The sequence below is a fragment of the Pleurodeles waltl genome, chromosome 12, assembly GCF_031143425.1.
Source record: "Pleurodeles waltl isolate 20211129_DDA chromosome 12, aPleWal1.hap1.20221129, whole genome shotgun sequence".
Classification (NCBI taxonomy): Eukaryota; Metazoa; Chordata; class Amphibia; order Caudata; family Salamandridae; genus Pleurodeles; species Pleurodeles waltl.
In genome coordinates, this window is record NC_090451.1 from 325,611,538 (window position 1) to 325,683,626 (window position 72,089).

Here is a 72,089-nt window from a genome sequence, read left to right on the forward strand (position 1 = left end):
CAGCACAGAAAGTGTTGGTCTTTGGAATGGTCAGATTTACTAATACCACCCCAATCCGCGCAACAGTAGGCAAAGTGTTGGTATTTGGAGATGACAGATTTCCTATTCTCACTCCAACCTAAGCAACAGTAGGGAAAATGTTGGGCTTTGAAAGGTTCAAATGTATTATTCTCAATCCAACTGGAGCAACAATGGAGAGAGTGTTGGACACTGAAGGAGTTAGATTCACTTATCCGCTCCAATATAAGTAACAGTAGGATTAGTGTTGGATTTTGGAAAGCCTAGATTTATTATTCACACTACAACGTGAACAACAGTATGGAAAGTCTAGGACTTTGGAATGGTTAAATTTACTATCCCCACTACAACATAAGCAACAGTAGGGGAAATGTTAGACTACAGATAGGCCAGATTTACTATTCCAACTCTGACATACTCAATAATAGGGAATGTGTTGCACTTGCGAGGGGTCAGATTTACTATTCCCACTTCAACAAGAGCAACAGTTGGGACATTTTTAGTCTTTGCATGCATGCATTGTGCCACTTTGTAAATATGGCATGTCATTTTTGGCATTCTAACACCACATTAGTGGCAAACAATGACACTAATGTGGCATTAGAATGGTGCTAGGGACTTCCAGCCTTTTCTGCTGCAAACACAACCAGCCAAAATATTACATACATTTTAATAAAACTAAAAATATATTACCAAATCAACCGAACTCAGAACCATAGTAATATTAAAAATCATTAAACATACTTAACATTACAATAATAATATATCACTTAAAAATAATAAAATGCATAAACATTTTTAAAAATGAAACAATGTGCAACTATATTTTACAAAATGATATGTTAAACACTCAAAACTTATATCCTTATCCTCTATGTTATGCCTCATGATATTTTTGACATCATAATGCTTTTGACACACTATTTGTGTCACAATATTTTTCAATCAGCATTTTGGTGGAATACCCCATAGACAGAGCATGGACCACTCTGTTTGGGCAAAAGTGCAGTAACAGACATATTAGAAAGTGGCCCTCTCTGAAGGGTCACCCCAAATATTTTGCCTTCCTCCTCCTCTTTTTCTGATCTCACTTTTGTTGGCTTTAGGACTCTAGGAACTTTACCACTGCTAACCTAAAGTGCATGTGCTCTCTCCCTAAAACATGGTAACATTGGCTCATAAACCATAGGCATATTTAATTTACTTATAAGTCCCTAGAAAAGTGCACCACATGTGCCCCGGGTCTGTAACTTAAATGCTACTGGTGGGCCTGCAGCACTGATTGTGCCACCCTAATGAATAGGCCCTTAGCCATGTCTCAGACTTGCCATTTCCAGGCCTGTGTGTGCTGTTTCACTGCTACTTCAACTTGGTATTTAAAGCTACTTGCCAAGCCTTAAACTCCCCTTTTATGATATAGAGGCCCCCCCTAAGGTAGGCCCTATGTAGCCCATAGGGCAGGAGCTATGTAAATAAAATACAAGACACATACTTATAAGTTTCACATGTCCTGGTAGTGAAAAGCTTTCAAAGTCATTTTTCACTATAATATAGCCTGCTCCTATCATAAACTAGCATTAGACATTCCCTTATATGCTTTAAGTTGTAATTTCTGATCTAAGAGGAGTAGCCTTGTCATATTTGGTATGGTTGGAATGGTAATGAGAAATCGTACTTAGTGGTGCAGTTAGATGCTACATTACTATTAAAGAAATTACACTTCTAGAAAGTAGGCATTTCTCTGCCCTCACTGCCGTTTGTGCCTTTCAGCCTGTATCCAATCCACGTCTGACCTGTGCTGGTTGACAGCTTCCCTTATGCATTTCACCCATACAGCCATAAACACAGGACACTCTGCAGTGTCTGCATTCATCTGCACACAGATAAGCAGGAAGGGTGGAGACACTCTCTCTGACACTTCCAAGGCCAGTGGCATGCCCTCACACAAAGGACTGACAACCCTTCACAGGGCTCCTTGCAGACAGGGCTGGGTTGAAAGGGGAACTTGTCCACTTCAAAGGCACCTTTGGGTATATATACTGGGTCTATGACCCCACCAAATCAGACACTTCTGGACCTACAACTGGACTCTGTCAGAGGGACTGCCTGGATGCCCAAAGTACTCAACTGGACTGCTTTGCTGGAAGGACTGCTGGCCTGCTTGTTGCCCTGTTGCCTGCTGACCCATGACTCTGCTGGAAGAACTCTGCCTTCCTCCCCAATTGCCCTCCGAGGGCTTAAATTGAGCTTGCCTCATGTTCTGAGGCCTCAGTGCTATCTAAGACTTCATCAGAGTAGAGAAAATCTAGTACATCGGAAAATCGATGCAATGCCTGACAAAAACCAACGCAACGCCTGCAGGATGGATGCAGTGCCTGCTCCATGGCTGAAAAATCACTGCATCGCCTGCGGGCTTGAGGCAGCACCTGTTGTCTCTGCTCAACACAATCTGTTTTTTTCCACGCTTCATCCCTGGGGGTCAAAATATCCGTGCATCACAGTGAGGAACCAAGGCTGTGCTCCGGGAAACCGATGTATCGCCTTGCAGTGTGGAAAGAAACTACGCATCGCCTTTGCCGCAATGGGAAAATCAATGCATCGCTTTACTTTTTAACGCATCTCTTCCTCTGTGGGCCCTCTGCATCGTTAGTTTGGATCTATCACAGGTACTTTGTACTAAAAGGATACAACCACTGATTCTTGAGCTTTGAGACTCATTTAAACCTTTGAAGAGTGATATCTTGATTTGTGCATATTGGATTTTTGCGGTTTTGATCTTATTTGGGTCAGATAAATATTATCTATTTTCCTAAACGTTTGTGGAGTAATATTTGTGTTTTTTCCACTGTGTTACTGTATGAGGTTTTGCACAAATATTTTACACATTGTCTTCTAAGTTAAGCCTGACTGCTTTGTGCCAAGCTACTGGCGGGTAAGCACAGGATAGTTTAGGTTGTGTTGTGACTTACCCTGACTGGGATTGTGGTCCCTACTTGGACAAAGTGCATAACTCTCCCAACTAGAGACCCAATTTCTAGCAAGACACATAGGAAGTACTTAATCGACTGGTGCTACATCAAAGTTGATTCACAACACACAAAAGCAGGTATAGTTGTCAATTAATCTCTATTTATGTTTATGTTTTATAAAGTGCAGAAGTACCACAAGGTGTCCTAGTGCTAACCAAAAGCCAGCAGACATAAGCAAAATAAAAGGCCAAACAGAAAGGTTTGTTTTAAGTGCCTTACACAAAGTTTGGTTTGATGTTGTTTCATTATCTAATTAGTTATCCAGGTTGAAAGTAGGCTTGGGCGGCGTTCGCGTACCAGTGCAATGCAGAGCAATGCAGAGGCCAAAACAAAACTCAGTCGCGCTATGCAGAGTACCGCTAGCAGGCGGAGCTTGTTGCTGCGCCTGTTTGTGTGACGTTTAACGTCACTGGCAATGCAAAGTTGTGTCTCGCGTTAGAATTCACACATGAATGGCAGACTGTCTGTGCTTGTGCTGTATAGCCCATACAGGGCTGCAGTGCACCCTAGGTGTACACCGCTCCGCTGGCAGGGCTAGCAGAAGTTTTTGGACAACTCCAAGCAGAGCGTAGGGTTCCAAAAACTCTGTTAGCTCCACCAAACGAACGGAGCTCCCCGCACACCCCTACTTTTAACAGATTTCCAAACAGCAAAATGCCTATGTGATATTTTGATAGAAGAGAATCCGTACCAGAAATTTAGTAATGTATGTTCAGTTATATTTTGCTGTTAAAAAAAAAACGAAAGGTGGAGGCGTTTATGGCATCTAAATTGTGTATTTTTTATTCCTAGCCGCACCAACCACCAGTGCCGGGGCCAGCACCACCAGTGCTGACGCAGCTGCGGTAGCAGATATGGGGGGAGTCTCTGCGGCACAGTGGTGGGCGGTGGTAAGTCCTATTGCTTCCTTATTGACAATTAGTAATATAGTCACTATAAGGGTGTACTAGTGTTGTTGACTCACTCATCAACACCCTGCTTTTGCAGATGCAACAGGAGTTAAGTAAGTATTAGGCTCTTCTATCCGTAAGTCAGCAGACTTGGCCGCCAGGGCCACCGACCACGGGAGCACCGCCAACAGGCTGGCGGTGCTCCCACGAGCATTCTGACCTCGGCGGTTCAGCCGCGGTCAGAAGCGGAAAGTCATCGGTCTCCCGCCGACTTTCCGCTGCTCGGGGCAATCCTCCATGGCTGCTGAGCGCGCTCCGCAGCCATGGGGATTCTGACACCCCCATACCGCCATCCTGTTCCTGGCGGGTCTCCCGCCAGGAACAGGATGGCGGTAGGGGGTACCGCGGGGCCCCTGGGGGCCCCTGCTGTGCCCATGCCCATGGCATGGGCACTGCAGGGGCCCCCGTAAGAGGGCCCCGCAAAGTATTTCAGTGTCTGCCATGCAGACACTGAAATACGCGACGGGTGCAACTGCACCCGTCGCACCCCTGCAACTACGCCGGCTCAATTCTGAGCCGGCGTCCTCGTTGCAGGGGCATTTCCTCTGGGCCGGCGGGCGCTCTTTTGGAGAGCGCCCGCCAGCCCCGAGGAAATGTTAGAATGGCCGCCGCGGTCTTGTGACCGCGGTGCGGTCATTTGGCGGCGGAACCTTGGCGGACGGGAATCAGGCCCTATGACCCTTCTATCTGCGACTCCACAAACTAAGGTTTATAAAATCAACTTGAACTCTGTGTTTTGGAAAATTGAAAACATTATGGAAGTACAATGGATGGATAAAATATAATATGAGTGAAAGGACATATGAGTGGGTGAAAGGGTGCATAATAATAATCATATAGGTGGGTGATAAGGAGGATGATAGAATGCATGTGTGGGTGAAGGAGGGCATATGGGTGAATGATGCCAGGCCAGGTGGGTGAAAGGATATTGGTGAAAGGATTCCATGCCTGGATGTGTGAACGGACTTCTCGTGTGGGTTAGATCTCTTGGATGGGTGAATGGGTGAAAGGATGAATGGGTGGTTATTGGCTAAATGTATGTTGGTGAAAGGTTAGTAGAGAGCCATTTTTGGAATTTGAAGAATGGCAAAGGACTCGATGAGAGAATGTAAAGCTTACCTGAAATGGTGTGTATCAAAGCCAAGGGTGAAGAAGAATAGGAGTACTGGAAGAAGACATTTTCAATGATGATGAATAGATACATGCTTGGAATGAAGAAACAAGGGAGCTCTTCTAGATAGGGGCATTCTGTTCTCCCACTTTACTTGCTTGGAATAGTTCAGTGTATTCCCTTGACTCACAGTATTTTTCAAGCAAGTCAGGTAATAATATGTATCCCAGCATCCATTTACCACTGCCTGGCTCCCTCGCTATGGTATTTCATCTGTGCCTCCCATGATGACCTAACAGCTGCATGGTTCAGTTCGGCAGAATCGGCAGTGCAATGTTGGCTGTGCAATGTGCGACTGTCAAACACTTTTCAATGCATGCCAAAGCTAAAAAAGCTGTGTTTCCCAGTTTCCTCCCATTGTCCACTGTGTCTGTCACTTCCGAGTACTTTGCTCCATTAATGTTTCTTAAGTACTGTCCCAGACTTCAGAATCATTTGGGAAAATCAATCTTTGGTTGCGCCACATTTTTCAAGGCAAGTGCTAAATATAATTCATTATGGTTTCCATAATGGATTTCCTTCTGTTCTAATTTTTCCCCTTCAACACTTGCCAACCACAGTGAGTCACAGTACGAGCCAAACCTTAGGCACATGATGATGATGATGATGATGAGGAATTGATTGACCTGTAAAGCGTGTACTCTACATACCCATCCTAATCATCTCTACCTTACCATGCAGTTGAGTATGTTGAGTATGTTAAGAAGATTCCTTTTTCTTACTGCAAAATAAGCAAATGTATATATTTTTGCAAAAAAGTAGGTATTACAATGTGTGGTGGAGGAGGGGGTCAGAGGACAGTGAGTAAAGTAATCCATAAGTAAGTGCCTTGGTTTTCCTGAATGGGATAGTATGTGACGATGCGAATCTGCCACATACAATCTAAATCCCATTCCTTAATACTTTCCCTCTACTGCAGTACATCGCTTCTCTCACCGCCTACTTATGGCAGACAGGGTATCTTCATGAGTGATTATATTATGTAGTGTGTTTCATTCTTAGTATTCATCGGCCTTGTATTTCTGATACGAAGAAGAACAGGGCCATTGGAATAAAATAATTTTCTAGTACAGCTGCCCCAGCTGCAGACAGTATCAAGTACGACTGTGGTGCCAGCTGAGCTAGCAATGCCACCATTAATTTAGCACAACAGTAGAGAGAAAAATACTTGTAATCCATAGTGCATATAATGGCTGTGACAGTTATCATCTTAATTGAGTGGCCTGAGGTGACCACCAAATGTACTGCTACTGTGCCACTACATTACATGATTTTGAACAAGTGCTTTGTTCAGAGCATTGTTAATAATTTCTCTTTTTTCTTTCTTGATGTAGCCATTCCTGCTGTTCCACCATCACTGCAGGTAATAGCAGCCAGGCTGCAGCAGATGAAGCTGGAGGCCAAAAGGGCTGAGTACCAGCAGCAGGTGGTCCTCGAGGAAGAGGAGGAGAAGGCAGATGCAGTCGCTGCTGCCGGTACTAAGGGCCCCAGCCAGGCCCCAGTGTCTCCAGCCCAGCAACACCTATGCCACAGTGCCAGTTCAACCACCCACTGTCACATCATCCCCGCGGCTCCCGCAAGACCATCCTTCAACTCAGCATCCTGCAGAGGCTGGCACAGCTAGAGACACGTCAGCCACGTATGGAGGGGCTCCTCAGGAGAAATCGGGCCTGCCGGTAGTGCCCTCCTCTGCCCCTTTTTTAACTTTTTTTTGGTGGTTGGGACTTGTTGTGGGTGGAGAGGGTGGGAATGGGTTTTGTGCTGCACTTTTTGTTTGTATTATTTTGAACAATGCCATGGACATATTATTTCTGTTTTTTTACATTCTTTTAGGAAAGGGACAATTGTTTGGGGATGGGGAGGGCAAGTTGTGGGTGGAAAGGGTGGGTATTTATTTATTATTGTTGTTGTTAAGAACAGGGTTAAATTAATAGTTATATACAGTTATTTATGCCTAAAATCTTTTTTAGAGTGTTTTACTTCACACTGCTGCCTTTATGCAGCGTGTTTTCTAAATCTACTGATAGTGTATTCTTTTTAGCCCTGCATGTTTTACAAATCTGCTGATAGCATATAAGAATTATTTATGCAGTTAGGTAACCTTGTCTCAATACTCTTGTAGTCTCTGCATCACATGCTTCAGAATTTGACCCATAGCAGTGGGATCAAGAGGTTTTTCATTGCCAATTATATTGCCTAAACTAAGGTACAACAATGCTCCATAATTAACCTACCTTAATGGATGAATTGAGGGCTGCATGGTTTCTCAAGGTACCATGGTGGTGTAGTAGTAGCATGCTTGTGCACTAACAGTGAAGGCTTTGGAAGCTAGGTCCCACTCCACCTAGAAGAACTACATAACCCCCCCACACACTGTTTGCAGAAACAAATGTGAAATACCCCCAAACAACATTTTGTTATCCTTAATCCAATGCCATCTATGGTGTTTCAGTTTCACAGACACCACAAACAGTTGCTTTTTCATCAAGCACCCACGACTAGTACCAGGCCTACAGTTGGAAGGTCTATTCCATTAGCACGCTAAGGGCCAGATGTAGGTAGCCGTTTGCATGGTGCAAATTGCAAAAATCGCAGTTTACGCCATGCAAACAGCCTAACGCGATGCTCATTCCCAAATTGCGAGTCGGTACCGACTCGCAATTTGGGAATGCGACTCGCAAATAGGAAGGGGTGTTCCCTTCCTATTTGCGACTCGCATTGCAATCCAGAATTGCTTTGTGACCGCGAATGCGGTCGCAAAGCAACTCGCAGTTATCACCAGTGTCACACTGGTGGTAACTCATTCACAAAAGGGAAGGGGTCCGCTTGGGACCTCTTCCCCTTTGTGAATGTCGACAAAAATATTTTTTCAGAGCAGGCAGTGGTCCTATGGAGCACTGCCTACTCTGAAAAAACGAAACCAAATGGTTTCGGTATTTTTTTCATTTAGCAACTCGTTTTCATTTAAGGAAAACGGGCTGCAAAATGAAAAAAAAAAACTGCTTTATTTAAAAAGCAGTCACAGACATGGAGGTCTGCTGACTTCAGCAGGCCACCATCCCTGTGAGTGCAGGGACTCGCTATGGGGTCGCAAAATGCGACCCACCTCATGAATATTGATGAGGTGGGTCTTTGCGACCCCATAGCGAGTCGCAGACGGTGTCTGAGACACTGTTCCACATCCGAGATTGCTACTCGGAAATTGTGAGTCGGACAGACTCGCAATTTCCGAGTAGCAATCTCGGAGTTTACTACATGTGGCCCTAAGTCACTTTACATTAACATTCATTTTAATGAATAGTGCAAATTTACAAAACAGAACATGGACCAAATGTAGTGCACTGTTAAACATTTTTCCTTTGTAGAACAAAAATTACAAGTAAAATAACTAGGCCACAAATGCAGGCCACCCACCAACATACATTAATTTTTTTTAATAAAAGTACAGATACATCCTGGGGCATGCCGCCTATCAAACAAACAAGTTGTACAACACCCTTATGCAAGTGCTTTTTAACTTACTTGTGAAAACTGTCCTTAAATCCAATGATATATCTACGAGACAAAAAAGATCCTTTCAGCTCAAAATCCAAGTGAAAAGTGAGCAGGAGATGGACAAAGCAGTGGGAGGAGTCTGCTGGACTGGAACAGGAAGTTGGAGTCTCTGGGGCACTTCCTGTTGTTGGGGAAAAAAAATATTTACTCCTCACACAACAATATCAATGTGAACGGTAATTAGAGTAGATTTTTCACTCAAAGTTGTAGATTTTAGCTGCTTCAGCTTCGCCAGGTTGCAGGAGCAGTCGATCATGCTCACTCTTGCATGCCTACATAAAAAAAGACACACTGGAAGTCGTTAGCGTGGTGCTAACTCCCACAAACAGGTAAAAAGTCTTGTTTGTGATCGCGAGAGAGCGGAAGTCTTTAGTCTCACATCACATGCGCACAAAATGACAGAAAGCGTGCTCCAACGGGGGAAAACCAGAAAAAACTCCACTACGTTGCAGAGTGCAGAGTCTATTGGGAACTCAGCTTTCTCCGCGGAAAGCTGAGTTGCCGTATTGTGCAAACTCTGCCAGCAGAGCTGAGTTTTTCACCCAGCCCTAGTAGAAACCCAGTGATTTTGTTTTTATTTCACCAAAACAGGATAGACAACTTCTGTTAATGGGTCAGTGAAACTCACGGTTGGAACTTTCCTACGAATTCAGGGCAGGTCAAATATTTTTGCATTTTTTTCTTTTTTTAAGAATCAATATGCTAAAATTAAAATTAGTTTTGACTCTAATATCTCTAACAATGTATTCCTAAAGGATATGCACAACTCCATTTTAGCCTGGAGGTTAACATTAATACCATGAAAATGGCTGATGCATAATATTTTCTGTACATCTTGAGAAATATACCAGTCATAGAAACTCTGAAAGATTATGGCTATCATTACAACCATGGCGATCAAAGACTGCCAGGGCTGTTTTGGAGTTTGTACCGCCAACAGGCTGGCAGTACAAACTCGGGCATTACGATTGCGGCGGAAGTGCCGCGGTCGCACCGCCGGGACCGGCGGTTTCCTGCCACTTTTGTCCCGGCAGTTGTAATCCCCCAGGCAGCGCTGCCCAGGGGATTACGAGTCCCCCTCCTGCCAGCCTTTTCATGGCGGTATGAACCGCCATGAAAAGGCTGGCGGAAAGGGGAGTCGCGGGGCCACGGCCCCATGGAGCTTTTCACTGTCTGCATAGCAGACAGTGAAAAGCTCAACGGGTGCAACTGCACCCGTTGCACAGCCGCAACACCTGCCGGCTCCATTTGGAGCCAGCTCCCGTGTTGCGGCCGAGATCCCCGCTGGGCTGGCGGGCGGAAACCAGGTTTCCACCCGCCAGCCCAGCGGGGATCTCAAAATAGACACCGCGGGAGTGCGGCCGCATCAACTTGTGAAGACTCCTTTTTGGTCTCTCTGAATTTTATCCTGTACTGTTCAGTGGTTAAGCCATAACCATCCAGGAGTGCATTCTTAAGAACTTGGAAATTATTGGCATCATTTTCTTTCACTGTTAGGAGCCTATCCCTACCTTTTCCACTAAATGATAGCCATAGGATAGCAGCCCACTGCTTTTGAGGGACATCCTGTACAGCACAGGCCCTCTCAAGTGCAGCAAACCACTTGTTAATGTCATCCCCCTCCTTATAAGGGGGAACTATCTTGTGCAGATTCCTGGAATCATGCTCTTTTGCAGGATGACTATGGGGAATACTGCTGCTGCCACCATGGGAATCTAAACCCAACTTCTGTCTTTCCCTCTCTATTTCTAAAGACTGTCTATCCAAATCCAGCTGTTGCTTCTTGAGCTTCAGTCTGGTTTGTTCCACTCTCAATCTATTGAGCTCCCTTTCTAACAATCTGTCATCAGGGTGGGTGGGAGGGACATTTCTAGATACAGAGGTATGATGGGAATGAACAGAAGGAGACCTGTCCCTTACAGAGGGCACCCTAACAGCTTGGCTACCAGCATAATGTGAGAGCACACCATCAGTATGGTGTGATTCAACCTCTGTACCAACTATGCTAGACTGTCTAGTAATGGGCAGGCTGAGAAGTTTCTTTCCTGAACCTTTTCCTGGGGGAGTCCCTGGATCAGATTGAGAACCATTAGCTACTTTTTCTACAGATTGGGCACTTATGGCCTTATCCTGTACTCTAAGCATATTAATTAACAGTTCTAAGGAAGGATTCTTCCCTACACTCAAACCTCTCTCTATGCAGAGACTCCTTGCTCCTTTCCAGCTAAGGTGATCATATGCAAGTTTGGACAGTTCAACATTTTTTCCTGTGCCAGACATTTTTTAGAGAGAGTTAAAGTGATAGAAAAAGAGAAAAAAGTTTTCAGAACTTTTTGGAAAGACAGAAAAAACTTTTTAAACTTTTAAGAACTTTTTGAAAGTTTAGAAGTACTTTTCAGCCCTTAGAAAAGAGTGAAAAGAGGAAATGCAAAACTTTTTGGCTATGTGTATATACACTGACCTTGTTTTGTATATTTTTCTCTTATGAAAAGTACAATGACAAGAGTGGTAAGTAGTCTCAAGCACTTATCCCACCACTGCACAACCAATGTAGGAGGCTGGACTGGCTTGTAGTGAGTACCAAGGGGTACTTGCACCTTGCACCAGGCCCAGTTATCCCTTATTAGTGTATAGGGTGTCTAGCAGCTTAGGCTGATAGATAATGGTAGCTTAGCAGAGCAGCTTAGGCTGAACTAGGAGACGTGTGAAGCTACTACAGTACCACTTAGTGTCATATGCACAATATCATAAGAAAACACAATACACAGTTATACTAAAAATAAAGGTACTTTATTTTTATGACAATATGCCAAAGTATCTTAGAGTGTACCCTCAGTGAGAGGATAGGAAATATACACAAGATATATATACACAATAGCAAAAATATGCAGTATAGTCTTAGAAAACAGTGCAAACAATGTATAGTTACAATAGGATGCAATGGGGAAACATAGGGATAGGGGCAACACAAACCATATACTCCAGAAGTGGAATGCGAACCACGAATGGACCCCAAACCTATGTGACCTTGTAGAGGGTCGCTGGGACTATTAGAAAATAGTGAGAGTTAGAAAAATAACCCTCCCCAAGACCCTGAAAAGTGAGTGCAAAGTGCACTAAAGTTCCCCTAAGGACAAAAGAGTCGTGTTAGAGGAATAATGCAGGAAAGACACAAACCAGCAATGCAACAACTGTGGATTTCCAATCTAGGGTACCTGTGGAACAAGGGGACCAAGTCCAAAAGTCACAAGCAAGTCGGAGATGGGCAGATGCCCAGGAAATGCCAGCTGCGGGTGCAAAGAAGCTTCGACTGGACAGAAGAAGCTGAGGTTTCTGCAGGAACAAAAAGGGCTAGAGACTTCCCCTTTGGTGGACGGATCCCTCTCACCTTGGAGAGTCGTGCAGAAGTGTTTTCCCGCCGGAAGGACGCCAACAGGCCTTGCTACACGCAAATTGTGCGTTTGGCGTTTTTGGATGCTGCTGGGGCCCAGGAGGGACCAGGAGGTCGCAAATTGGACCTGCAGAGAGAAGGGACGTCGAGCAAGACAAAGAACCCCCACTGAAGCAGGTAGCACCCAGAGAAGTGCCAGAAACAGGCACTACAAGGATGCGTGAAACTGTGCTCGCCGAAGTTGCACAAAGGAGTCCCACGTCGCCGGAGACCAACTTAGAAAGTCGTGCAATGCAGGTTAGAGTGCCGTGGACCCAGGCTTGGCTGTGCATGAAGGATTTCCGCCGGAAGTGCACAGGGGCCGGAGTAGCTGCAAAGTCGCGGTTCCCAGCAATGCAGCCCAGCGAGGTGAGGCAAGGACTTACCTCCACCAAACTTGGGCTGAAGAGTCACTGGACTGTGGGGGTCACTTGGACAGAGTCGCTGGATTCGAGGGACCTCGCTCGTCGTGCTGAGAGGAGACCCAAGGGACCGGTGATGCAGCTTTTTGGTGCCTGCGGTTGCAGGGGGAAGATTCCGTCGACCCACGGGAGATTTCTTCGGAGCTTCTGGTGCAGAGAGGAGGCAGGCTACCCCCACAGCATGCACAAGCAGGAAAACAGTCGAGAAGGCGGCAGGATCAGCGTTACAGAGTTGCAGTAGTCGTCTTTGCTACTATGTTGCAGGTTTGCAGGCTTCCAGCGCGGTCAGCAGTCGTTTCCTTATCAGAAGGTGAAGAGAGAGATGCAGAGGAACTCGGCTGAGCTCATGCATTCGTTATCTAAAGTTTCCCCAGAGACAGAGACCCTAAATAGCCAGAAAAGAGGGTTTGGCTACCTAGGAGAGAGGAAAGGCTACTAACACCTGAAGGAGCCTATCAGCAGGAGTCTCTGACGTCACCTGGTGGCACTGGCCACTCAGAGCAGTCCAGTGTGCCAGCAGCACCTCTGTTTCCAAGATGGCAGAGGTCTGGAGCACACTGGAGGAGCTCTGGACACCTCCCAGGGGAGGTGCAGGTCAGGGGAGTGGTCACTCCCCTTTCCTTTGTCCAGTTTCACGCCAGAGCAGGGGCTAAGGGGTCCCTGAACCGGTGTAGACTGGCTTATGCAGAATTGGGCACATCTGTGCCCAACAAAGCATTTCCAGAGGCTGGGGGAGGCTACTCCTCCCCTGCCTTCACACCATTTTCCAAAGGGAGAGGGTGTCACACCCTCTCTCAGAGGAAGTTCTTTGTTCTGCCATCCTGGGCCAGGCCTGGCTGGACCCCAGGAGGGCAGCTGCCTGTCTGAGGGGTTGGCAGCAGCAGCAGCTGCAGTGAAACCCCAGGAAGGGCAGTCTGGCAGTACCAGGGTCTGTGCTACAGACCACTGGGATCATGGAATTGTACCAACAATGCCAGGATGGCATAGAGGGGGCAATTCCATGATCATAGACATGTTACATGGCCATATTCGGAGTTACCATGGTGAAGCTACATATAGGTAGTGACCTATATGTAGTGCACGCGTGTAATGGTGTCCCCGCACTCACAAAGTTCAGTGAATTGGCTCTGAACAATGTGGGGGCACCTTGGCTAGTGCCAGGGTGCCCTCACACTAAGTAACTTTGCACCTAACCTTTACCAGGTAAAGGTTAGACATATAGGTGACTTATAAGTTACTTAAGTGCAGTGTAAAATGGCTGTGAAATAACGTGGACGTTATTTCACTCAGGCTGCAGTGGTAGGCCTGTGTAAGAATTGTCAGAGCTCCCTATGGGTGGCAAAAGAAATGCTGCAGCCCATAGGGATCTCCTGGAACCCCAATACCCTGGGTACCTCAGTACCATATACTAGGGAATTATAAGGGTGTTCCAGTAAGCCAATGTAAATTGGTAAAAATGGTCACTAGCCTGTCAGTGACAATTTGGAAAGAAATGAGAGAGCATAACCACTGAGGTTCTGATTAGCAGAGCCTCAGTGAGACAGTTAGTCACTACACAGGTAACACATTCAGGCACACTTATGAGCCCTGGGGCCCTGGGTTACCAGGGTCCCAGTGACACATACAACTAAAACAACATATATACAGTGAAAAATGGGGGTAACATGCCAGGCAAGATGGTACTTTCCTACAAGCACTCATCACACTTAAAAGCACTACTGCAGTCCCACAGCGCAGATTCCTGATCTAGAAGCAGATTTCCTGTCTGACTTTGTGACACTGTTTTCCTGAGCCCTGGCTGGGGTGGGACTAAGTCCCACAGCCTTCCCTTGAGTAAGGAGGGGTGTGGGAGCACACAGCATGCCTAAAAGTGTTACAATAGTCCCGCAGCATGGGACGTGCATTGGTCACACCAGGGCATGTGCCTAAGCAAAGACAACACCAAGACTAGGCCCCTCTACACCCGTCATCGCCCAGAAGAGGCATCATTAAAAGGTATTTCCTGATGGGCTTTTCAGGGGAATATTATGGGGAAATGGAAGGAGATATCGACTGCCCCAGCAAATGGCACCACTCTTAATAGGTTTCTGCAATGAGCAGAAGGCTTTCTAAACAAAGAAATTGTATTAATGGAATTAATGGAAAGATGCCATTCACTATCCTCCCCAAACCGACTCATATCGCATTGGCACAGGACCGGGTCCTAGGATCTATTGTGGTTCAGTCTCCTGCCCAACAACCTGATTCTATCCTATTGCAATCAGAATCTGTACCCCTCAAAGCCTAAAGAGGCTGTATGGAGTGTAAAAGAAAATGTATGGAGTGTGAGTAAAATCTAAGAGACAATGCTTAGCCACTCAGAATCACGTACATATTCCCACCCAAGTCCCACTTGATACAGATAGTGTAAAAGGAAAAGAAACTGACTCACCTTTACTGGAGGGGCTCTGCACTAGCATTTATATCATGCTATGGGAAGTGATAAAGGAAGCATTAAACCCATTAATATGCCATCTACATTAAAGTGAAGTGCAATTGTCAAGTGCCTATTGTACTATTAAGAAGGGGTGCCTGGCATAGGAACCCCATATTCAAAACAATTGCAAAGGAGTAAAGAAAGTCCCCCAGGTACTCATATATGTCCACCAAATATGGGAGTTAAGAGTAACCCGGGGAGAAAAGATCCTGTAAGAAGGGTTTCAAATTGCAGAGCATCAAATGTTGGGAATGTTATGAATGACTACTATGGCCAACAGCAAACACATGGTGAAAACACAAGGAATATAGAAAATCGGAGGTCTTTCCAGGATCTTTTGGTCCCTAAAGTATTGCACTTTCCTCTGCAAGCAGCCCCTTATGTAGTGGTATTAAAAGGTATTCCCCTGTTAAGGAATTGTTGAAAAGTGGCTTATGGCAAGGACAGGTAGGTACCCACACTTAGCAACAGGCCACAAACCCCCACTAGGTCCAGCCAAGGTCTCAGTAAATTAATCTTTGCTCAACCCTTGGTAGCTTGGCCCACGAGCAGTTAGGTGTAACTTAGAAGACAGCTGTGTAAAGCTTTTAATATAAAAAAACAGTAAACAAGTAAAACGCAACACACAATAAAAATTCAACACCAATTTATAAAAAATAGGAACTATTTGTATATTTAAAATGGCACCAAAATGACAAATATCCAATGTATGGAACCAGAGATATGAATTTTTAAAGATTAAAAGTAAAACTAGCACTTAGAAGCAAATGGCGATCAAAGGGTTAAAAAAAGGTCACACTGGACAGGGACCAAGGTGAGAGTTCAGGCCACCCATGACGTAACACTGTTATATGTACTTTCAGAAGTGTGTCTTGATTCTGGAAAGTAGTCCGCAGGATCATTCAAGAGTTCAGATGCTCTGGTTTGCATCTTGGGGTCTGGGACTACAACTCCCACAATGCACCTCTTCAACTTATGGAGCTTTTTACTACAGTTGCTCCAAACTTCACTAAACTTCCCTATCTTCTTCCAGATTTCCTTTTGGGTCATTGAAGTGTCCACAAACTTGATCCAAAGTTCTAGAAGCTCTGAGTTGCTCCTTAGGAGTTGGGACTACAATTCCAAGAATGCACCTGGTCAGAATCCTCAAATGGCCACTGGACACTGGTCAGCTGGGCTGTTCTTGCAAAACTTGAAGCAGGGGACTCTGGTCAGATCTTTTTTATCTGTAGCTTACACGGGTCCACTCAGGAGATCCAAGAGCTAGCATAGGAAGCACTTCAATTAGCAGTATCAGTTGGAGATAATAGGTTTTTGTGGGGATTCAATTAATCAGCCTTTCTTTTCAGACAGTGCTACACTGAAAATTGAGGTTGTGATCCCTGTGGACTTATGGGAGGCTCAATTTCCAGCTATTTGTCAGTCTGAATCTACTGTCCCCTTTAGTACCCCTCCTAATCAGGATTTAGATCCACATGGCTTAAGTTGCCAGGATTCTCTGGTGAACATTGAAGGTTTAAGAAGTTATTAACATCATTAATAAAAGTGCAATAGGGAAAGTGCCAGGCCCTGATGGGGTGCCCACAGATTTTTTTAAATCTAACATAGAGCTGCGGGAACCTCTTTTAGTTAATATGTATAGGAATGATGTGTAGGAAAAATCCTGAACTCCTGAAAAAAACGCTATATTTATGCAGTTTACAAAAAGAGAGATCGCCACTCTCCTTCCTGCTACAGACCAATATTGTTGATTGATTTCAGCATAAAAATACTTGGTAGGGTCCTCTTGGAACAATCAGTGGGCCACTAAAAATAACAATTTTTTAACTTCCAATTTGGGTTCAGGCCAGGGCTGGGCACAGTAGATCAGTATCTAAACCTTCATCTAATATTTGGGAAATATGTTCAGGCAAAAAAGGGGTCTCTTCAATTGGCTTTCATAGATCTTTCAAGTGCCTTTGACCTGGGAAATTGAGGTACCTTTTGGACATTGACGGAATCTATGGGAGTAGAAGCTGAGCTCTTATTACTAATTAAATGCCTCCACCAGGACCTGACGGTGAAAGTTCGATATGGATAGCACGGTGAAACCAGTCCCATAAAAAATCCATGCGTGAAGTAAGACAGGGATGTATCTTCGCTTTGTTTGTATTTTCATTATATATATATATATATATATATATATATATATATATATGCAATTTCTATATTTTTGGCAGAGGTAGGGAAGGACATCCATTGTATAGAAGGGCAAAAAAAAAATTCACTGCTATTTATCCCTTTTTAGATTTTTTATGACACATTTTATGGTAGCTTTTCCTTTCCAACGTGTTTGGTCCCATGATTTACCACCATATTGATGTGACCAAACAATGAACTTGTCAATTCATTCTCTGTTGCCCTCTATATGATGGCCCCAGACTGGAATTTTTAATACCTCTATTGCGAAAGACCAAACTGAGAACACATTAGAAGGGCTTACCGTACTTACACAGTTTTGCTTTGCTGTTCTGAATTTTACAAGGAAAACAATAATTATTAGAAAAAGCTATGAGATGTTCCCCTTGCGACAAAATGCATGGCCCTGCCTATGTAATGGAACTTCTGAAGTGGGTGGAAATGTATTGTTACATTCTCTTTTAAATATTTAGGCCCTCATTATGTCCCTGGCCGTCTGACGGCCAGAGATAATGTGGCGGTATGACCGCCAACAGGCTGGCGGTACATACCGCAACATTATGAGATTGGCGGGTTGACTTCTCCGCTCATACTGCCATGGCGATATGAGCCACCGGGCAGGAGATGTCTATCTCCTGCCCGGCGGCTGACATAGTACCACCCATGGCATTATGAGCCGGCCTACTACCATGGTTTTCATGGCATTAGCAACGCCACAAAAACCATGGCAGTTGGCCCTACCGGTGACAGGGAATTCCTTCCCTGTCACCGGTAGGTGGCTCCCCCACCCCCACAACACTCACCTGATGCCCCCACCCCTCTCCATCCAAATTCACCCTCCACCTACCTGATACACAAACTAAACCCCCCACCCACCTCTGATCCGGTCACTCACCCCCCACCCCCATATAGGCACACATCACCCCCACCCCACTACAGACCCAGCACCCCTCACCCCACACCCTCCCTCCCCATATACATGCACACAGACACCCACACGCACCACGCATACACCCATTCACTTAAACTGGCATACACGCATTCATTCACCCACTGACATACACACATTCATTCACACAGTGACATACACACATTCATTCACACATACTTACAGACATGCACACAGTCTTACACACAATGACACTGACATGCAGACACGCACTCACTAAACCATTCTGACATGCATTCACTCACACAATTTTAACCACACAAACAACACACACAGATGCATTCGCACACACACTTACACATTCATGCACACACTGAAACACACACCCACAACATCCCCTACCCTCCCACCCGCCTCCTCTGTCAGAAGCCTGACTTACCTTGGGCAAGGAGGTTTTCCGTCAGGGAACGGGAAGGGGCACTGCTATCGCCAGCTGCGACCCGCCAGCAGAACACCACCAGGCCGTATTACTGGTCATAATATGGCTGGCAGCGTTCTACCGGCATGGCGGTGCTGGTGATAGAAGCGCCAGCTTCCCACCGTCCACGATCATGAGCACTGCCAGATTATGGCCCTTATTGTGGGGAGAACACCCGGCAGTAACATAGGTATTCCTTTTTGACAGTTTTACTGAATCCTGTTCCCAGATAGGATTGAGGTGAAGCCTTAATGTAACTATGTAATAGGAACTAGTCATGGGCTCTTTCCACCATTGTTGCCTTGTCCTCTAACAAGGAAACTTGTTTGATGGTTTTATTAACCAGCTGTTTGAAACTTGAGAGAGTTCCGGTGGATTCCCATAGATTCTCTATGCCCCATTGCTTGATGGATTTGTAGAGGCTGTATCTTGCGGGCAGGTATCCCAGACTGACAGTTTGGGCCATAGATGGGTGTTCAGGGTCCCTGGTTGTGTGCCTTTGATCTTGTGCCAGCATTTGGTGTCAGCACCTCTTCACACCAGCTCGTTTCTGTAGGCCAAACTCAAGTGTTATTTGAGCAAGTGAATTGTACCTACGGAGGCTAAAGATCGTTCTGTAAGCACCTACTAGAATGTCATCTAAGGTGGGTGTGTCTCTGCCTCCATTGCTTTACTCCCATAGGTGATTGTGGGCACCAACTTGGCCTGGATAACTTGAAGTACTGGAGTGAAGTTTAAGCTGACTATTTTATTCTTTGGATATTTTAGGACCAATGCTGTGAATCTTCTCCTCAATGTCTCCTTTTGTGGTACAAAGGAGCCTTTATCATCCAGTATCGCCCCCAGGTATTTCTACTAATTTATTCTCTCCAGTGTTATTTTGGCCGAATGCCACCAGAAGGCCCTCTTAGGCTAGTTTGGATCCAGGACCATGATCTTGGATTTGTCTAAGTTGATACTTAGGCCATTTTAATCTGAGTACGATTTGGTGGTGTCTAATAGATATTTAAGCCAAGAAAGGGGGGGGACTTATGATTACCAGAGCATCAGCATATATTAAGTTTGAGAGGACCATGCCACCCATCTAAGGTGCATGGGAATTGGAGCTATTTAGCCTCACTGTTAAGTCCGCCATAAACAAATTGAACATGGTGGGGGCTAAGACACACCCTTGCTTTAGTCCTTCAGTTGTGGCGATGCGTCTCGAGAGGTGGGTACCTGACCCCAATTTGACTTGCATCCAGGCATCTGTATGTAGCAGGATCAGTAATTTCAAGAGAAGCAATGGAATCTTCCATTTGTTCAATTTATGCCACAATTTGACCCTATCTATGTGATTGAAAGCTGCCTTATAGTCTATGAAGCAGAGATACAACAGTGTCTTTGTCCCTTTCGCAGCATCAAATAGTAATGAAAGGGCTAGAATGCAAGTGATTGTGTCTGTATGCTTAAAAATGCCAGTCTGATTTAGAGGGATGATGGTGTTTTATTTGCCCATAGGGTTAACTCCTCCAGTTTCACCCCAGTGTTTTTTTTTGCTTCATTATCAATGAGTGCTACAAGTCTGTAATTTTTAGAATTATTCTTATCACCATGTTTGTAACTAGGTGAAATGATCGAGCACCTCCAGGACGCGGGATTACCTTCTTCTTTCGTAGTTTGCTGAAAGAATGGCACTAGGCTGTCAGCCCAAAAGGAGGGATCCGCTTTGAATAAAACAGGGTATGCCGTTAAGACTAGGTGCCCCCTCCTGCCTACCCTTGGATAGCTGCCTCCTGATTTGTTCCTCCATCACTGACAGCAATGTTGCTAGGCTGATGGAGTGTGGCTCAAGAATTAGTGTTCCTTCCTTTGTTCCTCCACTGGTATTTGCTTCTGATTTACAGCTGGAGTGCTCCCTCAAGTATTTCCACCAAGTCTTCTCTCCTAGGTGTGAGCCTACTCTGTTGTGAGAGGGAATTAAAAAGGTGTTTACCCTTTGCCAGAAGCATGCGCTGTTGTTGTTTGCATCATAGAGTAGCTTAACCCAAAGCAAGTCTTCTTCCCCCTTCATTAAGGAGCGGTTTAGACTCTTCAAAGCCTCTGTCTGTTGTCTCAGTTTCCCTTGTAGGATGATGTTTGGTGTGCTGCAATGCAGCTTTCTTAAAATTTTGTTTATGAATTTTTAAGGATCTTAATCTGTCTCTGCTATGAGGCTTTTCCTCTCCCCTGTCAGGCTCCTTCAATTGTTAGCCGTCCTTGTTTCATTGTATCTGCACGTGCTTCTACTAAAGCTTTTTTTAAACTCTCCCATACAGCTACTGAGTCTGTTTGCTCCTTCTTGTATTTGTTTCTTCACTGATTCCATAATAATTTCAAGCAACTGGGCTACACATTTCATTATTTTATTATTCATGGTATGAATAGAGCAGATGGCGTCTGCTGCTTGGACAGTTGTTGTTGTCCTTACTTTGAGCATGATTTCTTAGGGGAGGTGGTTGCTATTATTTTTTTCTCCTACATGAAAAACAATAATTGTTTAAAATAATGAGATAGTTGTAAAAGTGTAATCTGTTGTTCTGCTGGTTGTAGCAGAGTGAAATGTTGCTGCCTGTGGTCCCTCAATAGCTTCTTTGTGGTTTTGTTTTGCATTCCCTATTGATTATTCCATTGAAGGGATTGATTTGCCAAAAACACATTGTCATTGTTGGAACCTGGTAGAAGCATGTTGAAATCTCCCATGATTATGAAGGCCAGTGTTGGCTCCTCTTCTAGCAATTTGGTTACCTTGTGTAGTAGAAAGTCAAATACCTCTGCCTTGTATCTTGAATTCAGATATACGTTTAATATTACTATTGACATGTCTTTGATTTCATGTTTGACTGTTATTCTGATGGCTTGTAGTGCAATTGCTGTGGTTGACTGAAGAAGCAACTCTGATCTTACTAGTGCTTCCTATTGAAGAATATATTGCAAGATCTCCTTTTAAATGGCCGAATCTTGAGCCTTTATGGGCGGGAAGATGGGAAACCATGAAGCCCTGTACTTGAAGTGGTTGATGCAGCCAGGTCGCCTGTAGTGTGATGAGGTCAAAGAATTGGAAGTATAGTAGCAGCTGAAGTCTGAAGTTTTGTTTCTCAGTCTATTAATGTTCCATTAACATTGACCTAAGACACTTTTCCGGCCTTGAGTATGGTTGCAGCTTTGTCACTGGAACTTTTACGGGCTGTTTATGGTCCTAGTTGGCCAATGCCCAGTTTTATTTTACCATGACTTCTGGCAGGTGTGGTGCGGCCATTTGAGTTGCTCCTGGGATCCTCTTAGAATGGTGAAGGGGTTCTTCTCGATGTCCTCATTGAAGGACTCTGGATTTATTTAACATCTGTCAAGCAGCGGCCCAGGGTAGCCTGGGTTGTAGTGAGGCAAAAGCATAATTCCCCAATGCCCGAGTTGTAGTTCTGCCTTCAAGACTTTCTTCGCAATGTCCAGGTTGTCTTTGGTGCTTTGATGCCCTAATAACTGCTGGCTCCAGTAAATTCTATGGATTGCAGATCAGATAATTTTAGATCCTCCAGACTGTTGACTGTTGTTAGCAATCATAGTATGTCCCTCCTGTTTAAACTGTCCCCTGGGCCTTTGGACTTGTTTTCCAGCAAGAAGAGAGTCATGCTGGTTTCCACCTATTCCTGTGGTGTGTTGATTATACTTGGTTGCGGGGGAGTTTAGTTTGATTTTGATGGGATCACTGTCCCAAGATGATTTACACAGGCATTCAATGTTTTTATCGATTGTGTGACGCCTATCAGTAGTAGTGTCAAGGCAGCCTCACAGTCCATTAGAATAAATAGTTTTACTTGATCTTCTTTCACTCTGTACAACACTGCTGGGAGACAAGCCACATGCCTCCCGAGGACCTTGCATCTCCTCAGACTGGAGTGATTGACTATATCTGTTTTGCTGCCTGATGGAATGGGAGGACGAGTCCCTGTGTATTATCTTGTCAGTATTTTGAGAGCTTGATACCCCTCTGCCAGAAAGGTTGACCTGTTCCACAAAGATTCTCTTTGTTTTCATTTGTCACCATACTTGTGTCCAGAGAGACGCAGCTAGATGTATTATGGCGACTTGCAGTTATTTATTTGGAGGGTCGATGAGGGTAGGTATTGGTTGTTTGGGTTGTAGAGCCCACTTAAAAATGAGTTGTTATCAATCTTCAGTTTCCTGCCCTTCCTCCCTTCCTTTGCTTCTGTTGCAGCTGAAGGCCAGTGCTCGGCGCATGAGTTGTGTTGACTTCATTTAATCAGAGTTGTACTAAGCCCATTTGTGTTTGTCCCCGGGGGGACCTGCTTTGTAAGAGCTGCTGCCTCCTGGATTTGTGTGGTGTTCTGTTAGGTGTTGCCTTCCTTATTGTTGTGATCCATGCATTAACTTGAGACTTGAGCTTCCTGCCTGATTGATTTAGTGTCAGGGGTGAATGGCCTTGAGAATGGCAGTTTAAATAGACATAGTTTGAACTGACTTAGTTGGAGGTTTGGTCTTTTGATTTAAGCCGTCCAGAAGGTCGCCCAGCATTGAAGACAGGGTCGCTAATTTTCCCACAACAGTAGCACAGAAGCAGCTTGGTTGCAGAATCTGGCCCTCATTCTGACCCTGGCGGTCTTTTCGCAAGACCGCCGAGTTACCGCCGCGGTGAAGACCGCCGACCGCGGCGGTATGCCGCTGTGCGCATTCTGACCGCTGGGAGCGTTCCGCCGGAAAACCGCCAGCAGCCACACTGGCGGTCGGCGGGAAAGTGGAGACTGGTCAACCTCCACCGCCACGCCAGCAGAACACCGCCCACAGCATTACGACCCACATTTCTGTGTGGCTGTCTTCTGTTGGCGGTCTTCTGTTGGCGGTCACCTCCCCATGGCTCCCGTCGCCTCCCGGAGGACCAACGCACAAGGTAAGTTGATCGTCCGTGAGGGGAGGGGGTGGGGGGGTGTTGTGTGATGTGGGCGTGCATGGGGGTGTGCGTGTGAGTGTGTAGAGGGGGTGTGTGAGTGCGTGTATGCGGGCGGGGGGTGCTGCTGTGTCTATGGGTAATGTGTGCTGTTCGGCAGGTGCGCATGTCTGCATGTATGTGTGCGGGTATGTGTCCCCGTTGTGTATGTGTGTGTAGGGGCTGTGTATATGTGCATGTTGGGGGTGTGTGCATGTCGGGGTGCATGTATGTGCATGTCGGGCTGGGGGTGGGGAGGGGGTTCGTACCACCTCTGGGGGGTGGCAGGGGGGTGGAGGGTGTGGGGGGAGGACTCGGGTGGGTAGTGGGGGGTGGGGGAGACCCCTATCAGTGCCAGGGAAGGAATTCCCTGGCCCCGATAGTGCTTACCGCCATGGTTCGCACGGCGGTTCCCGCCCGCAAGAAACCGCGGCGGTAGGCAGGGTCATAATACCCTTGGCGGTCTTGGGACGACCGCCGGGCCGGAGTGCGCAAACTCCAGCCCGGCGGTCATGACCGCCGTGGCGGTCGGAGTGGAGAAGTGGCGGTCGGTCGCGGCGGGGACCGCCGCGGTCAGAATGCCATTTTTAATACCGCCGGTCTGTTCGCGGTCCGACCGCCGTCTCTCCGCCGACCGCCAGGGTCAGAATGAGGGCCTCTGTGTGTTATGTTGGACTCTCTTGATAAGGTTATTTAGGTCTCCAAATGTTCTCGTCAATGTTCAAGACATAGACGGCTAGGGAGTTGAGGAGATAGAGTTATATATCTATTGTGATTGGTACTGCAGGGCATTTACTGAAAGCTGCATAGTGTTTAGTAATGATGTCCATCTATTGTCTGTCTGATCTTGCTTCTCCTGTTTTAGTTTGCTTCTAGCTGATTGACTATTTTCCTTCAATGGAGGGTTGGGTGTATAAGAGGATTCTAGCTCCTCCCATTCTTGAGTTGTAGGATAAGATGTATTGCAATCTTGGTCCTGTGGTCCTCAGTCCTGTGAGACAGCAAAACAAGGTGCAGCCAGATAGCAGAGGCCTGGCTGGGGTGCTGGAAGGCAGCCATTCCCTGTGGTGTATCTTTGGTAGTGGCGGAGGGTTCTTCATTTGAACTGCCCAGGTCGACAGACAGGAGAACTGAAGAGATTTGCTTCTGTAATTCGGGATTCCTTTTTTCATTTGATTTCCATTTTTAACTAATTCCCAACGAGTTGCTCTGTGGGTTGCCTCTTCGACAATATTGCAGGAGGAGGCGTTGAGACTGTGGTGTTTTCTGTTAGGACCGTTGTCAGTTCCCAATCTCCCGCTGGTGCATCCCCAGTGGGTAGAATTCCTTTGCCCTCTGCATCCACTTGGCCTCTCTTGAATTTGCTTGTCCCTCCCTGCCGTGGATTCACATTCATCCGAATGTTTTGTGGTTGAGCACGGCCCCCCCTGTCAGTTTTCCCTACTAGTCCTGTCTTTCCTGTGTGCTCAATAATGTCTGTTGGGCCAATGTTGGACCACACTCCTTTTTTATTTGTCACAGGAGGGCATCCTGTCCTCGGTGTAAGTGAGAGTTATCAGTTGTAGCAGTGACAAAAGTCCTTCGAACTTATCATTACATAAACACAGTTTTGTGCTAGTGTCTTTCAGGAAGGTGAACGTGTGGTTGTTGCAGCAGTTTCTAGAACTGTCTCTGGGAAGACTGGGATAATTGTGGCCTCTCCTGTGTCTGCCTTTTTTTTGTTAGTCCCTGCTTCATCCCTGCGGCTCCATTACCTTTTACTAGCCGCTGTAGGACCTTGATGGCTTACTCTGCCAGATCTAATAATGGTATGCCCGTGCTCCATCTGCACAGGGCAAAATGTATTTACAATTTTTGTAAAATGTTGTGATTTTTTTGCTAATATTTTGAACTTTGTGTAAGGACAAAGTTGCTGAAAGGGCGGGTCGCCCAGAATTCTAGAATCCATGTATCCAAAAGTACCAAAAAGACGTTGCTTGAGTCTGGACTTGTTTTTCAAGTTTGAAGAGTCTTAGATGTTGGTATTAGAGTCTTAGCATATAAGAGCAGTTGTGTGACAGAAGCTTCTTAGTGATCCTGCCTTTACAGTAGGCTCATTTGACAGGAGATTATAGATTCTATATTTTGCTATGCTTACAGTAGGCTGTACAGATCTCTATTGCGGAGGGTGTTCCTGGTGTTGTGACTCTGATGTAACTCAGATGTTAGTGTCTCTGATGCAACTTATTCCCCTGCTTCTGTACTACAATGAACCACTCTGTGTACTGACGTGTAAGAAGAGAGCTGCAAAGCTGCACTGTGTTGACCAAGGGCCAGGAAATGAGGTGCAGCAAGCTGCACCGCACCTGGTTTGGCTGCCTCACCACACACTGGTTTCCTCTAGCTGCGGGAACCCTAATGACAAATGCACCGAGCCACTTGCTACCCTCTACACCAACACTATCAGTGGTATGTGGGGGTCCTGACATGCTCCAGCTGACCTCCAGCTAAGTTCCCGGCATTGTTGGTGTTATTAGCGTTGATGGTGCTGAAGTGTCCCATTGTCTCAAGAGTGCCCAATTCTCTGAGCAGCACACTACGCCCAGCCTGCCAGCCCTTTAACCCTGTCTCCCCAGTCTCACCTCATTGTGCCCCTTGCTATGGCCCGCTACCTCGGCGAGGATGGTTGGTGGGGTGGCCAATGCCACTGCACCAGGGCAAATGGCAGGGCGGAAGGCAGGCAGTAAGGCTCACAGCGGTGAGACTCGTGGGCTCGATGGGGGCAAATGAATGGTGACGGCTTCAGTCTTCCATCACTGGGTCTGCTCTGTTGCCATATGACACTAATAGGAGGGTCTGCACTCCCTGAATTTTTTAGTGTTGGTGCAGCTGAGGTGCACTACAAACAACAAGAAGAGTTGCTTACCAACAGTTCTCAACAGTTATTTACAATAATATCACTTACGGGCTTCATCACAATGATGCTTCAGAGCAGGTACAATTTATAAATAAGCTGAAGTTACTGGCACCCCTAAGAATGTCTTAACAAACAATGTTATGTTCAAACTCGAATGTATAGATTGTGCGTTCAAAGTCATTCCATGTTCTTGATAGACCTTCAGTTCTGAGGCAATTAAAGTTCATATTGGCCACGAGTAAAAGTGTCAGGAGCGCTAGGACTTTTAGAAATGGAAAAACAAATAATGTCCGATGTCCAGGAACAAGTTTTCACTTTCAAAGAACTCAGTCTTGGCTTAATCCCAAATTTATCTATGAATTACTGTGCACTAACCTGAGGATCAAGTACTTAGCAAGTACTTAGCCTCGTCTTTAATTCTTCAACTGAAATCTGGAGAAAGGCTGAAGGCTGTGGTGCAAGAAGCCCAAGAGAAGGTGGAGTTGCAGCTCTGGGCGCAAAGACACTGGAAACGTCCGCAGAGTCAGGATCAACAGGAAGGCTTGGAAGACAAGAGGGCTGGAGGGTTTTGGGAGACTCAGAAGGTGAGTGCAGGGAAATGGTTGCACAGGACTGGAACGAGGCCAAGCCCAGACTCAGATTCAGATGGGGTACTTATACCTGAAGGAAGAGACTGTTCCAGAAAGGCACTTGGCTCACATGAAAGGCCAGAAACTTTCAAAAGAAAACTGGGAGAAGCGGGTGTTAATGTAGCAGATGTGATCTTTACTGATGACAGGTGCAAGTAATGGTTGGAATCAATTAACCAAGCATTAGCCATTGGAGTGAATAGGTCACCGCATTTGGGGCCAATAACCAAGACGGGTGGAACAAACAAGCATAAATGGTTATAGTCAATAGGTAATGGCAGATGGAGATAATTAACCAGGAAACATGTGGTTCTTTTACAAGCGTGCAAACAGAGGGAACAACTGTACAGGATGTTCAAGGGGGTGAAGAGCTCCTGGAGGGGGTCCATGGGTTGCAGAAGGCCATGAGGTGCCACAGGGGAAGGACAACACAATCCAGAGGGTATGAGGGGGGTTATGACATAGATCCTGCTACCATTTTCTCCTCACCAGCAAATCTGATTCAGCTGACCCAACCAACATCCGACAACATAGAAAGCTACGGCCTGCCCTGCTGAGGAAATCTGACTTCCAGAAAAGAGTCTAAGTCTGAAGGTAGCCCGACACCAATCAATGTCGACAGCTTCAGGGGTGTGAAATATGGACTTTTCTCACTCAAAGAATTTCCTGCCTCAGTTGGCAGCTTCACTGAAACTTCTTCCTTCGTCAGCTCGACATCGATGAGCCATCTTTAGATCCAGCATGCAGCCTTGCCCAGCTGAGGATTCTACCTTCTCAGAAAATTTCTAAGTCCAAATGTAAACCTTTAACTGGGACCAACTTGGTACTTGTATTCAGCCTATGCTCTATAACAGCCAGCCTTAAAACTTGCCATTGTCCCCGTCAAGTTCGAACAGTTGCCCGTGGTTGGAGCTTCATACTTTTTGGTGCTATTTTTATTCAAAACCTTAAAAAGTGACATCTCCTATTCCCCTATTGGATTTGTATTGTCCTGTTGTCATTTTGTTCATTAAACTATTCTCTATTTTTAGACATTGGATTGTGAGTTTACTTTTGTGGAATTTCTGACTTTCTAATTATTTTGGCACTTTTAAGTATTTTACACATTATCTTCAGTTAAGCCTGTCTGCTCTGTTCCACAGATCAGGTTTCAAAACCTTTCCTGGAAATAAAAAGAATAGTGACATTGTTACTTGTAGTGGACTACCATCCACCTCAACTAATAATCCACTTTCTAACAGCAAGCATGTCTCCTTTTCTATTCTTGATGTAAATTAAATACCCTGTCACTTACAGGATTTATGTTGCCTGGCATGGATCATGTTTGTAGGTCATTCATTACACTTTACAAGCAGCTTCTGACCACCTACATGATATTCTTTACTGCGCCAGTGAGTTTTGATAATATATTTAAGGCAATCCAGGGCTCTACTTTAATAGGGTTTACATATTTAATCAACCCATAATTAGAAAAATGTTACTATTTTGTAACAGAGCATATGTCCTTTAATGCAAAGAATTAGGAAAAAATGCTATTTACCATGATTCCTTATTTACCTCTAGATGAAAACATCCAAAAACCTGAGCCATGGTGTGAGCACTATTCTGAAAAACCCATTGCACATATTTCACTGAACAGTTTCAAGATAACTTGTCAGCATGCAAATTATTTTGTTAGTCATGGTTCTTTCAGCTACATCTCCCATATATCCACAGGTGTTCCAAGCTCATGTTTCAGCCCTCATTTGATTAAAAGCACTTGGGGGTGCAAAGAATTTGGTTAGGCAAACTAGTGAGGGCCATAAAGCACTGAAAGCCCTGAGCTGGCTATGCAGGCATTGGGAGTGCTAAGGCAAAGCCTTGAAAGCCCTTTCCCTTGCTTCTCTTTTATCCCTAATGCCTCTGACGCCTTCTTAGAAGCCTTAATACATGGAAAACTTAGTTATCTTGCTGTGGCCTGTCCATAGGGGCTGAGGGGCCACAACCCATCAACCTTTATCTATCAAGAAGAGTTCCTGTCAGGCTGAACAAAGGTCAGACTAACAGACATTCTTCATTTTCAGGTCAGGCAGCCAGAGGTTGTACACGTGCTAAATGGGAAGGTTCCTGACTGTTTGAGCTAAACTTTACAGGGCTGAGGATTTCACAACTCTGGTGGGCGTGACCTTTTCACCTCAGCAAATGTCCTCAAGGCCCTCCTTCTTGTGACTAGGGGGAGTGTCACTGATTGCCTTGGGCCTGGGTGCTTTAGTTTTAAGTCCAGAAGTGACCAGGGCTGAGTGTCAATCAGTGACACCTCATCACAGAGTGGGATGGGGTCAACAACTCTCAATTATCCCGTCCCACTCTGTGACGAGTGAAGGACTGTTGCCTCCCCTCATTGGCTGACCTAAGGTCAGCCAATGAGAAAACGCAGTAGTCCCAACCCACCTGGGACCTCCAAGGCAGAGCTGTAGGTAAGTGTGATTGTTTTTAACAATGCTTGGTGCGTTCATGTGTGTCTGCACAAATACTTGGTAGTGACTGTAGTGAATGGATGTGTCTGTGTGTGTGCACTTGTGTATGTGAATGCGTAGGTGTGTATGTGTGTGTGAGTCCCGTCCACCCCCCACCCCTGCAAACATTACGGGCTGCCACAGTAGTTATCCCCCATCACTGTTTTCTATTGACTCCCTCCTTCTTCAGCTAAGAATAGGAAAAGCCTTCCTGGGATATCTCACTCTAGACAGTGTGGAGATTGAAAGTTCACTCATAGCTATCTCTAGCCTTCCCTAGTTTATATCAAACAATCACTCAGAAAACTAAGGGTACTCACTATGTGCTATCACTCTGTGAATAGAACTACTAATGTTGATTTGAAGACTGTTCTGTCAACAAGGCTACTGTCTTGTCTTGTCGTCCCCTTTGCCATCTTCCAGAGCTCATGTTCCACTTCTCTGCTTCACTAGAGTGCTTTAAGATGGCTTAAGGGCAGAGTAATGCACTACACAACTAATCAATGCACCACATCACAATATGAAAATATAATGGCTTTACTCCACTACCAGTGCTGCCAGCTTCACACCAATATAGAAAGACTATAATGCTGTGACAAATCAGTGAAACCACCCATTGGTTTTTGATTCCCATCATAAAACGAAGAGCTTTGTGTCATCATTACTGAACACTATATGAAAATGTTCGTGACCTTTCCATGACCTCCAATATTCAGGAACTGGATTTGCAATTAAATGAGAAAAATTCATAAGAGAGCGATCATATTGTTTAAATCCTTTTCGCATTTTAAGTGTATTTATGAGGTCGCTGGAGCTGGCTTTCTACACTGAGAACAGCTCCATATTATTACGGTAGGGAGAGGAAAAATATAATACGATTTTAAACATGAAAACAAGAGCTTTCATTATCAAATCAAAAAGCATTTGAATTCGCCTGTTTTCATATATTACTTATATGAAAAGATCCATAAAAATGTTAACATCAAATAAAAAAAAAAACACAATTGGACAAAACCCATTAACTAACTGCGTTTGAAACACAAAGCCAATTTCCTATGTTTCCTCACAACCTCCCTGTTTTGAATGGCTTCGGATGGCTTTGGAAGAAAGAGAAAACAGCGCATGTAATTGCCCCTTCAGTAATTCTGAATCACAAAGTCAACTCTTTATGGTTCTTACTACTTTTGCATTTAGGCTAGGCTTCAAGACAGCATATTTCAATTGTTTTTATTGAGACATAGGACCATAAATTCAACAACTAACTCTTGAGATGGCTTACAAGATGGGGAAATGGATAGGGGAAATAGATTTGAATGATCTGCGTGCTTGTCGGCTAAAGTGACAAAAGAAAAAGAGTACCCCCCAAGTTTAATATAGTTACTATAGGGTGCCTGCAATCCCTGTGTAACTGTAATGTCCCTATTAGTCTTGTGTTGTGATTCACTAGTCTCCTGCAATAAGCAAAATTACATGACTCTTATCATGGTTGAATTCTGGCATAACAATGCCTACTGCCAGAGCAAACAGCAAAGGTGAAGGGCAGGTCACAGAGCATAATTAGAGCTGCAGTTTAAACAACAAAAAGAAGAACTGGATTTTTGTTCTTCCATCTGTTTTTCTAAAATGAAACTTGATCAGCAGAAAGTAAATATTCCTGGGAATATGTTTAATTTTGCGCTGAATAGGTCACTACTGAAATGACAGAATGTCCCTATATGTTTCAACACATTCTGAGCTACAGCATTTTTTGATTCTTTAAACATTGTATATTTTTTATACATTTAACTGATTCTACAGGCTAAAGTAATGCGTCTACCCCACATAACTGGACGTTCTGCAAAGACATGAGGGCACAAACACTAGGAACACTCTGCTGGAATGAAATATATCCTGCTACTTTGAGATAAATAGCGAAATGCAAAGCCTGATGTACTTGAGGGTAACATTGGTAGGACGATTAGAGCACTAAGGGTCTGATTTATACTTTTTACCACAAAACTGCACAAACGCAGTTTTGCGGCAAAAAGTATAGCGCTGGCTTGCGCCATTCCGCAAGCGCCAGCAGGGCGCCATATTAAAGGAATGGCGCAAGCCGGCGCTGAAGTTGGGCTAGTGTCTTAAAAGAAGACACTAGCCGGGTGGGGGTGGCAGTAGGGAAGGAGAGGGCTGTGCGTCAAAAAATGACGTTAGCCTGGTTAGAGGCAAAAAAATGCCTCTAACCAGATTAGAGCCATTTCCTGGCGCACAACCACCAAAAACATGACTCCTGTCTTAGTAAAGACAGAATTCATGCCCACCACCCTAATGGCCAACACAGGGGACAAGTGTCCTCTGGCCATGGCCATTGCATCCTGTGCCATGCAGGGGGCCCCAAGTTAGGACCCCTGATGGCAAAAAAAATAAAAATAAAAAATACTTGCCCAGACTTAACTGGGATGGGATCCCTCATCCTCCGGTGTCCCTCTGGTGAGGGTGGGGGTGTTCCTGGGGCTTGGAAAGGGCACCTGTGGACCCATTCTACAGTGTTTAACCATGGAAATGGGTCCACCGGTCCCCTAAAGCCTGGTCTGACCCAGGCGTTAAATAATGGTACAAAGCAAGCTTTGCACCATTATTTGTCCCCCCCCCACTCTTACCAATGCGTCACTTTAGCATAGGGGGATAAATATGGCGCTATGGGGATGTCACAATTTTTTAGATGGGAACGCCTACCTTGCAGCTCAATGATGCAAGGTAGGTGCACGCATCCAAGAAATGGTGCACACTTCTATATTTTGACTTTAGATGTGTCTAACATCAAAATATAAATAAGGAATTAGGTTTGTGCTGAATTTGCGTATAAAAAAAATTACACAAATTCGGCGCAAACAGAGTATAAATCTGCCCCTAAATTACTACATAAATTTCTGGAAATTCTTGCAGCTCTTAAGTCAGCATAGGATATCCCTCCTCAAGAGATTAATACTGTCTCAGCTATTATATATTTCACTAATATCCTTCTACTCATGACAAAATCTTTCTTCAAAGACGCAGACTCGATTGTAACTGACCTGATCTGGAATAGGTTCTGATGCAGAGTAAGGCTTCGTACACTTCAGCTTCCAGAGGTGTGGGTGGACTCAGAGTCCTTCAGGTTTTATTATGTGGGGTGGTGCAATTGCAGTAGGTGGCCATATGGATGGCAGAGCCCTCCCCTCCCCATCTGCAGAGGCTGATAATGTAAAGTCACACTCTGAACCCCACAGTATTATTGTGCTGCGGCTGCAGCAGAAATCACCAAAAGAGGGAATTAGAGAGATTAATCCAGGTAGCTAAGTCTAGCTGGGTAGATATCATTGTTTGCAACAGTGATCCAGAAGACCTGGAGGAATGGCCTAAGGAAACCTATTTGTGCTTCAGGTGATGTGTGAACTGTTTGCACTGGGAACAGGGAAGAAAGCAGTGAAGCATCTATGGTAAGAAGGCTCATAAGCAGGTTCATGAAGAATGCAGGTAAGTTTACTCAGAAGTCGGGACACAACAAGGCCCACACCAAACCCAAGTCCTGGTGTGAATCACTTCAACCATTCTTTGAGAAAACAGTCCATGACAAGAACTCGGTAGGAACATGGAACCACATTGGAACAATAACAATAATGAGGCATGAGCAGCCTGACTAGGTAAAGTCTGGCAGCCTGTGCACATTTGAATACAAAAAGTAACAAAACACGTGCAACACTTACATTATGTAGCACAGTACTTCACCTTCTCCCTTTTGAAAAAGAAAACAAAAAAAAAGAAAAAAAAGCATGAGCAAGGGCTGACACTTAATTCAAATAAAAAATCTCATGTCTTGAAGGTATTGAAACATTGTGGGATGATCTGAGAGTTACTAAAGATAAATCTGTTGGGGTCAAATCATTGGTCGCTACATCAGTTACACCTTCAGAAGCAGAATCTGAACTGAAGTGGCCACTTGTATTAACATCATCCTGGCCATCACTCAAAGAAGAAGAAAACAACTTAAATGAACCAGAGTGTGTTGTTGCTAAGAGTAGATGACATTTGATACACAAAGCACTGTCAGATGAAGAATCATGAAACACAGCATTTATGTGTTGATTTTTTCAGCGTGTTCAGGTGAGATTCTAATAAAATACCTTCTATTCAATCAACACTTGCCAGTAATCAATGAAGACCATCCAGATAATTATTCAAATTGATCAGGACAAGTGAATCTAGACTCTCCTGATTCTTGGGGGTATCCTGAATAATAACAATCAAACCCCAACTTTTAAAATGACTTCTTTAAGACTGTGTTTGTTTTCTATTAACATTTTCTTCTATAAGGCATTACTTTTCACTTTAGAGACAATAGGCCTCATTATGAGTTTGGCAGAGGTGATTACTCTGTCCCAAATGTGATGTATATCCCACCCGCCATATTGCAAGTTCCATTACATCCTATGGAATTTGTAAAACGGCAGACGGGATATCCGTCATGTTTGGGACGGAGTAATCCCCTCCGCCAAAGTCGTAATCAGGCCCAATGTCTTGTGGAGAATTTGAATGGAATTTTTCCTTTTACTCATCTCTCTCACCCAGTCTGAACAAACAGAAGATCTTAATAGTTTGAATTTGGAAACACCAGTGGTGCCATGCAGTGTAATACGGTAAGATCATACTTTTTCTCTTTGAAATTTCTCTTCCTCAAAACCCATACTTACAGCCGCCTGAATGCCTTCTTTCAAGAGTCTGTTCATGTTCTCCACCAACCCTTTTGAAGATGGAGAATATTAAAGCACCTCAAAGATGCTTAATGTAAAATTAATCAATAAAAGACTTCATTTGTGTTGAAATGTGTCACACTGTCCACAATAATTTCTATAAGTGCACCCTCAATATCAAACAATCTCAAGGAATCTGTGTTGGGAACTGAAATAAAGCCAAAATAAACCCATTTAGGGAAATAATCCACAAGAACAATTGTGTATCTCTTATTGCTTTGCAAAAGCTCAAATGGACCCGCAAAAGCAAGAGCCACTTTCTGCCAAGCTTCTTCAGGTAATGGAACCATGTGAAGGGGAGTCTCAATGGACTTCCAGTGCTTGTAAGACACTAAGCAGGTGGTGCAACCATCAAAAAAGTTGGAGACCTGAGATTCTATGGAAGGCCACCAGAATTATTGTTTTACATTTTTACAAGTGGCATTGACTCATAAATGACCACTGTGCACCTCCTTCATGAGAAGTTCTCTTAATGTGTCTAGAGGATCACAAACATCATGGTTTATTAAGGTGCCTTCCACTGCAGACAACACACAGGCTATTTGTATGAAAGATCTGAGAGAAGATTCAACATTTCTTTCCTTGGGCCAGCCTTCTTTAATAAACCAAAATACAGTTTGAAGAACAGAGTCCTGTTTGGTCTCCTCAGACCACTGTTTGTAAGAAACTATACCTTTGTTAGCAAGAATGTATTCTGTAAGAGTGGAAACACACTCACTGTCCTCACTATCTTAACTCAAAGTATTCAATCCATCCTCAACAGGTAATCTAGAAAGGCAATTGGCCTTGACATGTTTCCATTTAGGGAAATATTTGACTCTGGAGTTGAACTCTTGTAACCTGGAGAGCAACCTCACTAAACTTGAGGAAGCTCTACCTGACCCATTACCAAAGTACAACAGGGGTTTGTGGTCAGTGAATAGGTCAAAATGGAAACCACAAAGAAAAGTGTTGAATTTCTCCATGGCCCAACAACAGGCTAACACCTCTTGCTCAATGGTACTGTATACAGATTCTGCTTTGCTAAGAGAACGAAAGGCAAGAGGAATAGTATACTCCTTATCAGCTGTGAATTGTGATAAAATTGCACCTAAACCAAACTGACTGGCACCAACTGTGACAGCACATTTCCCATCTTCAACAAATTGTGACAAAGCAGTACATTAGTAACAAGATGTTTAACCTTCTCCTGAACTGAATCAGGCATATATACTTCACTTCCTTTCTCAGTATATTGCACAATGGTTGCACAATGAATGTGTACCCATGCACAAATCGTGGATACTAGTCATACAGACCAAGGAAAGAATGAAGTGTGTATTTGTTTCGTGGTGGTTGAGCATCCTGATTGGGCTGGATGACCTTGACTAGAGCACATTTGGGATATGTGCCTTTGGCACTAATGGAGAGACCTAAATAACTTAACGCCTGAGCTAAAACTTTACATTTTTCAAGGAAAAGAGTGATGCTATACTTCTTGAACTTGTTGAGCACCATTTCAAGTGTAGAATGGTTATCTTGCACATTCTTAGCTAAGACCAGCAATATGTTGGAATACTTGAACCCCATCAATACCTTCCAGGATGGGGTCCATGAGTCTTTAATATATATGCTTGTAGCAGATTCCAAACCAAATGGAAGTCTGCAATATTTGCACCAAATGGTGTTATAAAAGTTGTCAACTCTTATCAGTGCACATTTCAGGGAATCGGATTGTAAGCAGATCTAAGGTCTAGTGAAGAGAAAAATTTAGATTCAGCAGTATTAGCCAATAATTCCTGAATCTTGGGTAGGAGATGGCAGTCAACTATGAAATTCTTGTTCAGACTGCAAAGCTGTACACACAATTGGATCTCTTTAGTTTTTTTATGTACAATAACAATGGGACTGACACATTCAGATGAGTCAGGGGCCAAAATGATGCAACTCTTAATCAAATTATCTAGCAAACGCCTAAGTTCAGATCTAACACTCAGAAAAACGGGTCTAAATTTATAAGTAAAGGGGACAGCATTTTTTTTTAGTTTGATAAGGTACACATATTTATCAATGATGCCACTGACAATATCAGGAAATGTGATTACAGTGTGAGCTATAGAATTGGAATAACTGATCTCCACAAAGGGAATGGGAACATCAGCAATTCTGACGGGTAGATCAGCATCAATGACCAATATCAAGCCCAATTTTGCAAGATCTTGCTAACCAACAATGTTTTTTCCTTCAATAGCCAAACAAATCTTGGTAACATTAGATCTACCAAGAGATTAACTTCCACAGTGAGCACCATATTCAAAAGATCAACAGTACAAGCATCCTTTACCGGTTCCACACATTGCGGATTGACTGGAGTGCTATTAGATTTGCATACACTGTTAAATTGACCCAGTTTTTTACACATGCAACAGTTTTTACCTTGAACAGGGCAATTGGGAGTGTTCCCCAAATTAGCAACAAACAACAAGCATTGTACATACTTTTTATCTTTAACATAAATGGCATCAACATTTTCAGAATAATCAACTACATTGACAAAAGAAGGAGATGAAAAGCTGGAATGGTCTTCAATTGTAAAACGACTTGATACTATCAAACATTCAATAGTCTTGGTGATGTCAGTAACATCAACTAATGAAGGATCTCTACAGCTAAATAAGTGTTCTTGTAGTTTCTTGGAAAAAGAGCTGTAGACAAATTGATCCTGAATGTAAATGTCAAATGATGAGTCAACATTGCACAATATAGCCAATAACCTCAATTCTTACACTCTCATCAGTGCTTTGTTTTCTTTAGTAAAAATTAAGCTCCCCATTTACAATTCTTTAGTGGCACACTGTGTCACTGGAGTGTCATTTTTTTTTTTATGCTCTTGTGGCGCGGGTTGCCCGACCTTTTCAATACCTTGTAACTATGACCCCCTTTCATGCATAACTCCACAGGAAAGGGGCATGCCATGGGTGGTGCTGTGGGTGTTTCTTTGCAACACCCACAGAATCTGACACATTCCCAGATTTACAAGGCTGGGAATGTGTCAGATTCCTATCCCATCTCAAGTGTGGTATAAAAGTGGCGCAAGAGGGAGAACATTATTTTTCCCTGTTTTTTCCTCTTTCTATGTGTGCTGCATTCTGCAAGAAGAAAATGTAATTAATGATTGTTTATGTACAGGAAGATGCACCATGCTGCAAGGGTGCCTGCCTTGGAGCTAGGTGGCAGTGCGTGCCAGCACAGAGGAAAATACAGGAGTGTGTCTCATTTCTGTAAATCCAACGCATCCCTGTACTTTCAAAATGACACTGGGGGCACAGCAAGCTGGTTTCCAGTTCCATTCTGAGTCATTTCTTCGTAAATGAGCCCCCCCCAATCTTTCTTAGAGGACACTATGGCCCGTATTTATACTTTTTTTTGCGCCGCATTTGCTGCGCTTTTTGACGCAAAATGGCGCAAACCTACAAAATACAATGGTATTTTGCAAGTTTGCGCAGTTTTTGCGTCAAAAAACGACGCAAATGAGGCACAAAAAAAGTATAAATACGGGCCTATATTACCCTGGAAACTTGTTCCTTAGTCTAGTTACTGCTTCAACATACTCAACCCAATCACCAGATTGACTGGAGGGAGAAACAACTTGAGGTAAATTATCAAATATTTGTTCGCCCTCCTGTCCTGGATGATTAAAACTGTCTCTGCTTTATGTTTAAGCACACATTTTTCTGCATCAGTGGCAATAAAATATTTCTCAAAGAATTTTATCCAGGTTTTCCATTTATCATTTGGCCTGGCTGGGTATAGGAGGCATGGAGTAATTCGAGCAAAATTATTAGATGCATAATAGACAAAAATATGCAAATAGTAATTTTTTACAGTAACTCCGATTTGAAAAACAAACTGCATGAACATGTACCCAGGCCAGCGGGGGATGCCACACCACAGGCAAAAAACTGCAGAATGAAGAGGATTGCCTCAAAATGCCTTGTCGTGATACGCGTGACAACAGACTGTAACTTGAAAAATGTGACCTATCAAAGATGGCTTCCACATCAGCAGCGTGATGATGTAATTTGATGGCAACCAATAGAGAGCACTCTTAAAAAACAACCACACTACAAAGATGCTTAAAGTTGCAAGACTACACAAGGAGACATACCAAGGGCAAGGCTGCTCAGTGCTTATAAAAGTATTGAAGTAAAACGGCAACCCAATAACCTCTTGAGAGCTTTGGTAAATATAAACCAACTTTGTATGTGACCAGTTTTGAATATCATAACATCCTTAACCCACAAAGTCCATTACAAAAATAATATCAAATAATGGATTCGCTATATACATGATGTTTTCGTGATCTGGCAAGGTGATACTTAATCATTATCACAGTTTTTTAACTGGCTGATTTCCTTGAACAAGAATCTAGTCTTCACTATACAATTAGATAAACATGTATTATCCTTTTTAGATTTAACCACCCTGGAGGATAATGAATCACTCGTTTTCACTTTATTTACAAAACCTAATGCATTCCATATGTTGCTGCGTTTTGATAGCTATCATCCAAAAAACTTGAAGGATAATTTACCATGTGGTCAGTTTTTATGCCTTTGGTGCAATTGCTACAAAAAACGGATTATTTCCTAGAGGCAAACAAACTTACCCATACACTCGTAGCGCAAGGCTTTCCATGTAGATTAAAAAACAAATCAATGAAAAGAACATTGCATATACGTCCTGATGCTCTTTTTATAGAAATAACCCAAACCAAAGAATCAAGACTAGCTTTTTGTGTCCACCTTCGGGTCTGGATCTAACAAAAACAAAAAAATATTCTTAAGCAATGGTACATTTTGAATGATAAGAAACTTCAGAAAAAGAAACTAACGTTTGTTTTCACACGTGGATCGGATTTGAGGAACAAAATAGTTAAAGCACATATCACACCCCAGATTGACTAAATCACACAGAGCTTTGATCTACAACCCACTAAAGGTCACTTTCGGTGTAGTAATTGTATGTCCTGTAATACCACCCATGCCTTAAAATGCATGCTAAAACATCCCATTTAAAGCATTTCTCCATCTGTAGGACTAGAAATGTGGTCTGCTGCATTAAATGCCCATGGGGTTTGTCTGACATAGGAAAAACCACATAAAATATATGACAAAGAATCCTCCAACATCAATCCAGAATGCAACCCCCAAACTTTTACCTAGAGTTTGGAATGTTGGGTGATACAGGTAGTAAAAAAAGTATGAAACCACAACCTAGAAAACCAAATTTGCCTAGGCAAAAATAGATGATTTGGCATATAGGCAGTGTTAACTTTGGCCTAAATGGGGCAATGGAGTGACAGAGTCTCGTTTTGCAGAACTAATATCCAGGGAGCCAATCAGGAACTTTGGAGTGGAGTCTGTTAGAGCTCCATGCCCCTCAAATGCAGTCAGCAGCGCGGTCACGCTCTCGCCTTAGAAACAGTGTATTTTGACTCCTGTGATTTGACTCCTGTGATTTTAGAATACCATTCATCTGTACTGCACTTTATTGCTTTTATTACATACAGCACTCTTTAAGTATTTTTTGTCACTTTGCTGCCGTATTTTGCCCGTGCTTGATGCACTAATTCTTTTTTCATTGACTGACAGGGATTCAATCAGGAACTTGAGGGTGGAGTCTGTTAGAGGTCCGTGCCCCTCAAATGCAGTCAGCAGCGCAGAGGCACGCAGCAGGCATGCTCCTGGCATGCCAAAGGCACACCTAAGGCAAGCCAGTCTTTGCCCGTTTGCGCCTGGCCGGGACCAGGGACTAGAAACTCTGGCCCTCCTCAGGCTAACAGGCTGAAGTATTCTGCCAGCCAACTCCTGGCTTTGCAGCCATCTTGCCCAACTAATTGTTTAACAATTGATTTATGGATGATTTTACCCAATTGTAAGTTATGTGAAGTTTTTTTCCTTACTGGTGGGTTATAGTGGTATCCCCAGGACTACAAACGCAGCTTTGTGTAATGAAGCTCTGAATTCGGGGTGCAAAGATAAGTTGCAATTTCACTTTCTTAATGTCAATTGCTGCTGTCTTCCCCGACACCAGCAGGACATTTTTAACTTACGGTGGTACTATAATCTTGATGCTTTGCTTCTAACAGAGACTAGGCTTCAGGATAGTTCAATGAAGTAATTGCAGCATTACCATCAAACTACTCCATTGCTAGGAAACATAGAGAAAGCACACCTGGGGGGGTGGCCAAAATTGATAACAAGGCTTATAATTGCAAAATTGAAGTTCTTCCTGTACCTGCTTGCGAGGCCATTCTTTTTTCCCTCACACCTACACCTACGTTTATTTTGTCCTGGGCATTGGTTCACATGCCTCCTGGCTATGTGGGGAGTTGGTTTACCTCAATTTCTGACCTGATTGCTTCTTTTACTCTTAAATTTGCAAGCTTCATGCTGTTGGTGGATTTTAATATTCATTTAGAGGACCCAGAATGTAGTCTTGGATGTGGCCTCACTGATGACTTGGGTATTTTAAATCTCACCCTGCATAATGCGCTTCCTACTCATGAAGCAGGTCACCTTTTGGACCGGATTTTTGCTAATATTCATGACTTAGTGACTGCTTCACCTATTACTCTGACTTGGTCAGATCATAGAGCAGCTCCCTTTCCTTTCAAAGCTTCTTCAGCTACTTGTCCTAGGTGGCTTAATACCCCTATTATGACCAGGAAATTGTCTAAACTGGATGTTGCCATCTTGAATCACCATCTTTCTATTACTGAACCGGTGCTTAAAGATTCAGCTTGCTCTGATCAGGGCTTGGTAGACACCTGGATCCAGAATGCACTGGATGAAGTCCTACCTTTCTCTTTTATGTGGTAAAGGTGCTCTCTGGTCCCAGTCAAACATCTCCTGTGCCGTCACTTTCACAATCTCTGCGACAAACTGGCTCTGTGTTTTACAGAAAAGGTAGTTAACATTCAGGCGCAGATGATTAATGACTCTAAAAGTGGCGTAACAGTGTCTAGCCATGGCAGTCTGGGTGAAGATGTCAAATTCGCCCTTAGTTCATACTTTAGTGCAACTCCCTTGGCTAACTCCATACAGAGCAAACTGAGGTCATGGACCTTGTTAGATGCAGAGGTGGCTGCTGCATAACTCAAGGTGAGGTACGGAAGGATTGGGATGGGGACGAGGTAACAATAAAAAATAAAAAAAGCACTTACCTTACCTACGTCCCTGTTGCCTCCTGCCGCCTTGCACTCCTCTTCTTCTGGTGTCCCAGCTTTCACTGCTGGGACACCAGCAGAGGCTCCCCATCAATCCTGGTGCTGCTTTCATGCAAAACCTTGCACAAAAGAAGCACCAGAATTGTTCTGAGCCGCAGTGACTGCTGCTCAGACACAGCCCTGGGGTCTGTGCAGTTTCTTCAGCCCAGCTGTTAAACACAGCTGGGCTGGAGAAACCTAAGTGTGCATGTTTGTTTGGCCAGCCTCAGACGGCCTTCCAAATACACATGCGTACTTAGGTGCACTCTCCGGTCCTCCCACCTACCGTAGTCCAGCCCCACCCCTCCCTGCGCTACTGGCTGTGCCAGAAGCAGAAATATAAAACAATAGTAAACTATTGTTTTATTTTTCTGCTGCTGGCACAGCCAGTGGGGCGTACTCCTTCACCATAGTGAAGGAGCTGGCCCATGGTTAGATGTCACCTCCTTTTTGGGTATCTTAGTCAGTTAAATCTTGCTCCCCATTAGATCCTGTGCCCCCTTTTTAGTTTGATTTGGTAAACATGGAACTACTTCAGTAGTAGTAAACCTCCTTAACTCCACTCTTCATGAGGGTGTTGTTCCGGCATGTTGGAAACACGCTATGGTGCTTCCACTTTAAAAACAAAACAATCTAGACCTCAACATCTGGTCGAATTACCGGCCCATCTCTCTGTTGCTTGAAGAAGGTGGAACTGCTGTGTTCATTTTACTCGATCTGAGTGCTGCATTAGACACAGTGTTCCACTCTATTCTGATTGAGAGTTTATCAACATTGGATATTGAGGGTTCTGCATTGTCCTGGCTAAGCTCAGTTCTTTACAATTGTTCATTTCAGGTTTTCTCGGCCAGTGCTACGTCTGCCAGGCAGTGCTTAACATCAGATGTCCCACAGTGCTCAGTTGCCTGCTTTTTAAAATGTATGTCCTCTCACTGGCAGAAGTGGTGCAGAGCTGTGGTTTGACCCTCTTTTCATATGCAGTCTATACCCAAATTGTTTTCTCATTATCATCTGCTCATGAGCAGGGTCAGTCTGATCTTCACTGTGGCATGAGGTCAATTGCCACCTGGATGAGTAACAACATGCTCAAGATGAACGGCGACATGAGAGAGGTGATAATTTGGTGCAAGAATCTCCAACTCTGGAGTTCCCAACATTGGCCTGCTCTGTTGGTGCCCCCTCCTACCCTGTTTTCCAAAGTTAATGTTGGAAAGTACCATCTTGCCTGGCATGTTACCCTCATTTTTACATGTATGTCAGTTTGTTTTTGCCTGTCTCACTGGGATCCTGCTAGCCAGGACCCCGGTGCTCATAGTTTGTGGCCTGAATGTGTACACCTGTGTAGTGACTAACTGTGTCACTGAGGACCTGCTAACCAGAACCTCAGTGCATATGCCCTCTCTGCCTTTAAATTTGTCACTATAGGCTAGTGACCACTTTTACCAATTTTAATTGGCACACTGGAACACCCTTATAATCCCCTAGTATAGGGTACCTAGGTAACCAGGGCATTGGGGCTCCAGGAGATCCCTATGGGCTGCAGCATTTCTTCTGCCACCCATAGGGAGCTCAGACAAATCTTTACACAGCACTGCCACTGCAGCCTGAGTGAAATAACACACACGTTATTTCACAGCCATTTTCACTGCACTTAAGTAACTTATACGTCACCTATATGTCTTACCTTCACTTGCTGAAGGTTAGGTGCAAAGTTACTAAGTGTGAGGGCACCCTTGTACTAGCAAAGGTGCCCCCACATAGTTCAGGGCCATTTCCCCGGACTTTGTGAGTGCGGGGCACCATTACACACGTGCACTGCATTTAGGTCAATACCTATATGTAGCTTCACAATGGTAACTCTGAATATGACCATGTAACATGTCTAAGATCATGGAATTGTCCCCCCATTCCAAATCTGGTATTGGGGAGCCAATTCCATGCATCCCCAGGGCTCCACTATGGACCCCAGGTACTTGCAAGCCAGCTCTCTCTGGGGTTTTCTCTGCAGCTACCGCTGCTGCCACCCCACAGACAGGGTTCTGCCCTCCTGGGGTCTGGGCAGCCCAGTCCCAGGAAGGCATAAAAAAGAATTTCCTCTGAGAGAGGGTATTACACCCTCTCCCTTTGGAAGCAGGTGTTAAAGGCTGGGAAGGGGTAGCCTCTCCCAGCCTCTGGAAATGCTTTGAAGGGCACAGACGTGCCCTCCTTGCATAAGCCAGTCTACACCGGTTTAGGGAACCCCCAGTCCCTGCTCTGGCATGAAACTGGACAAAGGAAAGGGGAGTGAGCACTCCCCTGTCCATCACCACCCCAAGGGTGGTGCCCAGAGCTCCTCCAATGTGGCCCAGACCTCTGCCATCTTGTTTCCAGAGGTGTGGGGGCACTCTTGAGGCCTCTGAGTGGCCAGTGCCAGCAGGTGACATCAGAGACCCCTCCTGATAGGTGCTTACCTGACTAGGTGGCCAATCCTCCTCTGAGGGCTATTTATGGTCTCTCCAGTGGGCTTTTCCTCAGCTAACGACTTGCAAGAATTCACCAGAGTTCCTCTGCACCTCTCTCTTTGACTTCTGCCAAGGATCGACCGCTGACTGCTCCAGGACGCCTGCAAAACTGCAACAAAGTAGCACTAAGACTACCAGCGACATTGTAGCGCCCAATCCTGCTGCCATTCTTGACTGTTTCCTGGTGGTGCATGCTTTGGGGGCTGCCTGCCTCCATCCTGCACTGGAAGCCACAAAGAAATCTCCAGTGGGTTGATGGAATCTTCCCCCTGCTTCAGCAGCCACCAAACTTCAGCGTCACCGGTACTCTGGGACCCCTCTCATCCTGACGAGCATGTCTCCTGGAACACAGGTCATGGACCCAAGTGACCCAGACTGTCCAGTAGTCCAACTATCCAAATTTGGAGGAGGTAAGTCCTTGCCGCCCCTCTCCAGGCAGTAATCCTGTGCACTGCGTGAACTGCAGCTACAAGGGCTTCTGTGCAATTTCCATGAAATCCTTCATGCACAGCCAAGCCTAGGTCCCCAGCACTCTGTCCTGTGATGCTCAGCTCCCTGAGTTGATCTCCGGTGTCGTGGGACCTCCTTTTGCAGTGTTGAGATGACCGCTGTATTCAGAGTTCTTGAACCCGTGTTCAAGGACTGATGCAGGTGCTTGCTTCTTGTGCATGGGTTCTCTACATTGCTGGGGTCCCCCTCTGTCTCCTCTCCCAAGTGGCGACATCCTGATCCTTCCTGGGCCTGGGCCGCACCCTTTTTCTTCAACTGTGATTCTTGCAGCCAGCAAGGCTGGTTTGTGGTATTTTGCCAAGGAAACAACTTTGCATCCTCCAGTACTCTGTGGGACATCTTCTGCATGGAGGAGAAGTTCCTAGCACCTTTCGTTGTTGCAGAATCTTCAGCTTCTTCCACCCAGAGGCAGCCATTTTGCACCTTCTTCTGGGGTTTAGTGGGCTCCTGCCCCCGGACACTTTTGTGACTCTTGGACTTGGTCCCCTTCCTTTGCAGGTCCTCAGGTCCAGGAATCCACCTTCAGTGCTTTGCATTCTGTTGTGGTCTTTGCAAAATCCTTTATCACGACTTTAGTGTGATTCTGGGGAAATGGTAGTACTTTACTCCTACTTTCCAGGGTCTTGGGATGGGGAATCTTGGACACCCTTAGTGTTTTCTTAAACTCCCAGCAACCCTCTACACACTACACTAGCTTACAGGTCCATTCGTGGTTCGCATTCCACTTTCTTAGTATATGGTTTGTGTTGCCCCTAGGCCTATTGCATCCTATTGTAATCTACATTGTTTGCACTACTTTCTGACTGTGTTACTTACCTGATTTGGTTTTCTGTGTATATTTTGTGTATTTTACTTACCTCCTAAGAAAGTATATCCTCTGAGATATTTTGGGCACATTGTCACTAAAATAAAGTACCTTTATTTTTAGTAACTCTGAGTATTGCCTTTCTTATGATATAGTACCTATATGATATAAGTAGTATAGTAGGAGCTTTGCATGTCTCCTAGTTCAGCCTAAGCTGCTCTGCTATAGCTACCTCTATCAGCCTAAGCTGCTAGAACACTACTACTGTACTAATAAGGGATAACTGGACCTGGCACAAGGTGTAAGTACCATTGGTTCCCACTATAAGCCAGGCTGGCCTCCTACAGTTAAGAATCTGGGCTTCTTGCTGGATGCAAATCTGTCAATGAAACTTCAGATTGTGAAGGTAACCTCCACTTGTTTTGCCATACTCAAATGGCTTAAGAAAATCATCTGGTTTCTTCCCCTGTCTGCTCAAAAGACTTTAAAGCAAGCTTTAATCCTATCCAGATTGGACTACGGTAATATCCTTTATCTTGGCGTAGACTAAGCTTCCACCCGCCATTTGCAGATGTTTCAGAATGCTGCAGCTCGCCTACTGTTCTGTCTCCTGAAATCTGATTTGGTTTCCCTTCTTCTGCAAGAACTTCACTGGCTGCTGATCCTGAAACTCATCCAATTTAAGGCTCTGTGCTTTATCTTTAATGCCAGAGCGAGAGCTGGTCTTGCTATATTCAGGAACAGATACTGCCCTATCTGCCAACCTGCCCCCTCAGATCTCAGCATCTGGATTTGGGTACAATTCTGAGGTTTCACTTGGCCCGTGTGGGTAGTCGACATTTTTCTTTTCTTATGGCTCATCGCCAGGAAACCCTGTTTGGGTAGCTGTGCACTCCACAAAATAATTACAATTACAGTGCAAGTTCAGGTTAGTTACCTCTTCACTCGGTCAGTAGAAACACTGTATCTGAAATCTGTCTGTTATTGTTTGAGTTGCATTGAACTGTTTCATTAACAACTAAAGCCAATGTTATGGTTGAGACGACAAACACTGAAAATCATATTGTTGAGTTGTACAATTTCTCTGGATTATATTCTTATTGCATTGTAAATTGCTTCAGTTTGTTCTTACTTTTAAATGGCACATTCCTATGTTATTCTACAATAATGAATACTTTGTTGAATATTGTTTCCATGAATATTTGTTAGCATTCACTATTGTTCAGACCTGCAACCTTTTACATATGTACACTGAGAAATTGATCACAACTCATTGCGGTTTTTGATGTATGCCTAGAATAGCCCGGTACTTAAAACTAAATCATGTCTGCATTTTTTCCATTCTTTGAAGCACTCTCTGTTTTAAACTTGAAGCTTAGTCTTGGCGAATGGCCGCCTAAACAACACTATCAAATGGAACAATGGCAGGCATGAGGGTACAATACAAATGCACCATTTTTCGTTGTGCATTCTAGTTGTTGAACTACGGTCTTAAAAATGGCTGCTGATATCCCTTTAGTAACAGTTTACATTGACAGTGTTCTATTCTTCATTAGGCCCATGGTGCATGGCAGTGCAGCAAGTGCCTTTTTTGTGCCACTCGGCGCCACCGGGAAAGGGCAGAAATGCACCGTATTTACAAGATGCTGTATATTTTTGTCCTCTCCCCGTGTGCTGGTGCACAAATTGCTGCCTAGTGCCAAAGCAGGCAACCTTGCACCCTGGTGCAAGGGTGCATACATTGTGGGGATGATTGTTTTTGTACAGGAAGTGACACGCCCTGTACAAAACAATTACAAGAGGTATTTCCTCTTTCTATATGTGCTGCAGAATGCAGCACACATTGAAAGAGGAAAAAACAGGAAGAAAAAAAGATATTTCTCCCTGTTGCATCATTCTTATGCCACCCCTGAGGTGACAATGGAATCTGACTCATTCCCAGACTTGTAAATCTGGGAATGCGTCAGATTCCATCAGATTCCATGGGTATTGCTTGGGAACACCCCAAGCAACACCAATGGAACTCCTCTTTCAAATAGTGCTATGCGTAAAATGGGTCCATATTATATGGCCATGAAAAGCCATGCAAGGTGACTTTGAGTGGCTATGTAAATATGGGCTGGAACACTGCGCCACTGGAGCGTAAAAAAAAATGATGCTCTTGTGGCACAGTGTGCTGCTAGGGCCTCGTAAATGAGGCCCTCACAGTTAGAACATATCTGCTGAAGTCTGTGCTCTGGCCATTATGTTCGTCCTCAGAAACAGAGCCACATAGTTACTTTAGGTCCAGATTTAAGAGGGCCTAGCGCCTCCTTGCGCCACATTAGTGTCATTTTTTTACACAAATGTGGTTCAACTAGGCCAAATTCCCCACGCTAGATTTCGAAAGTAGGTCAGTGCATGCATTGCACAACTTTGTAACCCTTTGACCCATATTATGCCTGCGCCAGGCATAATGTATGGAAGGGTGGCGTTCCCCCGTTAGGGAACCACACAAATGGCGAAGTGGAATTTATGAGATTCCATTGCGCCATTTCTGCTGGCTATTTTTAATATCTGCACTAGCAGGCTTTAAGGGGGCACACCATTGTTTTCAATGGGCCCCTATGTACTTTACAGGATTAGAGCCAAAATGAAAACTTACGTTTTTTTCACTTCATAACATTTCTAAGGACTGTTGCTCTTTCTCAAACTATTACAGTTACTTTCCATGATGCAATACCAAGGATTGCAGTGAACTCAAATTCAAAATGTGACCAATTGTTACTCTATGCATTGTCTGCACATTTGAAAGACAGATGATACAAAATTGGTAAATTCATAGAATTGTAAATTAGACAAATAATTGTTTCTTTTACATGAAAGCACTTATGGCATTTTCACATTGCCAAGCTATCTTGTTTGGAATTAGTCTGGATGGTTTTAAGTGGTCACAAAGTGTCGCACTATTTGGTTTTGTGTTTGTTCTAGTGTACCTCGACACATCCAACACAGATTTAATTTTAACTTCAGTTGTCGGTTTCTCCAGCTGTTGGTCTAAGTTTGTTTTTGTTCTCTGTTTTATATATTTGTGAAATCTACAGGATTTTTTGTTTCTAAGCATTGTCCTGAGAATGGTCTCACATATTAATTATACAAGAGACAGAAACATGGATGTCTGTCCACGACTTGCTTCTTTGAAACTAGATTGGCTTTTGTTAACACAAATAATTTTCAAACTATCTTCTTGTAAGAGTAGACCAACAGTACTTTTCGCCCTATCTATGGACTTGATGGGACAATTTCGGGTCATTAGTCTGTTGGATCCTGGAATTTGTGTAACCCCTCATTTCTGTTTGTTACTTTTCTTGGACCTTTTCAGTAAAAACATTTTTTAATTTCTTTTATGTGTCTGAGTGTTCCATTATTGTCTTTATTAGTTTAATGCAAAGTACTAAGGGACATCTCTATGTATATATTTTTGATCAAATCTATTGATAGCGCGTCCAGTCTTTATAAATTACCTATACTTGGACACGCTGGAGGTCGGTGAACCTTTTAACCGAGTTGGATTCTCCTCATCCAAGAATAGTCGGATCACTCGAATCAATAATCAATAACCATTTATAATCAATAACCAATACTCTTTTAGTAATCAAACAACACATTAGGGATCAATAACAATTTGTACTTTGACACGCCATGACCTTTCAGTCATGAATAACCACACCAGTTTATTAAAAGTTAATGAATTTATTTCCTTGTATTTACAAAGCTAGCACGATATAAGTAAGTCTCAAAATCAAATGATATACAAATACGAACATTACTAGCTGTCCATAGCGACGGAAGAAACGCAATCTACGCAAAATCTGGATTATAATGCATCCGGTTATGGCAATACAAATCACTAGGGTAAGCAATTGAATTTGACTAATTTCATACAACGGTCAGCATAACAAGATTTTAATTTAGCGTGGTGCATCAAATGGATACCTCAACTAACCTCTAATTAATATTGGCATGTGGGGCTTCATGCAAAAACAATTTAGTCAACACAAATTTCGAAAACTTCTAGCTTGGGCCCTATCAAAATAGCAGTTGGTACCTAGGAAGGAAAACACAATGCATAATACAATTATCCTTTCATATTTACCAAATACAATCAGCATTCAAGGAAAAGTCTTCGTCCTTCAGGTATCGGTACCAGCATGGGGCAGATTTCAAAGGGGCAAAGTTAAAGCAAGTTCCCTTGCGGCAGCAAGGGGAATGTGGCAAAGGTTACTGCATGGGCAAGATGGGGCAAAATTAAAGTTAAAGTCTCTAGGGTGAGAATTCTTAAAGTCTCTTTCTCTGCGACAGGGAAAGGCATCAATATGTCATACAAGATGGCATCTTGCTTCAGGCATCAAAATGGCATCGAGGAAAATGGCTGACTTCTCTTTGTCCGGTGGGTTTAAGTAAGAAACATTCCAAATTCTTCAGGGTCTTCCATTGGAGGGTTCATAGGGTGGCTTCCTTTTGACCAATGAATTGTATCTTTCTCCTAGTACTCATTTTTACATACATTGTCCTTGGAGCCTTGGAACACAAGTTGCAACAAAGTTTGCCAATTAATTTTATCTTAGTGACTTTATTGTCTGCACCTGCAGGAGCTGACCTTGCATCAAAGAGGATGAAACCAGCCTAGCACGAAACCTTGAGATAAGTGTATTAGTCATCTCTACTGGAAAAATACAGCCTTAAAATAAAATAATGTCTTTGTTAGTGCAAGAAAAAACCACGCACTTCAATTTGAGACCAGGCAACTAGGCCAAAGCCTCTGCTAAATTTAAGCTAAGCATATAACAGTTTCAACAAGAAAATCATGGAATACATTTGCAATTATGACGGATTACTACATTTGTCAATTCTTCATTGTGAGAAAACAGGGCTGATTGCAGAGGCCCCATAACTTTTTGCCCCCATTTTCCTCTTTTTGCTGGTGTTTTCCTGACTTTGATGGTGCCCTGGGTACTGCTAACCAGTCCCAGGGCCTGTGCTCTGTGTAAAATGGATATGCAAATTAGGCTAATTATAATTGGCTAAGATAACCTACCTATAAGTCCCTAGTATATGGTAGGGCATGTAGGTTTAAGGACCACAGCATAGGTGGTGCTCTGCTTAGGTGCCCAGTGTCATTTTAAAAGCAAGCCTGCCTTGCTGGCTGCTTTTAAATTAAAGTTATATGCAAATTCGACTTTGGAATTAAAGGTACTTCCAAAGTCTTAAACTACCTTATTTTTACATGTAAGTCACCCCTAAGGTGTGCCCTATGTGCCCCTAGGGCTGGGTGCCATGTAACTATAAGCAGGGACTTTATAAAAATAGATTTATAAGCCCTGGTGAGGTAAAAACAGCCAAATTCGTTTTTCCCTCATTGAAGTAAATGGCCTTCATAGGCTAGAATGGGCAGACTTTATTTTAAATTTTAAAGTCTCCTTAAATGTTACATACCAAGAATTTGGTAACAAATTGATTGTTGTAATAAATCCCACAACTTCCAGTTGTTGGATTTAATATAACTTGTCCAGGTAAAAAGTTTAGACTTTACCTAAAAAGTTGCCAATTTCAGCTCTGCATTGTTTTTGCTGCTGTACTCTGATTGGCCAGCCTGCAGCAGCTTCTGCCAGGCTGCCTTGATGAGGTGTGAAGTGGCCAGGCTTCTCACAAAGGAATGTGCTTGGGGGAGAGAATCTCCCCTCAGCAGATGGTGAGGCAGGAAGGGGGAGGGCTGCCAAACTGGTCTTCAAAGGCAGAGAAGGACATTTGCAGCACCCAGCAACACCCCCACATCCTGCAACCCCAGACAATTAGGTGCCCCCTTGATTAGATTAGGAGAGGGCAGGAGAGGGGTGTGTTTATGATTTTTAGCCACACCAGTGGGTGGGCTCAGCCAGATGTAACCTCCAAAAATCAGATTCATCCATGTTGGATTTTTAGAGACTGTTGCCTTCTGGGATGGATTTTTGCCACACTTCCCAGGAAGTGGTCATCACAGGGGGACGACCCTGTCCCTGATTGGAGAACCAGGGCCCCCCTGCTTTTCACCCAGGAGCAAGGATAAAACTGGCAGACCTGCACCCACACCTCAGATCCCCACCAAATTTCAAGAAGAAAGAACTTAAGGAGAAGAAGGACTGCTCTGCTGGACCCCTGGCCTGCACCTGGAACCTGCACTCAGAAGGACTGCACCAGCTGCACACTTGGGCTTCACCACAAGAAGGACTTTGCCTGGCTTCAACTGGTTCAAGGAGGGACTCCCTGTTTGCTACAGGTGAAAAATTGCTAACCAGAGTCCCCTGCACCAACTCCTGAAGAAAACGACCAGCTGACCACTGTCCAGTGGCCAAAAAGGAGTTTGCGCCAGGTGCATTCTGGGAGTTGAAGTCCGCACCCCCCAAGGACCATCACAGAACTTCTGGACCCTTGGGGTGAGCTGTGGACCCCAAAAGAACCTTAAAAGAACATCTGGGTGAAGCCCCAGAAGTTTGGAAAAGATTTGAGAATTTTGGGAAAAAAGCTCCAGAGAGGGACCGACCCGCCGCGGAAATTCTAGCCGGCTTGCCTCAACCGCGACCCGGCCTGACTTCGTGGTTCGTCCCGGTAAAGAAAAACATCCAAAAAAGAGACTAAGTCCGAACGTAAAAAATTGACCGGGACCTCCCAGCCATCGTATCCGAGAAGGGCTCCATGGACGTCGGATCAAGATCCAGGTTTACCCCGGTCGAAGGATTTTCATCTCGAAAAAACGACTAAGTCCGAAGGTAAAAGTCTCCACCGAGGAAACCCACATTGCGTATCCGGACAAGGGCTCCAGGAGGTCGGATTCAACTGGCAGGTTCGTCCCGGTGAAGAAAAACTTCAAAATAAAGACTAAGTCAGAAGGTAACTTTTTAACTGAGGCCTCCCGCGACCTGTAGCCGAGCAGGGCTCCATCGCGGTCGGCCTGAAAGTTTGACTTTGCCCCGGTCGAGGTGCAACCAGATGACCCGATTGGCGCTTTTTGTTTCTAAGCGCTAGAAAAGTAATAATTCTTTAAAAATTCATATCTCCGGTTCCCCTGAACCGATTTTAATCGTTTTTGTGTCATTTTAAAGATAAAAATATAAACTATTTTTATAAATTGGTTTTGGATTTTTAAACTGTTTCCTGTGTTTTATTTTAATTACTGTTTTGTGATATTTGAATGCTTTACACTTTGTCTCCTAAGTTAAGCCTTGACGCTCGTTGCCAAGCTACCAAGGGTTGAGCTGGGATTAATTTACTGAGACCTAACTGTACCTATGTGGAGGTTAGTGGCTTGTTGCTAGGTGTAGGTACCTACCTGCCCTACCAATAACCCATTTTCCAACATAATTGGAAGCAGCGACGGGATCCTGTACTTGTGTTCAATATCACGTTACAGTTTTAGGTAAAACAAATTAAAAATCCTTTAAATTGTCCTAGTGCAAAAATTGTTTTTAATTTTTAATTTGGATTAATTTCAATTATTGAATTTTTGTAATTTTTCTAAATTCTTGTTTCCAATTTTTGCAAAACGTTTTTGTTGACACAAAACTAGGGAACCATGGAGCTTGATCTGGCTAGCCTACCCACACTGACAGTAGTCCAGCTTAGGGGGTTGTGTATTGAAAGAGGGTTGCCTGCAACCACTGATCTCAGGAAGCAAATCCTGATCACATCCCTGACAGCATGGGCTGAGGCCCAAGAGGTAGAGTCAGAAGAAGCTCCAGAGGAGGGAGAAAGAAGGGAGGATGCAAGCTCTAACCACTCAGGGGAGGGAAGGCATCTGAGCCCAAGTGAGGATGAGGAAGAACGGTCCTCAGTAAACACAGTCACTAGGGGCAGATCCAAAGCTAGTGGTGGGAAGGGGGTCCTTTCAGGAGGAGAGAACCCATCCATCAGAGAAAGAGAGCTGGAGGCCCAGCTAGCATACATAGCTTTGGATGCAGAGAAGCTGGCCCTAGAAAAGAAAAAGTGGGCATACAAAGAGAAAAGAGATGGAGGCAGCGATAAAGAAGCTGAGGTGTCCATGGGTGGGGGAGTTTGCCCCAGATTACCCAAGGGGTGGTTCCTGCTTATGTAGAGGGGGATGACATAGATAAGTGGCTGGGGGCCTTTGAGAGGGCACTCCAAATGAGAAGGGTTAGGCCTCAATACTGGGGTTCCCTTTTGTGGGAGTTGGTCCCCAACTCAGGGAGGGATAGGCTTCTGACCTTAAGGGGGGAGGAGGCAGATTCATACCCTAGTATGAAAAGGTGCTTAGCCAAGAAGTTTGGTCTGACCCCAGAGCAATATAGAATGAAGTTAAGGGACACCCAGAAGGTCAGTACCCAGTCTTTGGTTGACTTTGTGGACATTTCACTAAAGGCACTAGAGGGCTGGATTATTGGTAACAAAGTAGATACTTATGAGGGGTTATACAATCTGATCATGAGAGAGCACATCTTGACCAATTGTACCCAAGAAAGGTTACGCCAGCATCTAGTGGACTCTAAGCAGACCAACCCTAGAGAGCTAGGGGAGGCAGCTGATGAGTGGTTGAGAACCAGGGTGGTTGTCAAGTCCCAGGGGGGAGACTCCAAGAAGGGGGGACAGGTCCCCAAAAACCTAAGGAGGGAGGTGGTAAGCCCACCACAGAGACTCCCTCTGTACCCCAGAACCCTAAGAAGGAGGAGAGTAAATCCCACTCTGACCAGCAGAGACAGTTAGACCCAGGGTTAAAAAAGCTCTTGGACAGTAGGGCTTGCTTTGACTGTCAGCAGACAGGTCACTTCAGAGGAGATGCAGCCTGTCCAAAGAAGGTGGTTAGCACTGGGCTGTCCAGTGTAGCCATAGAGGAGGATTCCTCAGATGATGAAGTCCTCCTAGCATTGTGCTGGGAGACAGGACCAGATGGTAAGCTGGTGATCCCTGAGAGTGGGAGTAGGCACTTCCACCACATTCAAGTGAATGGGATCCCTACCACTGGCCTGAGGGACACCTGTGCCAGTCACACTATAGTGAGTGACCGGTTAGTGACGCCAGACATGTATGTCCCAGGAAAGACAAAGAAAGTCAGGATAGCCACAGGGGAGGTCACCTCCAAACCTGTAGCCATAGTGCCCCAAAGAGGGAGGGTATCCTTGACTGGATTAGGGTGGTAGTCAGTGCTGACCTCCCCCTAGATTGTATCCTGGGCAATGACCTCCCAGAGGTGAGTCTGGTCACAGATGGGGTGGTCGCCCAGGGCGCCCCCCAACCCAAAGTCCTGGGGAGTCAGTCCCTACAGTTAAGAGACAGGGGTCCCCAAGAAAAGGAAAGAAGAAAAGGAAGGGTAGGCCACTCTTAAAGAGAGTTCCAGGGAGCCAAGGGCCATCTGCTCCAGTAGGGGGGGAGCCCAGAGTTGGCACTGGTGAGGCCTCACCTGACCCCAAGGAAGTCCTGAGTAGTCAGGCAGCTGTCCAGATGCAAGGTGTTGCCCCTGCACTGACAGAAGGGAGAGTGGAAGGAGGATGTCTGCCACAGGAGGTGGTAGCCCCCCACTCTAGACAGCAAGAGGGGTGCCAGGACCCCAAAGATGCCCCTAAAGCAGCTCAGCCACCTGTCAGTGGAGAGCTTAGGGTGTGGTTCTGGGTACTGACAGCTGTCAGTAGCCTCTGCTGGGTGCTAGCCTTCCTGGCAGCACTGTACTTGGCCTGGGAGGCAGACCCCAGGGCCAATAGCAAAGTAGGCCCCCTGACCCTATTGGTCATGGTGGGGTTGCTCAAGTGTTGGGTGACCTCTTTGGGTAAGCTAGGTGTTGCCCTAGCAAAGTTTGGAGTAGGGGAGGTGGGCACCTCACTACCCAAGTTGGCAGAGAGAAAGGAGGAAGACCCCCCTAGAGGAAAGTTTCAGTTTGAGTTGGGTCCTTTGACTGTTGGGATGGCTTCACTACCCATAGGGAGTGACCCTGACAGGAGGATATAAGGCAGAGTAGGCCCTGCAAAGGGACAGCCAGTTTTCTTCACTGTCTTCCTTGCCTAACAAGCCAGGAAGACTCTCCCAGGGTTGGGCTGAGTCTCCTGGGCGTGTGGGCTGGGGGGGGAGGGGTTGTGTGAGAAAACAGGGCTGATTGCAGAGGCCCCATAACTTTTTGCCCCCATTTTCCTCTTTTTGCTGGTGTTTTCCTGACTTTGATGGTGCCCTGGGTACTGCTAACCAGTCCCAGGGCCTGTGCTCTGTGGAAAATGGATATGCAAATTAGGCTAATTATAATTGGCTAAGTTAACCTACCTATAAGTCCCTAGTATATGGTAGGGCATGTAGGTTTAGGGACCACAGCATAGGTGGTGCACACCTAGGTGCACTGCTTAGGTGCCCAGTGTCATTTTAAAAGCAAGCCTGCCTTGCTGGCTGCTTTTAAATTAAAGTTATATGCAAATTCGACTTTGGAATTAAAGGTACTTCCAAAGTCTTAAACTACCTTATTTTTACATATAAGTCACCCCTAAGGTGTGCCCTATGTGCCCCTAGGGCTGGGTGCCATGTAACTATAAGCAGGGACTTTATAAAAATAGATTTATAAGCCCTGGTGAGGTAAAAACAGCCAAATTTGTTTTTCCCTCATTGAAGTAAATGGCCTTCATAGGCTAGAATGGGCAGACTTTATTTTAAATTTTAAAGTCTCCTTAAATGTTACATACCAAGAATTTGGTATCAAATTGATTGTTGTAATAAATCCCACAACTTCCAGTTGTTGGATTTAATATAACTTGTCCAGGTAAAAAGTTTAGACTTTACCTAAAAAGTTGCCAATTTCAGCTCTGCATTGTTTTTGCTGCTGTGCTCTGATTGGCCAGCCTGCAGCAGCTTCTGCCAGGCTGCCTTGATGAGGTGTGAAGTGGCCAGGCTTCACACAAAGGAATGTGCTTGGGGGAGAGAATCTCCCCTCAGCAGATGGTGAGGCAGGAAGGGGGAGGGCTGCCAAACTGGTCTTCAAAGGCAGAGAAGGACATTTGCAGCACCCAGCAACACCCCTACATACTGCAACCCCAGACAATTAGGTGCCCCCTTTGATTAGATTAGGGAGGGCAGGAGAGGGGTGTGTTTATGATTTTTAGCCACACCAGTGGGTGGGCTCAGCCAGATGTAACCTCCAAAAATCAGATTCATCCATGTTGGATTTTTAGAGACTGTTGCCTTCTGGGATGGATTTTTGCCACACTTCCCAGGAAGTGGTCATCACAGGGGGACGGCCCTGTCCCTGATTGGAGAACCAGGGCCCCCCTGCTTTTCACCCAGGAGCAAGGATAAAACTGGCAGACCTGCACCCACACCTCAGATCCCCACCAAATTTCAAGAAGAAAGAACTTAAGGAGAAGAAGGACTGCTCTGCTGGACCCCTGGCCTGCACCTGGAACCTGCACTCAGAAGGACTGCACCAGCTGCACACTTGGGCTTCACCACAAGAAGGACTTTGCCTGGCTTCAACTGGTTCAAGGAGGGACTCCCTGTTTGCTACAGGTGAAAAATTGCTAACCAGAGTCCCCTGCACCAACTCCTGAAGAAAGCGACCAGCTGACCACTGTCCAGTGGCCAAAAAGGAGTTTGCGTCAGGTGCATTCTGGGAGTTGAAGTCCGCACCCCCCAAGGACCATCACAGAACTTCTGGACCCTTGGGGTGAGCTGTGGACCCCAAAAGAACCTTAAAAGAACATCTGGGTGAAGCCCCAGAAGTTTGGAAAAGATTTGAGAATTTTTGGAAAAAAGCTCCAGAGAGGGACCGACCCGCCGCGGAAATTCTAGCCGGCTTGCCTCAACCGCGACCCGGCCTGACTTCGTGGTTCGTCCCGGTAAAGAAAAACATCCAAAAAAGAGACTAAGTCCGAACGTAAAAAATTGACCGGGACCTCCCAGCCATCGTATCCGAGAAGGGCTCCATGGACGTCGGATCAAGATCCAGGTTTACCCCGGTCGAAGGATTTTCATCTCGAAAAAACGACTAAGTCCGAAGGTAAAAGTCTCCACCGAGGAAACCCACATCGCGTATCCGGACAAGGGCTCCAGGAGGTCGGATTCAACTGGCAGGTTCGTCCCGATGAAGAAAAACTTCAAAATAAAGACTAAGTCAGAAGGTAACTTTTTAACCGAGGCCTCCCGCGACCTGTAGCCGAGCAGGGCTCCATCGCGGTCGGCCTGAAAGTTTGACTTTGCCCCGGTCGAGGTGCAACCAGATGACCCGATTGGCGCTTTTTGTTTCTAAGCGCTAGAAAAGTAATAATTCTTTAAAAATTCATATCTCCGGTTCCCCTGAACCGATTTTAATTGTTTTTGTGTCATTTTAAAGATAAAAATATAAACTATTTTTATAAATTGGTTTTGGATTTTTAAACTGTTTCCTGTGTTTTATTTTAATTACTGTTTTGTGATATTTGAATGCTTTACACTTTGACTCCTAAGTTAAGCCTTGACGCTCGTTGCCAAGCTACCAAGGGTTGAGCTGGGATTAATTTACTGAGACCTAACTGTACCTATGTGGAGGTTAGTGGCTTGTTGCTAGGTGTAGGTACCTACCTGCCCTACCAATAACCCATTTTCCAACATTCATGATTAATTAAGCCTGTTTATAATAATGGCGAACTACCCAGTGGGCACAATTTCCCACGTATATTATCTTTCTTTGCTAAAATCACACTACCTTATACGATTTTGTTACATGATATATGAATATTTGTTAGCCTTCCTTTTTCTGCGTCATCAATCCCTCCTCTGATGACTAATTATGTCATCACATCAAATCTTCCACCACAAATTTTATTCCATTAAAATTCTGTTTTGGTAATTTGGCACTTCAGTCAATTCCCTCTTCCTTTTGGTTCCCTTTGATTTTTCTCTGTATATTTCTACCATTTTATTTTGTTCTTTCTCTTCTCTTCTTCTTTTGTTTCTTGTTTTCAATATTTTAATAGCTTTCCATATTCCCCAAATACCTAATAAGCAAATTAATGTTATTAATATTCCTTTTACTATTTTCAGCAATAGTCCGTTCCAAATGTTGCTGAGCCAATTTCCCACAGAAGCAAATCCTTTTCCAACCTTCTCCCATACTCCTGGTTCTTTCAATTCTTTCAAATCTGTACTCTTGTTAGTTAAATTTGTAAGCATTTTTCTAATTTGCCTACTGTTGTCTGGAATATAAGAACAACAGTGACGTGCATTAAGCATTTTGCAAACGCCGCCATCCTTTGCTAAAAGAATGTCTAAAACAAGCCGATTTTGAAGAGTCATAGCTCTTTCTGCAGCAAGTTCAGCATCCATCAGGATTATAGCTCCTGAGAACTTTGTCAACATGTTATCCACAATAGTAGACAACTTTCGTATTTTAATTTAATTCAATATGACTCCTACTGAAGGAATCATTGCTCCAAATATATCTCCTACCACACCAGAAGCTGTCTCCCTTTTCTGAACATGATGTGATTCAGACAGCTTTGGAAAATTCTTTAAGTCGTCCAATTGATAAATCTTTGGAAATACTATTCCCAAATAACATCTCCCATACCATCCCTTTGGAAGACGATAATAGGCGTTAAGTCCACAAATATAATATACCCTGGAATAACTGGGTCTAGGCCATTTAACATGAACGTCCATTTAGCTTGAAACAAAAATGTATGTTTACATTCACTCGTTCCCACAAAGATTGTGTCATAATATGATTTAGGTCTATATACACAAAGCCTCCCTACGTGTATTGCATCTAAAGCTTGTTTCCCTTGTGTTTTTATCATGGCAAAAGCATAGTTATCTACAGATGTCCTTTTGTGTAATTCCCTTTCTAATTTCTCCTTCCCCACCTTCCTCCTATCGTCAGTGTGATCTAAAAAACTTTTCTCTATTGGTGAAAGCAAGCATGTAAGGTGTTCTCTGTGAGCATAAGCTGTGTGAAAAGGTGACAATGGCTCAAAGAAACCCCTAACTAACTTTATATAATAATCTCTTGCTATTTTACTCAGGTACTCAATTATGGGGACATATGCAAATACAACATCATGATTGGAATAAAAGTAGTGAATATACTCCTGGCCATAAAATCTGGTCATTAATAAACTACATGAAATTCCATACGTAAGAGGCATGCTATGATATTTCACTCCTTCCTTTACTGAGGTAGGTATTTGTGTGCACACATAACAATCTTTCGCATCCATTGTCTCAACATACTCATTCAACAAGCGATAGAAACCGTTAGAGGTTAATTCTTTCTTGTCGTGTAAATACTTCTCGTCTTGTTCGAGTTTCTGTAAAGGAGTTAATTCAGTAGTAGGTTTAGAAGTAGAAGCATCATTCGCATCTCTCTCATTCTTCCCGTGCATTCCAAGAACTATTGCTATAATTGTTAGTACACATGCAGTTATTAGACCTATACACATGTATTTACAACACTTCATTTTATGTCCCTTTGTAGTAAAGCCTGGCATGATCTATATAGAATCAGAAAGTTGAAGACACTTTATCAAATCAAGTTTGCAGATATATATAAAGCTGAACGAGTTAATGTTCACACTGTTTTCTTTTAGCAGCTTAGTCTCTTATCGGTTTAGCAGCTTTGTCTCAAAATTGGTTTCAAAGTCAATCAGGTTGTCAATGTCTTATTCAGTAATGTTCATGGAATTTTACTTTTCAGGTACCAAAGTATCGTTCTGCTTCTTCGTTCTCAAGACTGAGAGATAGGAATTCGTCTGACCAATCGTTAGTGGCTATGTATGCCCACTCCGGACCAGAATATCTTCTGCTCGGTATTCTTTTCCTTTTTAATTTTGCATCTCCTTTTGATTCTCTCTCGCTGGTGCCTTGTTCCTTGGCTGGGTCTTTCCCTTCACTTGGTGTTGTTATTGCGACAGACACTTCTCTTCTTTTCTCTTTCAACTTCGGCCCTTCACTTTTGTTTAATATTTCTTTAGTCCTTAATTTCACTGGCGATATGCTTTGTCTCCGTTTCGCACTGTTTTCACCTGATGGACCTGCAACCGGTTCTGGAAGAGTTTGAACAATTTCACTCTGTCCTGTCTTGTCTTCTCCCCCTAGGAGGTCAATCAGGTTTTCCTTTTCTTTTCCTCTATCGTCTTCTTCTGGGAAAGCCCTCCTCAGATCAGGCTCTCCTTCTCCTTCACCTGTCGCAGGCTCTTTGTCACCTTCGGGATCTTCGTCACTTCCTGAGGCTTCTCCTCGGTCCTCCTCAAATGGATCAGCTGTTTCTTCCTCAGAAAATATTTCCCCTTCCTCTATTTCTGCTTGTTCGCCTCCAGGTTCTCTTTGTCCCGTCTTGGTGCCTGGTGCTCTCTTGTCAGTCGCAGGTGATTTTAGCGCTTCAACTTCCTCTTCTGTGGGGCACTTCACCCTTTTCGTGTGACTGGCGTGAATCCAGTTGGGAACTCCTACACATTTCACAGCGGTGGTAGTTGTCAGAATCACTTGGAAAGGTCCTTTCCAACGGGGTTCCAGACACAACTTCCTCACGTGTTTCTTTACCACGACCCATTCACCTGCTTTCAGGGCGTGTCCTGGACCTTGGATCGGTGGCAAGGTGGCTGCTTCCACCTGGTGAGAAAAAGAGCGGACCACATCAGCTAGACCTTTGCAGTAGTCCAATACCATATCATCAGTAATATTTACAAGTGCATTTGCAGGGACTGCTGTGAGTCTCATGGCTCTGCCCATGAGGATCTCATGCGGTGACAGTCCAGTTTTTCTATCAGGTATGTTTCTCATTGACATTAACACCAAGGGCAATGCGTCAGGCCATTTCAAGTTTGTTGATGCACATATTTTCGCCATCCTCGACTTCAATGTGCCATTCATTTGCTCCACTAGTCCTGATGCTTCAGGACGGTAGCTACAATGCAATTTTTGGTCAATGTTCAATGCTGCACACAGTAATTTGATTACTTCGTTATTGAAGTGACTTCCCCTATCTGATTCTAAAGAGATCGGGAATCCGAAACGTGGTATTAGTTCTCTCAAGAGTAGTTTTGCAACTGTGAGACTGTCATTTCTGCGTGTAGGGTATGCTTCAATCCAGTTACTAAAAATGCACACAACCACCAACACATACTTCAAGCCTGCATGCATAGGCATCTCAATGAAATCCATTTGCATCCTGCTGAATGGCCCACCCGCTCTTCCAATATGGCTCAAATTTACTACTGTTCCCTTCCCTGCGTTCATTTGTTGGCAAATGACGCAACGATGGCAAACTGCTTCAGCAACTTGACGGAATTTGGGATTAAACCAATCAATTTTGAATAGTCTAATCATGGCATCCCTTCCAAGATGGGCTTGTCCATGATACAACCTGGCCAATTGCGTTAAAAGGCTGTCTGGTAGAACCAATCTCCCTTCACTTGAAACCCACAAATCATCTGGTTTCTTTACGCATTGTAATTTGCTCCATGAGAGTTTTTCATCCTTGCTAACATTATTTTGCAGGAACTTTAATTCTTCAATTGTGTCTACAACTTTTAGAGCAAAGGCTTCACTTGGTTCAAGTTCTGGCTCATTTATCAAGTTCCATTCGTCTCTGAGCAATATACAGTTCAATGCGCAAAATCTTGCGACTTGATCTGCATATCCGTTTCCCAAAGAAACAAAGTCTTGTGTTTTCGAGTGTGCACTGCATTTTACCACTGCTACTTCTCCTGGTAACTGAATGGCATGTAACAACTCTCTTATTCTTTCACCATTTTTCACTGGTGATCCTGAAGAGGTTATGAAACCCCTCTGCGACCACAATTGTCCAAAATCATGCACTATTCCAAATCCGTACTGTCATTGTAAATGGTGACTTTCATTAATGCGGAAAGTTGGCAAGCTCTAGTAAGGGCTACTAGTTCCGCTACCTGTGCAGAGTAAACTCCTTGAAGCCAAGACGCTTTCAGAACACCTGTTATTGTACATACAGCATATCCTGCTTTCAATATTCCTAGTGCATCTCTTAAACATGAACCATCAACAAAAATAATCTGATCATTTTCTTCCAATCGGGTGTCTTTGATATCAGGTCTTGGTTTTGTACAAAACTCAGTCACCTGAAGACAGTCGTGCTCGATGTCTTCGGCGTTCTCAATTTCAACATTTTCACTGGGGAACAAGGTTGCTGGATTCAACGTAGTGCACCTTTTCAGCTGCACATTGGGTGAACCCAAAATTATTGTCTCGTACCTTGTAAGCCTAGCACCGGTCATGTGCTGTGTTCGGGAACGTGTCAAAAGTATTTCGACTAAGTGAGGGACCATAACTGTTAAAGGATGTCCCATCACTATTCCTTCACTCTAATTTAGGCTCATACCAACTGCTGCTACAGCACGCAGACATCCTGGCAAGGCTGCTGCGACTGGATCGAAAGTAGCTGAAAAATACGCTACTGGTCTGTTTACACCACCATGGGCTTGAGTCAAGACGGACAAGAAACATGCATCACGTTCATGACAAAACAATGTGAAAGGCTTTGTGTAATCAGGCATACCTAAAGCTGGAGCTCTGCACATGCATTCTTTTAATTCAATAAAAGCATCCATTTCATCTCTTTTCAACAATATTTCATCCGGCGCATCTTTCTGGGTCAGTTTCAGTAAAGGTTTGGCTAGAGCCGAGAAATTGGGAATCCATTGGCGACAGTAGCTCACCATTCCCAAAAACATTCTTACATCTCTCCTCGTTTTGGGTGGACTCATTTGAAGTACACTTGTTATTCTTTCTTTCATTATTATTCTCGACCCTTTCTCTATTTGGTGACCCAAATATTTCACTTTCCTCTGGCAGAACTGTAATTTTGAAGGAGACACTTTGGGGGTTATTACAACTTTGGAGGAGGTGTTAATCTGTCCCAAAAGTGACAGTAAAGTGACGGATATACCACCAGCCGTATTACGAGTCCATTACATCCTATGGAACTCGTAATACGGCTGGTGGCACATCCGTCACATTTGGGACGGATTAACACCTCCTCCAAAGTTGTAATAACCCCCTTTGTGTACATTCCTTCCCAAATGGTTCAATAGGGCAATAGTGTCAACCGTACAGTCATTTTCTGTCTTGGATGCGATCAGTAAATCATCAATATACTGTACCAAGGTTGATTCAAAGGGTAATTCCAATGATTCCAAATCTTTCTTCAGAATCTGATTGAAAATTGATGGTGACTCCGAAAACCCTTGAGGAATTCGACACCAACTGTAGACTCTGTCCAGGAATTTGAAGCAAAAGAGAAATTGGCTGTCCTCATGAAGAGGCACAGAAAAGAATGCTTGGGACAAGTCGATGACTGAGAACCATTCTGCATCACAGGGAATTTGAAACATTATCACAGCTGGATTTGGTACCACAGGACAACATTTGACTATTATGTCATTTATTTTCCTCAAATTTTGAACAATTCGGACCTTTCCACTCGGTTTTATTAGTCCCATGATTGGTCAATTACATGGACTACTTAGTAATTCTCTCAGTACTCCCTGTTTTACAAACTCGTCAATGAGTTGGGCGACTTTCATGAGAGTGTCCTGTGACATATGGTATTGCGGAGTCTGAGGACAATTTACATTGGGTTTTACAGTCACTTTCACTGGTTCTGCTCCTTTGACCAATCCTACCTCTTTCCCTGTCATATCCCACACTTCTTTTTCAACTGTTTCCTGTAACTCAGCAGGAATATCTGCTTCAGTGAGCATAGGATAAAGAGTAATCAGGGGATACTCTTCATCGACAGTTTCCGTTTCGTCCTCTCCTAAACTGTCCTCTTCTTCGTTATCACTGTTCGTCTGAATTTTAATTCCATCATTTGAGCACATAATCGAACATCCCAATTTACACAATAAATCTCTCCCTAATAGGGATATCGGACTTAAGTCACACACCACAAATTTATGTGATCCTTGAAATTACCAATTCTGACTTGCACTGGATCTGTGATTGGCTTTGTCAGACACCTATTTGCTACTCCCACTACTTGAACTGTTCTCCCTGAAAGTGGCAAATTTGGTACTTCAATGCTTCTGACTGTAGAGCGTGTAGCTCCGGTGTCAACCAAGAACGAAACGCTGTGATCCATAACTCTTCCTTCCACATACGGTCCCTTTTGATCAACTTCCAAGTATGCTGCAAGCATACAATTTCCCTCCTCATCTGAACTTTCACTCTCCCACTCATCGTTTATGCCATTCTCACTGTGTAACGGGAATTGGTGTACTGTGTCATTTTGATTCATTCCTTGACCCGTGACCTGTTGAGGAAGCATTACTTGTTGCTGATTCATTGGTGCTAAGGGTATTTGCATTTGCTGATTAGGTACCATGGGAAACTGCTGTTGCATTGGCTGCAACTGTGCCATCTGTACACGGGCATTTGCACCTGCTGTGGTTGTACGGGTTGTAAACCCTGCATCTGATTCACATTATTTTGAAAATTTGGATTTGGACCTCTCATTTTCGGTCCTCTCATATTCTGAAATGAATTGACATAATTGTTTTGCTGACCTACACCTTCCTGTGCCAACATTGGGCACTCCCGTTTCCAATGCCCGACGATTCCGCACGTGTGACATGGCATCACCTTCTTCATTGCCTGTATACCATTTGGAATCACAACAGTATTTAAATCAGGACCATTATTCACAAAACCTCCTCGGCCTCTACCTCTCATCTGTGGCTGAAACATAGCATTTCCCTGCTGTTGCTGCTGCGGCAACTGTTGTTAAAAACCTTGCAAACCTTGCAAGCCAGTCTGGGCTGCTCTAAGCTGCATCACCCTCACCTTTTCCTTCAACTTTTTCTGCTTCGTCTCAATCTCATCACTGCAGTATTTTGCATAATTCAACACCTCATCGATCGACTTTGACTGCCAACAAATCAAATGCATTTTAATCATCTGGCTAACCTCGGGTCTCAACCCTTCCACAAATCTGAACACAAAATGGAGCATGTCCTTTGGCTCAATCGTTTCCGTGCCACTGTAATTTTTAAATGCTTTCAACAATCTCTCATAGTACGCATGTATTGACTCTTTATCTTCTTGCGCCGTTCTGTCAATTCTCTGCCAATCCACATTTTTCGACGCAACCTTTGTTTTCAAATGCTCAATCACCTTATGGTATAAACTCATTACCGTAGGTGATGGTGCACCTGTCTCCCTATCTCTTTCTGGTTCACTTGTTGGCCAACTTACAGCCCTTTTACAATCTTCCCACAAATCTGCCGGAACCACAATTTCGAATAGGGTATTCAGGTCTTCCCAAAGACATTTAGCGAGTTTCACAAATCTATCTGTTTGTTGATACCATTCGATCGGTTTCTCTCTTAATTTTGGGAAATCATCCGTAAAGGACTGAATATCGCACCTGTGCCACAGTACATGTACAAGTTTTCCCCCTGCCGTTTCTCTCATTGGCAACATTGTTATCAGATCATCATTCTGTTGTACTTTCTCATTCCGATCTGGGGTACTTTCTTTCTTTTTGTCCTTTTTCTTAACCCACCTGCTCTCCCATTTGTCTAAACATCTCCAGACCTGCGTGCTTTGCAGTATCTCTTTAAGGTGTGTTTTCATTCCTGCAGATCTCATGTGTTCAAAATCTTTTGTCTCAAAGTCTAACCTGTAACTTCTGCTCAAGTGTTTGGTCTTACCTATGTCGACCTTGTTTCTGTCTGCAATTTCTTGTAACTTCTTATGCATGCTGCTTACTTCTCTTGTAATTCTAGGGCACATGTATCTCAGCTCTTCTTCTGTGTATGATTCTAACCTGTTCAAACCCATCGTTCCCTCTACTAGTTCATCTGCTTCCATGCCCAATCTTATTTTATTTAAATATTCCTCTCCCTACCCGCTGGGTGTATTCTGTGGGGAATTCAGGCTGTTCAACCATTGTGTTAACTGTTGCGCGTTCAGTCCCATCAATGTAGCACTTACATCGACCGCTACTGATGGTTTTTGTAACGTTTCTGTTTTTGAAGTTAGCGGTACTATTAGTGGTGGACCTGACCTTACCACAGTTGACGGAGCACAAGCTGGAATTGGACTAAATTCCAACAAGGACCCAGATCTATTTAGCAGTGTACCTACTGGAGTTGTTTCTGGAGTATTTTCTATGCATCTCCTCCCTGTCTCATTTTGTGTCATTACCCCTAGGTCGCATACATTCGGCTATGCTTGTATATACAATGGCACTGGCGGGCCTACAGTGATAGGCAAGGATATTGCATCCGGATTCTGTCTGTTCCCTGAATTCTGTGGCATGTTAATTCCCATATTATGGTTCATCATTGCTGGCATGTCTAACTGGTTTTCTGCTATTTGAGTGTACTTCAGCACTTCTTGCATCTGCTTTTGAGGCATCAAAATTTGTGTTGATTCAGCTTGAATCAATGTCGGTCTTTGGTAATTCTGTCCTCCCTGTGCCATTAAACTAGAAGTCATTTCCAAATTATGCTCATCATAATAGCGCCTCTGAACCTGTGGCTGATAATCATTGACAGGTTTCAATTTAGGCACGTCAGGATATATTCTCTGAACTTGTGGTATTTCTGGTGTAAAAGGCATGTCGGGACTACTTTGCCTCTGCGATATTCTCAAATTCATTGTTACAGTACCCTGTATTGGTTCTGGAGGGGCAGTACTGGTGCTTGGGCCATTTTCACTTTCCACCTATGGTGGCGGGCGGTCATTTAGCAATTGCATAATGAACTCCATATCATCTGACTCGTCTGACCTTTTCAAATTTCTGTTGTTTTCTCTATCTCTGGACTGACTCCTGTTTGTTTTATAGGTAGCTTTCCTTCTTTCCATCTCTGCTTCGTCAGTAATTGCTGGAAACAATTTAATTCCCTGCAATACGTCTGATCTCCAAACCTTTTGAGTACTATCCCGCCTAGCATCCGCTAGTGTCTTTTCTACTTTTCTCACTCTTGTTTCAAATTTCTTCTGTTGTTGCCTTCTAGCTATTAGCTCCCAAATTGCTAATGCTTCAAATTGTGCTGGTCTTGGAGGTACTTTCATGTCGTATAGCGCGAATCTTGGATTCTCCAAAACTCTTAGATTAAACGACCCATGGATAGGGAACGCTACACTTCCATGCTTTTCTGTTAATTTACACCATTGCTTTAACCAAAGACATGGTGCGACACCCTTTTCTTCAATTACGATATAAGCTGGTGTACCCTCAGGCGGTGTTTCTTCTCCTACATTTGCTTTAATATATACATCTCCCCTCAAGGCACTCTTAAGTGCTTTGAAAAATGTCATCTTTTCGTCTTTTATTTTCTTAAAATGTAATCAATAAGTGACGTTAATTCCCGGAATACTCTTCGCTTGCCTTTCCCCCACCAATTGCACTTCACGGACTGCGTCCAATCCATGCGCGACCCTCCTCACCAACCAACCTATCCCAGCGCGGCTCCTAGTGACGTCACACTCACACACTGCGGCTGACAAAGTCTCGCGGCTTGTCCTCCTTCATTCAGCTTCACTTAAAACTAATTTCTGCAAAATATCGCGAGCACTAACCAAAAGAAGAAAACAAATCTGTCGGTTTACTACAGGAAGGGTAATACAATCGCTTCGGAAACCTTAGGGATTTTTCACTAGCCTCAGCAGTTATTCCATCTTTCTCGGTTTCCCACTTTCGCAAGCAAAATTTGACCCGCAAATTTTACTCTCAACTGATCAATGAACTATTCTAGCGCGCCTTAGAATTCGTCAAATCTCAGAGTTGAAAATTTTCTTTCATTCCTCAATATTCATACTGACTCGTTGACCACGCCTGATCAACCTATTAAACCGAACAGATTACAACATCAATCAAGTGTCTCATACACTTTTCAACATACTCTGGAGTCTCTTGACCTCGCACGGCCCGTCTCAACATCAACAACCACCTGGACAATTTTTCCTGCACAAAGCGCTACACACATATGAAATTCGACGACTTCCCTACTCTCATACTTTGGAGTATCACTCCTCGATTTTTTTTTTTTTTATTTGGGTTCATAACCCCCCTAAAATCCTCACAAACTTCACAATTCATCTGCGGCATAAGCTGTGCAAGCGCAAAACCCTAACTTCACTCATACCGTCACTAGAAACGCCGAAAACATTCTCACACCTCCATTTCCTCCATTCGCAAGCTCCGAGATTCCGGCAAAGTCATTGGGGATTTAGGGCATCATCATCTCTCCAACTTGTTTTATCAAAGAAAATTCTAACTTGAATCCGCCTATTATTCGGATGGGGTTCCAAAGGGCGAAACCATCAATCTCTGCTACCATCTACTGATAGCGCGTCCAGTCTTTATAAATTACCTATACTTGGACACGCTGGAGGTCGGTGAACCTTTTAACCGAGTTGGGTTCTCCTCATCCAAGAATAGTCGGATCACTCGAATCAATAATCAATAACCATTTATAATCAATAACCAATAATCTTTTAGTAATCAAACAACACATTAGGGATCAATAACAATTTGTACTTTGACACGCCATGACCTTTCAGTCATGAATAACCACACCAGTTTATTAAAAGTTCATGAATTTATTTCCCTATATTAACAAAGCTAGCACGATATAAGTAAGTCTCAAAATCAAATGATATACATATGCGAACATTACTAGCTGTCCATAGCGACGGAAGAAACGCAATCTACGCAAAATCTGGATTATAATGCATCCAGTTATGGCAATACAAATCACTAGTGTAAGCAATTGAATTTGACTAATTTCATACATCGGTCAGCATAACAAGATTTTAATTTAGCGTGGTGCATCAAATGGATACCTCAACTAACCTCTAATTAACATTGGCATGTGGGGCTTCATGCAAAACAAATTTAATCAACACAAATTTAGAAAACTTCTAGCTTGGGCCCTATCAAAATAGCAGTTGGTACCTAGGAAGGAAAACACAATGCATAATACAATTATCCTTTCATATTTAACAAATACAATCAGCATTCAAGGAAAAGTCTTCGTCCTTCAGGTATCGGTTTGACCAGCATGGGGCAGATTTCAAAGGGGCAAAGTTAAAGCAAGTTCCCTTGCGGCAGCAAGGGGAATAGGGCAAAGGTTACTGCATGGGCAAGACGGGGCAAAATTAAAGTTAAAGTCTCTAGGGTGAGAATTCTTAAAGTCTCTTTCTCTGCGACAGAGAAAGGCATCAGTATGTCATACAAGATGGCGTCTTGCTTCAGGCATCAAAATGGCATCGAGGAAAATGGCTGACTTCTCTTTGTCTGGTGGGTTTAAGTAAGAAACATTCCAAATTCTTCAGGGTCTTCCATTGGAGGGTTCATAGGGTGGCTTCCTTTTGACCAATGAATTGTATCTTTCTCCTAGTACTCATTTTTACATACATTGTCCTTGGAGCCTTGGAACACAAGTTGCAACAGAGTTTGCCAATTAATTTTATCTTAGTGCCTTTATTGTCTGCACCTGCAGGAGCTGACCTTGCATCAAAGAGGATGAAACCAGCCTAGCACGAAACCTTGAGATAAGTGTATTAGTCATCTCTACTGGAAAAATACAGCCTTAAAATAAAATAATGTCTTTGTTAGTTCAAGAAAAAACCACGCAGTTAAATTTGAGACCAGGCAACTACGCCAAAGCCTCTGCTAAATTTAAGCTAAGCATATAAAAGTTTCAACAAGAAAATCATGGAATACATTTGCAATTATGACGGATTACTACATTTGTCAATTCTTCATGATTAATTAAGCCCGTTTATAATAATGGTGAACTACCCTGTGGGCACAATTTCCCAAGTATATTATTTTTCTTTGCTAAAATCACGATACCTTATACGATTTTGTTACATGATATATGAATATTTGTTAGCCTTTCTTTTTCTGCGTCATCGCTATTTATATCTCTTGAGATAGGCTTTGAATGATCTCCTTGTCAGCCTTTTGTTATTTGGCTCAGCGCATAACAGAGGTAAAGAGGCAGAGCATTGAGAATCTGAGCAGTTTGCCCAAAGACCACCTGCGAGTGTATTGCCACCACTCCACTCAGGCAATAAGGCTAAGTGTCAAAGCAGCGACGGCACAGCCAGACAGCTTACCTAAAGGCTGCAAGAAACACTGGCCAAGCAGGAGGTAGGCTAGAACAGCAGAAGATGGGTCTGGGCATCCATGCAAAGCTTGAGTCTCAAAATCACAAGAGAAGGAGGCAGGGACAAGGATAGCAAAGAGCCAGTCACTGAGTTCAGCACACTGCAGGAGCAAGTCGAGATGAGCCCAACAGAAAGGAGTGGGCTCCTGAAGAAGCAATTTCATCAACAAATGTGGCACGAAGGAGCACAAGCAGGTTCTTGATCAAAGCAGGTAAGTTTATTCAGAAGGCAGGAAACAATGGAGCCTATGTCTAATCAAGTCCTGGTTTAAACCACTTCTACCGTTCTCTGAGAATACAGTCAGTGAAAAGAAGTCAGTAGGAACATGGAATCATACTGGAAGAACATTAAAAACGAGGCACGAGCAACCTGACTATGACAGCCCTGAGGCCCTGCACTTTTGAAGACAAACAATAACAGAACACAAGCAACACTTACATTATGTAGCACAGTACAGCATCCTTAGAGTACTGCGCTACCCGGCTTGTAACAATCCCCAACAGGTTTAAGAAGCAATGTATGACAGTGGGGATCTTATGCTACAGTATGTACCCAAAGTGTCTAGAACCAACTGTTTGAAAGTAATCCAGTTTAACTTCCTACACGGGGAGTACGTCAACCCAGGAAATGTAGCATGAATATATCCTAACTCAAAAGATGACATGGATGAAATCAAATGTTACATGACGTGGGAATACCCAGTACTGCACTAGTAGTGGTAAGAGATAGTTAATGGAGAAATGGAACTCAAAGGCATGGGGACGTTCAATGGCTAGATGTGTGATTGCTGGGCCTAATGTCATGACCCACAAAGAAAATGGTAGACAGTAAGTTTCTTGACCTTATGCTAGCATTAGTGAAGTGGAGCACAGACATGAATTAGAATTCTACCATAGCAGAAAGAAAAATGGAGGCAACAGGTAACTTATTGGGCTGAGATCGAGAGCTCAGTTATGCACATGGAGACAGAGACAGATAGGGGTTGGGGAAGGAAGAGATCACTCAAGCATGAGACAAATAGATACCATTGTTTCACAACACTACTAACAATTACCACCAAATTGAACTGTCTATAACCCTTTCAAGAAGCTGCAACTGGGAATGAAGTAACAGGGTGCATATATGTGCCCGACTAGCACTGCTGGCCATCCCCCACTAGAACAATTGATCTTTCCTTTCACAAGCTGTGCCATTGATAAGAACATTGCTGAGTAGCTCATACTGCAAAATGTGTAATATCATTCTGATCATTCTGCAGAGAATAAATCTGATTCCTACAAAGGCATCCCAAATCAGTTATCTTGTTCAGTTTCATTAGTTATTTAATTTCACTGAGAGACAATATACAAGTGACAATACACAATAAGAGAATAAGTGCACTATCTGTAAGGCACATATATTACATTCAAGAAAAAAGAATGGAATTGGTCTCTACAGCTGTAAAATGGTAATTACAATGTTGAGAATGTATTGCATGTGTATCGCACTAAAACCTAAAAGAACAGTATTAAATATTAATATAGCCATCTGTAGTTGTTTGCTTGAAGT